Here is a 71,843-nt window from a genome sequence, read left to right on the forward strand (position 1 = left end):
ATTTCCGGGCATGCGTAGTGGACCCGGCCGGCACTGCTACGAGCCAGTGAGCAAGCGGTGGGTCGGGCAGCCCCATGACCCACTGCTCGCTCGCCACCTCGCTACGGGAGCAGCAGTGCTGGCTGGATGCATCCGGGCTGGCGCTGCTGCTCCTGCGGCAAGCCGGTGAGCCAGCGACGGCTCGTGGGGCTGCCCCGTCCGGACAGGGTGCCGGGTGGCGGGGGAGGGGCCGGGGAATGCCACCCCCCTCCCCTGGAACCCGGGGCGGAGAGCCCCCTTTGCCCCACCATTCCTACTCCACAGTTGGGGGCAGAAGTGCTTCTGAATACCAGTTTGTGGAAACTACAGGAAGGGTTCAAATCCTGCTTCTGTTTAGCCACTGGGAGAACAGGATGCTGGACTGGATAGACCCCGGCCTGATCCAGCAAGCTCTTCCTATGTTCTTATCTTCAAATCCTGAGCACACAGATGGAGCAGATTCCCCCACCCCGCCCCATTGTATGCATAGCTGTCAACTTTTCCCTTTCCTTGCGAGGAATCCTATTCGGAATAAGGGAATTTCCCTTTAAAAAGGGGAAAAGTTGACAGCTATGATTGTATGGAACACCCAAACCAAAGTGCTCAGATTGCAAGAAAGAAAGGATTTAAGGGACATTTTAGGAAGAACTTCTTGATAGCACAAGGTGTTTTACAAGGGGAAAGTGGCTGGATTTTCTACATTAGATGTTTGTAAGCAGAGGTTCGACGGCCACAGATCAGGAACGTTGTTGTAATGGATTTCTTGTCTTGCCAGGGGGCTGGATTAAATTATCTCTGAAGAACTTTCCAACTCTGGTTCTTCATTACTTGATATTCTGATGGGGGGGGGAGAGAAACCCAAAAAGTGCATTAGACGTGTTTGGGGAAGAGAAGGCGGGTGAGAAAGGGGCACAAATGTCTGTTTTCAGACAGCATCTTGAGGGTGAGAGCTTGTCCTGCATTGACAGCTCCTCGTAGGATGGCCGTGATTATTCACCGAGTTAAGTGCAGCTCTGGTGGCAGATCAGGGAGATCTTCCCGCCAGGATGCCCTGAGAAGGCTCCATCGACTGGAAAGAGTCGGCATCTGCGGCCCATTCACGTCTTGCTCTCCCTGCCGGGGCTGTCAGCCTGGTTGATCGTGTGAGAGCAGCAAAACTGACTCCCAGGGATAAACTAATGACCCATCAGGTGCCACGCTACTTACCCATTCCTGCTGTCAGGGACTCAGGTGGAAAGGCTGGCATGAAGCACCTGTGGCAGGTAGGCAGGCAGGTGGGTGGCAGACTGAAGGCCGATGGCTGTGGGAATGTTAAGGAATGTGGGATAATAATAATCATCATCATCATCATCATCATCATCATCTCATGGTTGGATAGTGTTCTCGAAGCTACCAACATGAGTCTGACCAAACTGCGGGAGGCAGTGGAAAACAGGAGTGCCTGGCATGCTCTGGTCCATGGGGTCACGAAGAGTCGGACATGACTGAACGACTGAACAACAACAACAACAATAACTGAAACCTTGCATGAGTTCCCCAGGGTTTGGTGACTCCTGGGGATAAGGCAATCTTGTGTTGCTTTTTTCTGGTTCTTCAGCTCAAATGAGCCTAATTGTGTTAGACATGGAGGTGGCTCCCCATTGGCTTGACACAACTTTCACTAAGTGACGAACGGGGGTGGAAATAGGTTAGCCAGATTCAGAAAGCCATCACAGCCAATTGAACAACATAATAAACAAACAGAGAAGCCCCAAAGATTTGAGTCAGGTACTCTCAACTCCCGATACGTCGACGCCACCAATTTCTTGCAGGCGCGGATGATTAATTCCAACGCGGCGGCAATTGTAGTTCAGTTAAATGATCCATGCAGTGTCGATCCATTGCCCCATGTCTGCTTCTCTGGAGCAGCAGAAAACAACCTTTCTCCCTCCTCTAGATGACATCCTTTGATATATTTGAACATGGCTATCATATCCCCCCTTAACCTTCTCTTCTCCAGGCTAAACATACCCAGCTCCCTAAGCCGTTCCTTATAAGGCATCGTTTCCAGGCCTTGGACCATTTTGGTTGCCCTCCTCTGGACACCTTCCAGCTTGTCAGTATCCTTTTTGAACTGTGGTGCCCAGAACTGGACACAGTATTCCAGGTGAGGTCTGACCAGAGCGGAATACAGTGGTACTATTACTTCCCTTGATCTAGATGCTATACTCCTATTGATGCAGCCCAGAATTGCATTGGCTTTTTTAGCTGCTGCATCACACTGTTGACTCATGTCAAGTTGATGGTCTACCAAGACTCCTAGATCCTTTTCACATGTACTGCTCTCAAGCCAGGTGTCACCCATCCTGTATTTGTGCCTTTCATGTTTTTTTGCCCAAGTGTAGTACTTTACATTTATCCCCGTTAAAATTCATCTTGTTTGCTTTGTCCCTTTACCTTTACCTATATATCAATCTAGTCCAGCATCCTGTTCTCACAGTGGCCAACCAGAATCCTGTAGGAAACCCACTAGCAGGATTCGAGCACAAGAGCTCTCTCCCCTCCTGTGAAGACTCACTGCATCATCGCTTGACAGATGGATGCCAATAACACCAGCTCCTTGCAATCCATAGAGCGGGTGATGAAAAAAACTTCACTTCCCCATTCCCATACTGTAGATATATAAAAGAAACATTCTTTTTAGTAGGATTCTTTCCAATTAATTTATTTTAATTTTTTTATCTGTGCATTTGAGCTTTCCAAAAAACAAAAAGAAAGTATAGATCAGAGGCAGCTGCAGGAGTTGGCATTCAAATGAGATTCAAATTGTGTAGGTGGCCTCTCTCTCTCTCGCTAAGCCAAAAAGAGAATCGATGCTTATCTGCATATCCAACATAGGACTGCTTTTAAAGAAAGTTTGGGCAGCTTCAGCTGGTCCAGAATGAAGCTACCAAGTTGCTTGCAGGGGCTCAGCAACCAGAGCTTATAATACCGATTCTGTACTAGAGGCACTGTGTGGTGGTGGTTGTTGTTGTTCAGTCATGTCCGCCTCTTCGTGACCCCATGGACCAGAGCATGCCAGACACGCCTATCCTTCACTGCCTCTCGTAGTTTGGCCAAACTCATGCTAGTTGCTTCGAGAACACTGTCCAACCATCTCATCCTCTGTCGTCCCCTTCTCCTTGCGCCCTCCATCTTTCCCAACATCAGGGTCTTTTCCAGGGAGTCTTCTCTTCTCATGAGTTGGCCAAAGTACTGGAGCCTCAGCTTCAGGATCTGTCCTTCCAGTGAGCACTCAGGGCTGATTTCTTTGAGAATGGATAGGTTTGATCTCCTTACAGTCCATGGGACTCTCAAAAGTCTCCTCCAGCACCATAATTCAAATTCTTCGGCGATCAGCCTTCTTTATGGTCCAGCTCTCACTTCCATACATTACTACTGGGAAAACCATAGCTTTAACTATACGGACCTTTGTCGGCAAGGTGATGTCTCTGCTTTTTAAGATGCTGTCTAGGTTTGTCATTGCTTTCCTCCCAAGAAGCAGGCGTCTTCTAATTTCTTGACTGCTGTCACCATCTGCAGTGATCATGGAACCCAAGAAAGTGAAATCTCCCATTGTGATTCTCCCAGTGCTTTGAGCAATTTTGGAACAGGTTATCTGAAGGACTGCTTGCACCCGGAAGAACCTGCCAGGGTCCAGATCAGCCCCAGAGGCCCTGGCCAGTTGCCCACCATTAAGGTTCCCCAGGTTTGGCAAGAGCTAAGTGCGGTTTTTGTGGTGGCCCCATCCTGCGTTGCAGGGGGTTGGACTTGATGACCCTCAGGATCCCTTCCAGCTCTACAGTTCTACGATTCTATGAATGGCCCTCCATGGGAAGTAAGCCCAGAGGTGTCGCAAGGCGGGTGTGGTGGGTGCGGTCCAGCCCGGGTGACACCTACGGGGGGGGGGTGAGGTAACAAAATGTTGCGTTGCACTCAACATCAGTGAGAGACACTGTGGCTTTGGCGCATGCAGGCTTCTCGCTTTGGTTCTGCAAAAAACAGCTCAAAAACTTTAAATTTCAATAAAGTCAAACCATTATTACAGGCAATTTTTTTTATTATTTTCAATTTCCATGTGTGACAAGAAATTTTCAGCCCCGGGTACCACCTGACCTTGCTACACCACTGAGTAAGCCTGGCTTTTAACTGATCCTAATTTCACACTTATAGTTTTTGTACAGATAAAACAGGATAATGCTTGTGACCAAAGGAGTCACCCCATCAACGCCTGCAGATAGTTTGCTGCATTTTGGCCAGAGCATTTTGAACCACTGCATAGCCATCAGTTTCTCCTTAAGAACATAAAAAGAGCATGCTGCAGGATCAGGCCACTGGCCTGTCTAGTCCAGCATCCTGTTCTCACAATGGTCAACTAGATGCTTGTGGGAAACCAGCAAGCAGGATTCTAGTACCAGAGACCACTCACCACCTGTGGCTTCCAGCAACTGGTTTTCAATAGCATTGCTGCCTCCAACTGCCATTGACAGCCCTCTAAAGGTAAAGGGACCCCTGACCATCAGGTCCAGTCATGTCCGACTCTGGGGTTGCAGCGCTCATCTCGCTCTATAGGCCGAGGGAGCCGGCGTTTGTCCGCAGAAAGCTGCTTCTGGGTCATGTGGCCAGCATGACAAAGCCGCTTCTGGCGAACCAGAGCAGCGCACAGAAATGCCATTTTACCTTCCCACTGGAGCGGTACCTATTTATCTATTTGCACTTTGACGTGCTTTTGAACTGCTAGGTGGCAGGAGCAGGGACCAAGCAACGGGAGCTCACCCCGAGGCAGGGATTCAAACCGCCGACCTTCTGATCAGCAAGCCCTAGACCCTGTGGTTTAACCCACAGCGCCACCTGGGTCCCCAAGATAGCACTCTACTCCTCCACAAATTTGTCTAATCCTCTTTAAATCCATCCAATTTGTTGGTCACCACTACTTCTTGCAGGAGCAAGTTCCATAGACTCACCTATGTTTCACCTATAGTTTCACCATGAAGGAGGACTTTCTTTTATCCATCCCGAATCTTCCAACGCTCAGTTTCGTACACTTTCCACCCCAAGAGAAGTTCTCTTAGTAACAAAATGCATGACATTAATTTTGATCCCTGCACTGCTATCTCTGCAGACTTGAGATGTGACAAGGAGAATCACTAGGATGTTCTGGTCCCCTAGAGAAAGGGGAGGGGAGGTTGGTTTGAGGACAGCATTGCTCAGTATGTCAAAGAGGGCAAAGGGTAATAAACTAGAAAACTCAAGAGGACAGCTCCTCGGCTGAATCACTGCAGAGTGGATAGATCGGGCCTGGAAATTAATTTAGTACTGGGGACATCCTAGCACTTTCCTGACCAAAGCTCTTTAGATGGAGAAGGAACATGGGGGAAAGAAGATTCAGCGGAGAAATGCCCCCCTTGCTACACCCCTGCTCATGAGTCCTTTTTCTTCTCCCAAAGACATCCCATAAGGCAGTGGAGGTTTTGGATCAGAGTTTTCCTTCACCTACATGGGCTACCTTCCCAGGTTAGGATGAGTTCCAACTGCCCTTCACTTCTCTATGCAGCACATTCAGAAACCACCAACTTGGCCCTTGGACCCGCAGCATTCGTAACCCGTGAAAGAATATTAACAACATTAACAAAATAGCAACCAAAACAATAAAACAAAAGAAGCCCTGTTGAATTTGGACACACACTCACCCTACCCTAGGACTCATAATCACAAACCCTCTCTTTAGTGATAGATCAGAACTAACGGGTATCAGGGGGAAACCCGAATTGCTGTTTACTCCAATTGAGCGCTAAAGAGCAGTTTTTCCTGGGGGAGAGTAGCAGGACAAGAGGAAGTGTGGTTGAGCCCTCAGTTGTATGTATTTTCAGATCATGACAAAGAAACAGAATGTCTTAGGTATGCATTCAGTTAGAACAGCGGGTGGCAAGAGTTCATTAAGATGTGAAAAGTGAAATCACTGCTCTTTTGTAAAAAAAAAATGGAGCAAAAGTATTGCCATCTTTACTAGGAGATGAGAAGACTGCAAGGATACACATCCCTATTTTTATTTTTATTTTAATAGAGATTTCGAAGAGATGTGGGGATTCTGTGTGTGACTAAATTTTGCAGAACAAAATCGAAAATTCTTTCTAGTAGCATCTAGGTGCTACTAGAAAGAATTTTCAATTTTGTTTTGACTATGGCAGACCAACACGGCTACCCACCTGTAACTAAATTTTGCAGAGACTAAAATGAAATATTTTAGTCTCTGCAAAATCAGACATTCTGACAGTCGAGAGCAGGGAAGCTGCAGTGTGGGGGGCTGTTCAAAGCACAGCCCCACAGCCCTTAGTTGTGTGGTGCCGTTCAGATGTCACACAAAATAGACAACTGAGAAACCGCAATCTAAGATTGCGCTCTCTGAGCTCTGCACAGCCTTGGGGAAATCTCATGGCTCTCAAAGTAGGGATGGGCAAATCTGAATTTTTTTTTTTTTGTTCTCTCAGTTTCTCATTTTTTCAGTCTTAAGCCCTCCATACTTCTGCATCAGATAGATAGATAGACAGATGATAGATACAGTAGATGATATAGATAGATAGATAGATAGATAGATAGATAGATAGATAGATGATAGATAGATAGATGATAGATAGATAGATAGATAGATAGATAGATAGATAGATAGATAGATACAGTAGATGATATACATAGACGATAGATAGATGATAGATAGATAGATAGATAGATAGATAGATAGATAGATAGATAGATGATAGATAGATGATAGATAGATGATGATAGATAGATAGATAGATAGATAGATAGATAGATAGATAGATAGAGATATAGATAGATATAGATGATATAGACAGACAGACAGACAGACAGACAGAGATAGATAGATAGATAGATAGATAGATAGATAGATAGATAGATAGATGATAGATACAGTAGATAATAGAGATAGATAGATAGATAGATAGATAGATAGATAGATAGATAGATGATATAGATATAGATAAATAATTTAAAAATCGCAACAACAATAATAATAGCACTAAGATGCCGATGAATTTCCACGTGGACTTCAGTATTATTTCTTTCCCCCAGGAGACATATTTCTGCAGACCAATTTATACTGCACTTTTATGTTGCTTTCATTAATGCATGCATTCCTCTGTATATTTTATCCTGCTGCATGCATTTTTTTTTTGTTCACATGACTTGGCTGGAGAACCACGTTGCAAAATTCGAAGGAGAGTGGACAGCTCTGTTTCGGTTCAAGTATTGTCTCGGGAAATTGTGAGTCAGGTAGAGTTGCCTTTAATTGATTGATTAATTAATTAATTTAATATATTGCCCTATATACCCAGAGGTCTCAGGGCGATTCACAGATGCAAACTGAACCCTATTCCACCACCCCCAACCCCAATCCCAGTTCAGCATAAGATATTCTGTTGGGAATCATAGAATCATAGAAGCTGGGCACTGGTCAGTTTCCTTATCTCCTACTGGGAGGGGGTGATGGAGATTTTGTGCTTTTACTCTACTGGACATCCAAGAAAAGGAGGGTGCCCTCAGCTTGGGTGTTGGAGAGGAAGGGGCGGCTTCTCTCGCTGGGTGCGAAAAGGTTAACTGCCAGATGAAGGAAGCAACATGTACCCACCTCCCCACCGAGGAGTCTTCATCCGTTATGAATGTGCCAATATCTTTTCCCGACAAGAGGGCTGTTAATTTTTCATTGAGGTCTGGGCCTCCCCTGCCCACGTCAGTTTAATCTTTTATGGCTTCCCTCACATGTGTGTGGGCATTAAGGCCAGCAGAGGGGAATAATGAATTGGTGCAGGTCAGATAATCCGTCAAAGTTAAGAAAAGAAAGAGAAAATGAACAGCCGGAGGGGGGCAGGGAGAAGGAAGAGGAGAAACAGATTCGGAAAATAAGTTTGAGTCCCACCGATAAAGGAAACCTGATGGTGTTTATTTCATGACACAAAAACTGAATTTTCGGAAACATCTGGACACAAAGGAGAGTCAAGACTTAGAATCATAGAATCATAGAATCCTAGAGTTGGAAGAGACCCCAAGGGCCATCCAGTCCAACCCCCTGCCAAGCAGGAAACACCATCAAAGCATTCCTGACAAATGGCTGTCAAGCCTCCGCTTAAAGACCTCCAAAGAAGGAGACTCCACCACACTCCTTGGCAGCAAATTCCACTGCCAAACAGCTGTTACTGTCAGGAAGTTCTTCCTAATGTTTAGGTGGAATCTTCTTTCCTGTAGTTTGAATCCATTGTCCCGTGTCCGCTTCTCTGGAGCAGCAGAAAACAACCTTTCTCCCTCCTCTAGAGAGGGAGCCAGTGTGGTGTAGTGGTTAAGAGCCAGTGTGGTGTAGTGGTTAAGAGCGGTAGACTCGTTACCTGGGGAACCGGGTTCGCGTCTCCACTCCTCCACATGCAGCTGCTGGGTGACCTTGGGCTAGTCACACTTCTCTGAAGTCTCTCAGCCCCACTCACCTCACAGAGTGTTTGTTGTGGGGGAGGAAGGGAAAGGAGAATGTTAGCCGCTTTGAGACTCCTTCGGGTAGTGAAAAGCGGGATATCAAATCCAAACTCTTCTTCTTCTTCTTCTTAGATGACATCCTTTGATATATTTGAACATGGCTATCATCTCACCCCTTAACCTTCTCTTCTCCAGGCTAAACATACCCAGCTCCCTAAGCCGTTCCTCATAAGGCATCATTTCCAGGCCTTGGACCATTTTGGTTGCCCTCCTCTGGACACGTTCCAGCTTGTCAGTGTCCTTCTTGAACTGTGGTGCCCAGAACTGGACACAGTATTCTAGGTGAGGTCTGACCAGAGTGGAATACAGTGGTACTATTACTTCCCTTGATCTAGATCAGTGTTTTTCAACCACTGTTCCGCGGCACACTAGTGTGCCGCGAGATGTTGCCTGGTGTGCCGTGGGAAATTACTTTATATATAGTCAATATAGGCACAGAGTTAATTTTTTTAACATTTTCTAATGGTGGTGTGCCTCGTGATTTTTTTCATGAAACAAGTGTGCCTTTGCCCAAAAAAGGTTGAAAAACACTGATCTAGATGCTATACTCCTATTGATGCAGCCCAGAATTGCATTGGACTTAGAATTGTAGAGTTGGAAGGGACCCTGAGAGTCATTTAGTCCAACCCACTGAATTGCAGATATGCCTACTCCCAATTGGGGGGCACTTGTGTGCCAACAAACACAGTTAACAAGTCTCTATTGCAGATATTAATATTGCACAGCATGAAGCAGCTGGATGTACAAAAACTGACTCTTTTAGGAATAAAACATTGTCCAGACCCATAAGCATTCTTCGAAGCTTCACTACCAGAACTTCTTCAAAACAGAAACAAAACAATCAAAGATATAACCAAATGATTCCACAAGACATTATGCCTGTCCATGACATAGGTTCATCTCCTGGGAAATAAAATAACTTATAATCAGAGCTGACAAACATAGCTCTATCACACACACAGGCTCCATTAGCTTACATTCCAGTTCAAGGCTGTGAGCGCCTCCTGTGAGAGATTCATGTTCACATCCTTCTCCAACGGAGCCTGGAAACAAATAAAACAGCCACCACTTGCAATGGAATTTGCAATGGAATACCTTCATCGCATGATCTAAAGTTAAAAATTCAGATTAAGAGCAGAGGACATCACAGCCGCCACCCCCTCTAAGATGGTGAATTTGCAATGGAATACCTTCATCGCATGATCTAAAGTTAAACACTCAGATTAAGAGCAGAGGACATCATAGTTCATTATAAACTAGTGGAAGCTCAGAGGGCTCTAAGTTTGCTGCCATGGAAAACTCCCAATGTTAGCATTCTTCAGTCCAGTGTCAATCAAACAATTATACTTAACAATCTCTAGGCCTCATCAGGAAGCAAGTGCCAAAAGGTGAAGCATAGCCCAGTTCCTCAGGAGCATATTTAGCGCCAAAGCTTTGCCCAAGAACATAAGGAGCAAGGCCCTGCCCCTGGTGCAAGGCAGTCTCATATCAACGAGCCAGAGAGCAATGTGGAGCTCGGGGAAGTCTAATGGAAGCACTGTGAGTACTGCCGCTGGATAAATTTGGATTGAAAAAGAAAGGGAGAATGTTTCTGGTGGTATGGAGGATTCAAAGGAGTGAGGAGCCCTTCTAAATCTGGCAGCAACTTTGGACCAGTTTGGGCAAGGGTTGAGGGGGCTCTGTACTCATAGAAACATAGAATTCTGGAGCTGGAAGGGATCAAAGGGTCATCTAGTCCAAGCCCCACCATGCAGGAATCACAGCTAAGGAATCCCTGGCAGAGGGCCACCCAACCACCGTTGAAATACCTCCAAGGAAGGAGAGCCTGCCACTTTCTGAGGTGATCCATTCCACTGTTACCACCAGAAAGTTTTTCTTAATATTTAGTCGGAATCTCCTTTGTAGTCATTTGAATCCATTGGTTTGGTTCCTGCCCCCCGGAGCAGCAGAAAACAAGCTTCCTCCATCTTCCACGTGACAGCCCTTAAGGTATTAGAAGATCGATCTCACCCACGCTGCTAGAAACATACCCAGCTCCTTCGACTGTTCCTCATCAGGCTTGGTTTCCAGACCCTTGATCGCCCTCCTCTACACACGTTCCAGCTCAGCGCTGGCAAAACCACAAAATGGCATTCCCATCTCCCCACCGGGGAAGAAGGGGTGAGTGAAGATCTCAATCAAGTGCAAAGGGGGTGGGTTAAATATCTACATCAGGATCATCTGCACCCATGGATACTGTTACCCAGACGGTCTCCAGGCGGACTCCAGAAGAGGGCAACCAAAATGGTCAAAGGCCTGGAAACGATGCCTTATGAGGAACGGCTTAGGGAGCTGGGTAGGTTTAGCCTGGAGAAGAGAAGGTTAAGGGGTGATATGATAGCCATATTCAAATATATCAAAGGATATCATATAGAGGAGGGTGAAAGGTTGTTTTCTGCTGCTCCAGAGAAGCGGACACGGGGCAATGGATTCAAACTACAAGAAAGAAGATTCCACCTAAACATTAGGAAGAACTTCCTGACAGTAAGAGCTGTTGGACAGTGGGATTTGCTGCCAAGGAGTGTGGTGGAGTCTCCTTCTTTGGAGGTCTTTAAGCGGAGGCTTGACAGCCATCTGTCAGGAATGCTTTGATGGTGTTTCCTGCTTGGCAGGGGGTTGGACTGGATGGCCCTTGTGGTCTCTTCCAACTCTATGATTCTATGATTCCTCAACTTGTCTCATGGGTGAGCTTGCCTTGTTCCAGTTTATCAATATCCTTCTTGAATTGTGGTGCCCAGACACAATACTCCAGACTCAATTTCCAACCCCTGACCGTTCCAAACTTCTGTGCTACCATTAATTTTATAAGTACTCCTTGATTCAGTAGGAAAAAAAATATTTATATCCTGCTTCCTTTCTTTTTGGCTAAGTCCTGTTTGTGGGATGTAAAATTTAGTGTTAGCTTTCTTCAAGTGTGGGTTGTTTGGGTGGGCTAAGAACTCTTTCTAATTGGTCTTGATTTGTTTACCGAGGAGGATGTAATTAAATGTGAATAGATGTGATTTCTTCTTCATAATGAATATTAACTAAGGATAAATGCGGCATCAATATTCATTGAGGGAAACAGAAAGCAGGGAACGATCCTGGAAGTTGCGTAAATTTAATTACTGAAGACTGGGAGGAAAATGAGAAAGGAACCTTTGTAGAGGTTCCCAGACACAAAAACTCACCCTGCACTAAGAAACCTGGGAACCACTTGGTGCACTGAACTTTTTGCTAGACACACACATGTCTCCCATTTTAAGTGGACACCTAAGTTTTGGTGTAAATGTCCCAAAGAAATTAGCAAAGGTAAGGAGAGGTGGTAGAAAAAGCAATGACAAACTTAGACAGCATCTTAAAAAGCAGAGACATCACCTTGCTGACAAAGGTCTGTATAGTTAAAGCTATGGTTTTCCCAGTAGTGATGTATGGAAGTGAGAGCTGGACCATAAAGAAGACTGGTCGCCAAAGAATTGATGCTTTTGAATTATGGTGCTGGAGGAGACTCTTGAGAGTCCCATGGACTGCAAGAAGATCAAACCTATCCATTCTTAAAGAAATCAGTCTTGAGTGCTCACTGGAAGGACAGATCCTGAAGTTGAGGCTCCAGTACTTTGGCCACCTCATGAGAAGAGAAGACTCCCTGGAAAAAACCCTGATGTTGGGAAAGATGGAGGTGTTAGAGGAAGGCTGGTCCCTCCGATGGAGGGCTGGGTGGAGCACAAGATATCCCCCACCAGAGGGACCAGCCTTCCTCTAACACCCTGATGTTGGGAAATATGGAGGACACAAGGAGAAGGGGATGAGAGAGGACGAGATGGTTGGACAGTGTTCTCGAAGCTACCAACATGAGTCTGAGCAAACTGCAGGAGGCAGTGGAAGACAGGAGTGCCTGGCGTGCTCTGGTCCATGGGGTAATGAAGAGTCGGACACGACTGAACGACTAAACAACAACAAAGGAGAGGTAAAGCTGGATCACACAAAGGGATGACTCCAGATTGCCACTATTTTGTGGGATGGAATCAAACACATACTGTCTATTTGGGAATATAGGGCTCTTTCTTGAGGGATGAGCGAATCTGGCAATGTCAGCGTCTAGCAGTTTTCCATTGTCCAAACCTTAAATTTAGTTCTCCACATTTCTACAACCGTTTGTGATTTATAGGTATTAGCTATCAATGAATCAATTCGATACACAGATTCTAGAAATGAATGGAACAAAGAGTTGGGGGTTCCTATATCACCTAGGCAGTGGGAAAGCGTTCTAGCTTCTGCAGCGAAGGCGTCAATGGATATTAAATTACCATATACAGCAGAAAATAATATTTAGAATTTACTGTAGTCTATATAGAAAAGGACTGTCTAAAAAGCACATTGTTGGAGATGTAATAAGGATAATGCTTCTTTGAAAGACACATTTTTACAATGTCCTTTACCTACTAAGTTTGGGGAGAAAGTGTTGGATTGTATAAACATGACTGTGCGGAAAAAGTTAAAATTTTCAGAGGAAAATATTATTTTGAGTTAGTTACCTAATACATGGAATTTGACAACTAGACAACGTGAATAGGTTTTCCATGCTCTTAAAGGTAAAGGTAAAGGAACCCCTGACCGTTAGGTCCAATCGCAGATGACTCTGGGGTTGCGGTGCTCATCTTGCTTTCAGGCCGAGGGAGCTGGCGTACAGCTTCCGGGTCATGTGGCCAGCATGAATAAGCCGCTTCTGGCGAACCAGAGCAGTGCACGGAAATGCCGTTTACCTTCCAGCCGGAGCAGTACCTATTTATCTACTTACACTTTGTGCTTTCGAACTGCTAGGTTGGCAGGAGCAGGGAGCGAGCAACAGGAGATCACCACGTTTTGGGGATTCGAACCGCCAACCTTCTGATCTGCAAGCCCAAGAGGTTCAGTGGTTTAGACCACTGTGCCACCTGTGTGTATATATACTAGACAAGCAAATATGGAATTTTATTGTTTGCAGATAGATAGATAGATAGATAGATAGATAGATAGATAGATAGATAGATATAGATATTTATTATTTCCTTTATTCCTTTATTTTTATATCAATTTTTATTTCCATTTTATTCTGTTCCAACACACACAAACCTGGGGACAGCGTTCCTCCTGGAGGAAAGTGAACAGTTGAAATTGTGTCTGGAATCCAGATTCTGTTGGTCACAAGTTAAGGAGGAGGGTGTTCTCCTCGGTGTGAGATTTCAGCATTGCACATAATAAACACAAAGCAAGTGAAGGAGACGCTAGGCGTCACTTTCATTCTTTTAATTTAACATTTTTTAAAGGGTTTTACTTCATTGTTAGGAGGACGTTACCCAGGCTCATTAGTGTTTTCAAGATGCAATGTTTTCCTCCCTGTTGACATGGATGGGGAAACGGAGTGGATTAATGATCACCCAAAGTGGGACAACACACATGGCTCTCCCCTTTGATCTCTGGCCTGAAGCTCCAAAATTGAGCAAGGGCTGGAAATATCTAATTGCTGTTTGTCTGAAGCTGTGAAAACTCCATGACACATCGATTTCTGTAGCAAATGCTAAATCCCGTAGGCCCCCCCCCCATTAAAATAATCACATGGTTTATCACATGGGTTACGGCACATTTCCCCTAAATTAATGTCGTACGTTCCTGGCTGCTGTTCTGAAAATGTTTGGAAAGGACTCATTAGATGAGTAGGGTAGGGGTTCACTTTACCAGTTTATTACTGGTACTAATTGGGCATAGGCTCTTAAGGGCACCACATAAGATCACAGAATAGTAGAGTTGGAAGGGATCCCAAGGGCCATCTATTCCAACCCCCTGCAATGCAGGAATCACAACTAAAGCATCCATGGCAGATGGCCACCCAATCTCTGCTTTGAAATCTCAATTAAGGAGAACCCACCACCTCCTGAGGGAGTCCGTTCCACCATTAAACAGCTCTTACCACCAGAAATCTTGTAAAGGACCTAGTAAAATGTGGGCTAGACAATGCTACCATTCAGTGGATTTGTAACTGGCTGACTGACCGAACCCAAAGGGTACTCATCAATGGCTCCTCTTCATCCTGGAGAGAAGTGACTAGTGGGGTGCTACAGGGTTCTGTCTTGGGCCCAGTCTTATTCAACATCTTCATCAATGACTTGGAAGATGGGCTTGAGGGTATCCTGATCAAGTTTGCAGATGACACCAAATTGGGAGGGGTGGCTAATACCCCAGAGGACAGGATCACACTTCAAATTGACCTTAACAGATTAGAGAACTGGGCCAAAGCAAACAAGATGAATTTTAACAGGGAGAAATGTAAAGTACTGCACTTGGGCAAAAAAGCCAATGCAATTCTGGGCTGCATCAATAGGAGTATAGCATCTAGATCAAGGGAAGTAATAGTACCACTGTATTCCGCTCTGGTCAGACCTCACCTGGAATACTGTGTCCAGTTCTGGGCACCACAGTTCAAGAAGGATACTGACAAGCTGGAAGGTGTCCAGAGGAGGGCAACCAAAATGGTCCAAGGCCTGGAAACGATGCATTATGAGGAACGGCTTAGGGAGCTGGGTATGTTTAGCCTGGAGAAGAGAAGGTTAAGGGGTGATGTGATAGCCATGTTCAAATATATCAAAGGATGTCATATAGAGGAGGGTGAAAGGTTGTTTTCTGCTGCTCCAGAGAAGCGGACACGGAGCAATGGATTCAAACTACAAGAAAGAAGATTCCACCTAAACCTTAGGAAGAACTTCCTGGCAGTAAGAGCTGTTGGACAGTGGAATTTGCTGCCAAGGAGTGTGGTGGAGTCTCCTTCTTTGGAGGTCTTTAAGCGGAGGCTTGACAGCCATCTGTCAGGAATGCTTTGATGGTGTTTCCTGCTTGGCAGGGGGTTGGACTGGATGGCCCTTGTGGTCTCTTCCAACTCTAGGATTCTATGATTCTATATCTCTAGGTTGTTCCGCCCATCACTTGTCTGCGCTTCGTATTCTATGAAGCGCAGACAAGTGATCCTTGTCCTGGCCAAATCACCTGGACCAACTTTGAGAGCAAAATAAAGGCCATTCCAAATCTGGGGTGCTTGGATGTCCTACTGAATATTCGGTGCAGTGCAGAAATATTAAGAACAGCTGAAGATTCTTTGAGCTAAGCAGCTCTTATCTGATGTTGGAGAAATCAGGTACTCGTCTGCCCCCCAGTGGTTGTCAGGCTCTATAGCAGGCATTCAACCTTTCTTTTTTATGTCCTATTTTTTTTTTTTTTTGAGTTGAATGTTAGAGTGTCTTTAACAGCCTGCTTATGGGACACGGGTGGCACTGTGGTTTAAACCACAGAACCTAGCGCTTGCGGATCAGAAGGTTGGCGGTTTGAATCCCCGCAACGGGGTGAGCTCCCGTTGCTCGGTCCCTGCTCCTGCCAACTTAGCAGTTCGAAAGCACATCAAAGTGCAAGTAGATAAATAGGTACTGCTCTGGCAGGAAGGTAAAGGGCGTTTCCGTGCGTTGCTCTGGTTTGCCAGAAGCGGCTTAGTCATGCTGGGAACATGACCCGGAAGCTGTACGCCGGCTCCCTCGGCCATTAACGCGAGATGAGAGCTGCAACCCCAGAGTCGGACACAACTGGACCTAATGGTCAGGGGTCCCTTTACCTTTAACTGCCTGCTTTGGCACCATAATTGTCCCCTATATGGATTTGGGTGCCACATAATACTTGCTCTGCAGTTGCGGGAATTCGATCTTTGCGACCTTTTCGGAATGTAATGTAAAAGCGCTGTCTGAAACACGTAAGATATTATTGGAATGGGAGACAAAGGATGAGCAAGTAAAATCCTCAATGATACACTGGGCAATAGATATCGGTCATAATATACAGGTGAAACTCGAAAAATTAGAATATCGTGGAAAAGTCCATTTATGTAAGCAATTGTTTTCATTAGCTACTGGAGTTTAATATATGAGATAGACTCATGACATGCAAAGCGAGATATGTCAAGCCTTTGTTTGTTATAATTGTAATGATTATGGCATGCAGCTGATGAAAACCCCAAAGTAGAAGTTGTTAATTTGGGGTTCTCATCAGCTGTACGGCATAATCATCACAATTATAACAAATAAAGGCTTGACATATCTCGCTTTGCATGTCACGAGTCTATCTCATATATTAGTTACACACACAACCTGATGATACAACCTTGATGGCAGAAAGTGAGGAGGAATTAAAGAACCTTTTGATGAGGGTGAAAGAGGAGAGCGCAAAATATGGCCTGAAGCTCAACATCAAAAAAACTAAGATCATGGCCACTGGTCCCATCACCTCCTGGCAAAGAGAAGGGGAAGAAATGGAGGCAGTGAGAGATTTCACTTTCTTGGGCTCCATGATCACTGCAGATGGTGACAGCAGTCACGAAATTAGAAGACGCCTGCTTCTTGGGAGAAAAGCAATGACAAACCTAGACAGCATCTTAAAAAGCAAAGACATCACCTTGCCGACAAAGGTCCGTATAGTTAAAGTGATGGTTTTCCAAGTAGTAATGTACGGAAGTGAGAGCTGGACCATCAAGAAGACTGATCGCCAAAGAATGGATGCTTTTGGATTCTGGTGCTGGAGGAGACTCTTGAGAGTCCCATGGACTGCAAGAAGATCAAACCTATCCATTCTCAAAGAAATCAGCCCTGAGTGCTCACTGGAAGGACAGATCCTGAAGTTGAGGCTCCAGTACTTTGGCCACCTCATGAGAAGAGAAGACTCCATAGAAAAGACCCTGATGCTGGGAAAGATGGAGGGCACAAGGAGAAGGGGACGACAGAGGATGAGATGGTTGGACAGTGTTCTCGAAGCGACTGCCATGAGTTTCGCCAAACTGCGGGAGGCAGTGGAGGATAGGGGTGCCTGGCGTGCTCTGGTCCATGGGGTCACGAAGAGTCGGATACGACTGAACGACTGAACAACAACAACTGAAAGAAATTAACCTTTCCACCATATTCTAATTTTTCGAGTTTCACCTGTAGACATGGAAGCATGGGAACGATTGTGGAGTATGGATATAAAATTTAAAGCATGTTACAGTCTAAGAGAAAATTATATGAAAGTGATATGTCGATGGTATCTAACACCGAGTAAATTGGTAAAAATGTATAAATCTAAATCAAATGTTGGAAATGTAAAGAGAAAAAGGTTCTTTATATCATATGTGGTGGTCTTGTAGTAAGGTGGGAAATGATATATAATGAATTGAAAATGATGGTTAAAATAAAGTTTTTTTTGGGGGGGGGGGGAACCAGCCAGAAGCTTTTCTTTTGGGAATTATAGGGACAGAACTACCCAAACTGCATAGAAACTTAAAAAAAATCCTTCCAGTAGCACCTTAGAGACCAACTAAGTTTGTTCTTGGTATGAGCTTTCGTGTGCATGCAAGTTTATTCATGTATGCCAACTACAGCAGCAAGAATGTTACTTGCCAAAAAAATGGAAAGAAGTCCCAGCAAAGGAAGGGTGGATACAGAAACTTATGGAATACGCAGAAATGGCAGACCTACACTTTGGAATTCCCTGCCTAATGAGAGCAGGCAGGTGTTTCCACTGTACACTTTTCAGTGCCTGCTAAAAGCATTTCTGTTTAGACAAGCCTGCCCAGATGTTTAGAAAGTCGATGCAAGTTATAATCAGGTTTTAGCTTATTATTTTAGGATTCCAAACACCTTAAATTACTGTTGCTGATTCTTCTTATTGATAATTTTATTGTTTTACCTTTTTTTGTAAACCACTTTGAGGTTCTTTTACAGCCAAGTGCTGTATGCATTTATTATATCGATGAAATAAATATATTTGCACCTACAATGTTTGCTTTGGGTAATGCAGAATGTAGGTCTTTCTGAGCTTTTGTGTGTGTTTGTGTGTCCTAGAACTGGATGAAAACTATCATTCTACCATGCAGAAGTGAACTTCATTTTGTGGGTGGGGAAGACGCGCTGCAACCACTATACCATACTGCCCAATTTGGCTTTTATTGACTCTGTAGTGTAGAGGTCACCAGCATGGTCCCTGCAAGTGCTATGGTACTCCCTGAGATCTTCCCATGGCACCCACAACGTCCCCCCACGGTGCTACCCCCTCGCACCAAATGATAAACAGGTATCGCCCCCTCCCCCAGGAACCATGGGTCGTACTCCACTAACTTTTACTCCGAGTAAAATGTCATGTTGTGCGGATGCCTGATGATCATCTTCCAAAGCAACTACTCTATTCCGAACTTAAAAATGGAAAGTGTAATGCTGGCAGTCAACAAAAGAGGTTTAAAGACTGTCTCAAGGCACATCTTTTATTTAAAAAATGTAGTATAAACACAAACAATTGGGAAACACTGGCCTGTGAGTGCTCCAGTTGGAGAACAGCCTTTTCCAAAGGTGTCATGGACTTTGAAGACACTCGAACTCAGGACGAAGGGGAGAAACTTGCCAAGAGGAAGGCATGCTTGGCAGATCCACACCGTGATCAACTCCCACCTGGAAACCAGTGTCCCCACTGTGGAAGGATGTGTGGATCCAGAATTGGCCTCCACAGTCACTTACGGACTCACTGTTAAGACCGTGTTCATGGAAGACCATCTTACTCAGCTACGAGGGATCGCCAAAGAAGAAAGAAGACGACTCCGAGTAGACTCATTGACGTGCATGGTAATGATCATTAATTTCAGTGGGTCTAGTTGGTTGACTGCATCCCCATGCAAGTCAAGTTATCCCCCAAAACATATTTACTGTTCATTGGATACTTAAATCTTGCCTCAATCTGCCACCTTGTGGTTGTAGTGGAAATTGTCGTTCTTGGGCCAGTGGCATTTGATTAAGGTAAAGGTATGGGACTCCTGAAGACGTGGGTGGCGCTGTGGGTTAAACCACTGAGCCTAGGGCTTGCTGATCAGAGGGTCGGAGGTTCAAATCCCCGCGATGGGGTGAGCTCCCGTTGCTCCTGCCCACCTAGCAGTTCGAAAAAACATCAAAGTGCAAGTAGATAAATAGGTACCACTCCGGCAGGAAGGTAAACGGCATTTCCATGCGCTGCTCTGGTTCGCCAGAAGCGGCTTAGTCATGCTGGCCACATGACCCGGAAGCTGTACGCCGGCTCCCTCGGCCAGTAAAGCGAGATGAGCGCCGTAACCCCAGAGTTGGACACATCTGGACCTAATGGTCAGGGGTCCCTTTACCTTTACGTAAACCCGGTTCACCAGATTACAAGTCCACCGCTCTTAACCACTACACAACACTGGCCGCCGCCTAAGCTAATTTTGCTGCAGGGAGAGCTCTCTGGAAAGTCTCGCTCACCAAAGCCGGGAGGAGCACGCACAGGCTCCAGAAGAAGAATTTGTATATGCGCACTCGCATGGGCCCTCCCAGCTCCTCTAAAGGTAAGGTTGCTCCCACAATGAAAGGCTGCCCAAGATGGCTCTCCCACGCAGATGCACGATGCCCGCCCATCTCATTTTACAGACACCTCCCTACGACCGTAAGTGCATGCGTGGAGCCTTTACACTGACTCCCAATGTGTTGTCTTCTTTAGAAAAGCTGGTTTTAAACACACACACACACACAAAATTCCTTTTGGAGCTGTGCAGGCGTGAGGGCTATTTATCAGATGATAATAATGACATAAGGCATAATAAAAGTTAATTTGGGGGCTGAACTAAATTTGGGGGCGCTGGGCGGATCTTTGCACCCGGCGGCGCATATGCTAAAGACTCACCCTGTTGGTGAGGCCACGCCTGTACTAACAGGAACTGATCGGGAAGAGCAAACTCTCCCTCGTGGACGGTGGATTTTTGGTTACAGGTGGGTAGCCGTGTTGGTCTGCCATAGTTGAAACAAAATAGAAAATTCTTTCCAGTAGCACCTTAGAGACCAACTGAGTTTGTTCTTGGTATGAGCTTTCGTGTGCATGCACACTTCTTCAGATACACTATCTTCTTCAGATACACTATCTGAAGAAGTGGGCATGCAGACGAAAGCTCATACCAAGAACAAACTCAGTTGGTCTCTAAGGTGCTACTGGTGGATTTTTGAGCAGACATTTGCAGAGATCTTTCCGGGGGGGGGGCAGAGCAGGTCCTGAAGGGCACCCCTGGGCTCCAAGCTGCTGCTATATAATCTCCGAGATGTGGGACGATGGGGGGGGGGCAACTGTTTTGCGTGCATCCGATTGACCACCGACACGCGGGTCCTTTTGGACCTGGAAGAGGGCAGAAAGGGAGTGTAACAGGTGCAAATGGAATGGAACGTAACAGGGGCAGGGTGGGGTGTAATGGGCTGGTGCCCCCGGAGGCCACGAATGGAACCCCCACTAATAATAATAATAATAATAATAATAATAATAATAATAATTCCCAGTAGTTTTCCCAGTAGTAATGTACGGAAGTGAGAGCTGGACCATAAAGAAGGCTGACTGCTGAAGAATGGATGCTTTTGAATTATGGTGCTGGAGGAGACTCTTGAGAGTCCCATGGACTGCAAGAAGATCAAACCTATCCATTCTCAAGGAAATCAGCTCTGTGTGCTCACTAGAAGGACAGATCCTGAAGTTGAGGCTCCAGTACTTTGGCCACCTCATGAGAAGAGAAGACTCCCTGGAAAAGACCCTGATGTTGGGAAAGACGGAGGGCACAAGGAGAAGGGGACGACAGAGAATGAGATGGTTGGACAGTGTTCTCAAAGCGACTAGCATGAGTTTGGCCAAACTGCGGGAGGCAGTGAAGGATAGGCGTGCCTGGCGTGCTCTGGTCCATGGGGTCACGAAGAGTTGGGCACGACTGAACGACTGAACAACAACAACAACAACAACTAATAATAATAATAATAATAATAATAATAATAATAATAATAATAATTTATACCCCGCCCATCTGGCTGGGTTTCCCCAGCCACTCTGGGCAGCTTCCAACAAAAGATTAAAACAAAATAAAAAATATGGAACTTGTAGGGGGGAGGGTGAAAAAGTTTAGGAACCGTTGGCTTAACCTATAATAAATTTGTTAGTCTTTCAGATGCCACATTCTTTGTTGTGTTTTTTCGTGAGATGAACAGAGCTCGAAGACCCTCTGGAAGTAGTTAACCTTCTGATGGTTACCAGGGGGTGAGAAGCTGCTTGTGAAGAGAGGATTTCACAAATTAATACACGTGGACTGGTTTTTATTTCTGCATGGCTCAGCTGACTATGCTTTGGTGTTCAGAGGGGAAGGGAAGCAGGGTCGCTCTGCCATCTTGAAGTTGCAGCTTTGGTCATCTGTAAAATAGCATTAGTAATGTACGGAAGTGAGAGCTGGACCATCAAGAAGGCTGATCGCCGAAAAATTGATGCTTTTGAATTATGGTGCTGGAGGAGACTCTTGAGAGTCCCATGGACTGCAAGAAGATCAAACCTATCCATTCTCAAGGAAATCGGCCCTGAGTGCTCACTAGAAGGACAGATCATGAAGTTGAGGCTCCAGTACTTTGGCCACCTCATGAGAAGAGAAGACTCCCTGGAAAAGACCCTGATGTTGGGAAAGATGGAGGGAACAAGGAGAAGGGGACGACAAAGGATGAGATGGTTGGACAGTATTCTCGAAGCTACTAACATGAGTTTGGCCAAACTGCGGGAGGCAGTGAATGATAGGCGTGCCTGGCGTGCTCTGGTCCATGGGGTCACGAAGAGTCGGACACGACTGAACGACTGAACAACAACAACAACAACAAAATAGCATTTGACTGATATGTGTGACCAGAACCCACTTGGTCAGGTTAGGACAGGGGTCAGCAAACTTTTTCAGCAGGGGGCCGGTCCACTGTCCCTCAGACCTTGTGCGGGGACAATGACTATATTTTGGAGGGGGGAAAGAATGAACGAATTCCTATGCCCCACAAATAACCCAGAGATACATTTAAAATAAAAGCACACTTTCTACTCATATAAAAACAACAGGCAGGCCCCACAAATAACCCAGAGATGCATTTTAAATAAAAGGACACATTCTACTCATGTGAACACACGGTGATTTACATGAGGGCAACCAAATGGTCCAAGACCTGGAAATGATGCCTTATGAGGAACGGCTTAGGGAGCTGGGTATGTTTAGCCTGGAGAAGAGAAGGTGAAGGGGTGATATGATAGCCATGTTCAAATATATCAAAGGATGTCATATAGAGGAGGGAGAAAGGTTGTTTTCTGCTGCTCCAGAGAAGCGGACACGGAGCAATGGATTCAAACTACAAGAAAGAAGACTCCACCTAAACATGAGGAAGAACTTCCTGACAGTGAGAGCTGTTTGACAGTGGAATTTGCTGCCAAGGAGTGTGGTGGAGTCTCCTTCTTTGGAGGTCTTTAAGCAGAGGCTTGACAGCCATCTGTCAGGAATGCTTGGATGGTGTTTCCTGCTTGGCAGGGAGTTGGACTGGATGGCCCTTGGGGTCTCTTCCAACTCTAGGATTCTAGGATTCCCGGATCATCCGTGGGCCGGATTTAGAAGGCGATTGGGCTGGATCCGGCCCCCAGGCGTTAGTTTGCCTACCCATGGGTTAGGAGGAATCCCTTCCAAGACTTGTTCCTGCATCCTCCACTTCCCATCAGCCCCAGGCAACATGAGAGGCCAAGGGAGAATGGTCTTGCTGGCTGGGGATGGGTGTGAGTTTGAATTCTGGGTGCTAGGAGGGCACCAGGTTGAGGAAGGCTGCCTCGGACCTTGAACTGGCACAAAGGGATTCCTTCCTTCTCTTTTTTATTTTATTTTTATTTTTTTAAATACTTTATTTTATTGTTCATCAATACAATTTACATGTTATAAACAAGACATACACAACATACAGACATTCTTTCTAGACATCATAAAAAAACAAACACTCCACCATACTCTTCCTTGCATCCTTGCATCTACTACCTTTTCCCACCACCTATCAACACCCCACCCTGTGCTTGACTTCCAATCAACTCAGCTGCAATTCCTTTCCATTTATCCTTTTTCTTTCTTTTAACACACTATTATTCCAATTTCTTATTTATTTACAATTCCCCTTTGTTGTCCAACTTGCTTAATAGCCAATAGTCATAACAGAACTTGTTTGTTATAATAGGAGATCTAACTTTTCAACAGAATAATAATAATAATAATAATAATAATAATAATAATAATAATAATAATAATAATAATAATTGTACCCCGCCCATCTGGCTGGATTTCCCTAGCCACTCTGGGCGGCTTCCAACGGAAATCAAATACAAAAATATCACACATTTAAAAACTTCCCTAAAAAGGGCTGCCTTCAGGTATTTTCTGAATGTCAGGTAGTTGTTTATTTCCTGTGATGGGAGGGTGTTCCACAGGGCGGGCGCCACTACCGAGAAGGCCCTCTGCCTGGTAATTTTGCAAATACCCTCTAAACGCTTTCCAGTCTTTGTCCGTCCTTTCTCTTGTGGTCCTTCCAATTTCTTCCATTGTTTTGGACATATTGTGATATTCTGGAAGTTTGGCAAGCCACTCTGTTTTTGTTGGAATTACCCCACTTTTCCAGTTTTTCACTATCAGTAACCTTGCGGCTACTGCTGCATGTAAATATAATGTTTTTTTTTCTTCCTTTAAGCTGCCCGGCACTATTCCCAATAGGAAACCTTCTGGTGTTTTTTTTCCTAAAAGAGTATCTAAACATTTTTTTCATCTCGTTGTATACAGTTTCCCAAAATCGGAACTATATTTGGGCAATTCCTTCCTTCTCAAGAAACAGCTGCTGGGGCAGGAAAAGAAACACACACCACAGCCTTGCTCATGGTTGCTTTCTGCCGTTTTATTTTTGAATTTGTACAGCTATATTTTACAGAACGCATTAATGCAGTTTGACACACCCCCAAACCCTGTCACCCGAGATTGACTGATTGTAACACAAGTGTATAAAATGAGACCAAATTATTATTATCTTTTTTAAAAAAACAAACGACACCTGACATTCTCCATCAAGAGTCTGCAACGACCCCCTTTATAGCGACACCGTACCTCAAAACAGGGCTCTGATTTAGTCGAAAAGAAAGGCACTGTGAGAAAACGCAAAAAAAGGGAGAGAAATAAAAAATAAAACCCCAAACGAACATTGTACATATATACAGACTGGGGGAAAGGAAAGAAAGAAAGAAAGAAAGAAAGAAAGAAAGAAGAAAAACAGAACACAAAATTACGTTTTTTAAATTATTTTAAATTCCTTCTGCAGCTTTGTTGGTTTAATACACACCTTTTTTTGTAAATTGTAAACCTTCACTTGCAAAAAAATACAAATACACACTCAATGCTCTTAGACAAAATATTTTCTCACTAATACAGATGCAATACTTTTTAAAATATCTTGTTAAGTGCTTTGTCACAATAAAGACTCCCAGGTCAGCCATCTGCCTGCAGAGGCGTAGCAGGAGACTTCAATGCATATATATATATATATATATATATATATATATATATATATATATATATGCATTTAATATCTCTTTTTTAAAGGTTTATATTTTATATATATTTTATATATATATATATATATATTCATATATTTACAACTCTGCCATAGATTCCATCACCTTTGGTTAAAAAGTTAAAGCCCTCCTCTCCATTCTGATAGCATATACAATCTCTCTCTCTCTCTCCCCCCCCCCCCCCACGCCGCCCCGCTCTTTCGTTAAAAAACGCACAATTTCATTTGCAAAAAGAAAAAAGAAACGCCATTTGTTCCCATGAAACGATCTACATTCCTCGTCTCCCGGCTGCGAAAGGGTCGCGCCTTTTGCCGCACAGACTTTTAAAAGACAGGGGGTTCCCCCCCCCTCCCCGCAAAACCCACACTCTCTCTTGCACGCAAACACACACACACACACAAAATGTCGACCTGACACTATATATATATATATATATATATATATATATATATATACACACATATATATACATACACACACACACACACACACACACATAGACACACTTTTTGAAAATTCACATAATTGGGAAGCAGGAAAGAACAAAAAGAAATGTAAAAACCCGTGTCATTATACTATTTTTCTCTCTTTCTCCTTTGCAACTGCACTCCGGGCTTCGAGAGGCACTCCATTGTGTGACAATAAAGAATAATAAAGTTTTTGCCCCCCCCATCCCACCCCTAAAGTGTTACAAGTTTCCTTTGGAGATTGCGCCTGCCCTGCTCATCGCCCTTCCTCCCCCCCCCCTAAGCCAGACCCCCTTTTTTTTGTCGAGAAACAGGTCCTTCTTTCAGCAAGCCTTCGGGAGCTCGGCGGCGCCTTCCACTGTCGAGACGCGGTACTGCACCTTGGTGTTGGTGATGGCGCCGTGCTTCTGGCGCAGGTGGAGGCGCAGCTGGCTTTTGTGGCGGAAGTGCAGGTTGCACTTTTCACACTGGAGGGAGGGGAGGAGGAAAAGCGAAAAGGCGTCAGACCAGGGATCTAATAATAATAATAATTTATTAAAACGGACTCAGACCGGCTCCAGCTTATGCAACAAATCACATAGCAAAACATAAGAAGGATACAAAGAGCATTACAGTGCAAGTAAAACAGCAAGGAGTACAACAAGGCTGTATATTGTCTCCCTGCTTATTTAACTTATATGCAGAATCCGGAATTAAGATTGCCGGGGGGAAAATCAGCAACCTCAAATATGCTGATGACACAACCTTGATGGCAGAAAGTGAGGAGGAATTAAAGAACCTTTTAATGAGGGTGAAAGAGGAGAGTGCAAAATATGGTCTGAAGCTCAACATCAAAAAAACTAAGATCATGGCCACTGGTTGCATCACCTCCTGGCAAAGAGAAGGGGAAGAAATGGAGGCAGTGAGAGATTTCACTTTCTTGGGCTCCATGATCAGTGCAGATGGTGACAGCAGTCACGAAATTAGAAGACGCCTGCTTCTTGGGAGGAAAGCAATGACAAACCTAGACAGCATCTTAAAAAGCAGAGACATCACCTTGCTGACAAAGGTCCGCATAGTTAAAGCTATGGTTTTCCCAGTAGTAATGTACGGAAGTGAGAGCTGGACCATAAAGAAGGCTGATCGCCGAAGAATTGATGCTTTTGAATTATGGTGCTGGAGGAGACTCTTGAGAGTCCCATGGACTGCAAGAAGATCAAACCTATCCATTCTCAAAGAAATCAGCCCTGAGTGCTCACTAGAAGGACAGATCCTGAAGTTGAGGCTCCAGTACTTTGGCCACCTCATGAGAAGAGAAGACTCCCTGGAAAAGACCCTGATGCTGGGAAAGATGGAGGGCACAAGGAGAAGGGGACGACAGAGGATGAGATGGTTGGACAGTGTTCTCGAAGCTACCAACATGAGTTTGGCCAAACTGCGAGAGGCAGTGAAGGATAGGCGTGCCTGGCGTGCTCTGGTCCATGGGGTGACTAAGCGGCAGACACGACTAAACGACTGAACAACAACAACAAAACAGCAATTAAGATTAAATGTTGGCATGCCCCCCCTGGTTGCCGTTAAAAGGGTCAGCTGTTAAGGAGCTCTTGTTTCCTACGTCTAAAGACTATTTGAAACGACATGAAAAGATTTGAAATTGAAATCAGTGGATATATAAGGCTACAGTAATGCCAGAAGTTAGATTAAGATAGGATATAAGAAGTAGTTAGAAATATGATATGTTTGTTTTTGTTAGGAGTAAGATTAAAGTTAAGTGATGATTACTGCTTATAAAGATTAAGATTTGATGAGAAAGAAGATTTTACAATGTTATAAAGTTGCTAAAGAAGATTAGAAATGAACGCAGAAGAGAGGATGTGAGGAGGTCCCCAAACAATGTTAAGAATAAGATAAGGATAGTTAAATAAGTGTTTCAAAGCCAAATCAAACTTTATTTGCGTAGCCGACTGGCCATTTAAATAAGTGTTTGTTTGTTAAGATTTTTGTATTTTTTTGTAGTGTTGTAGTTTTTTTGTTGTATTTTGTCATTTGTGTGTGTTTTATTGCTAAAATTTAATAAATTCCTTTTTTAAAAAAAGATTAAATGTTGGCATGCCCCCCTGGTTGCCGTTAAAAGGGTCAGCTGTTAAGAAGCTCTTGTTTCCTACGTCTAATGTCATATACAGTGGTGCCTCGCAAGACGAAATTAATTCGTTCTGCAAGTGCTGCCGTATAGCGAAAATTTCGTCTTGCGAAGCACCAACGGGGGAAGAGCAGTTTGACAATAAATAAATAAAAAATCGGCAATTTTTTCGTCTTGCGAGGCAAGCCCATTGACAAATTCGTCTTGCAAGACAGCCTTCCGCTAGCGAATGCCTTTCGTCTAGCGAGTTTTTCATCTAGCAAGGCATTCATCTAGCGGGGTACCACTGTACACGAAATTTAGCTGAATTGATCGTGATTTCGGGGTCCTTGTCATCTACCAAGGCTCTTAGACGTTGGGATTCAGGTTCGTTCTTGAACGTTTGTAGAACCGGTGTAATGAAGGTCAACCGTAAGTCCTCATAGAAACTACAGTGTCACAGCACATGTAGATTTGTTTCGACTTCCGGTGAGCCACATGGGAAGACTCGTGCCGCATGAGGTTTACCCTCATATCTGCCTTGTAACAGGGCAGAGGGTAGCACATTAAATCTGGCAAGGCTGAAGGAGTGTCTATACTTAGATGTCTGTAATTTTGACGGATAGTTTGCAGGAGAGAACCCTCTTCCATAATCTCTTACTGCTGCATGTCTGTTCATTTCACTCATGTGGCATTGTTACTCCACGTCTAATAACAATAGGAATAAATGTTAATGCATATCTTTTAAGCTTTGTGCATAGACTTTTACATCAGTGTTAACTTTTAAAAAAATCACTTGAAATAAGATGAAGAAGGTTTAGAGTTGGAATATTAAGAGCATAAGGTTTTAAGGGTGTTTGCGGACAAGTATTGAACAACGGAACCAAAGGCTCCGAAAACAACAACGCGAGCATCTACCCAGCAACCGTCAAAAGCCCTCTCCTCCTCCACGAATTTGTCCAGTTCTCTTTGTCTCTCTTTTTGCCCCGGCAACAATGAAAATCCAGGCAAGAGTCGTTAATGAGCTTTCCGATTTTGGCTGCTTTGGGGATGTTCTTTTCTATATACTTCTAAGTAGCAATGTGATTTTCTACAGTATTTTATATTGTGGCTTTCTGTGCTGTACTTCTTCATCTTATACGTGAATGGCCTGTGGCCTGAGAATTAATAAAACCATGGACTTTTAAAGCCACCCAGGTTTTTGGCCTCTGCTGTGGTGGCGCTGTGGGTTAAACCACAGAGCCTAGGGCTTGCCGATCAGAAGGTTGGCGGTTTGAATCCCCGTGACGGGGTGAGCTCCCATTGCTCGGTCCCTGCTCCTGCCAAACCAGCAGTTCGAAAGCACGTCAAGTGCAAGTAGATAAATAGGTACCACTCCAGTGGGAGGGTAAACGGCGTTTCCGTGCGCTGCTCTGGTTCGCCAGAAGTGGCTTAGTCATGCTGGCCACATGACCCGGAAGCTGTACGCCGGCTCCCTTAGCCACTAAAGCGAGATGAGCGCCGCAACCCCAGAGTCGGACAAGACTGGACCTCATGGTCAGGGGTCCCTTTACCTTTACCTAGCTGCTGGGGGAGAGCACCGGTTTGGCGAAGCCTGGCATGCAAGATCCTAGAATCATAGAGTTGGAAGGGACCCCGTGGGTCATCCAGTCCAACCCCCTGCAATGCAGGAATCTCCAGCCGTGGGGAATTCAGACGCCACAACTTACATGGTAGGGCTTTTCCCCAGTGTGGATTCGCAGGTGACTCTTGAGCGTCTGCAGATGCCGGAAGCGGGTCCCACAGATTTCGCACGGGTAGGGCTTCTCGCCGGTGTGTATCAGCACATGAGCTCTCAGGTGTGCTACCTGGTGAAAGGAATACAGGTGTCAAGGTGGGCGGTTCCCATGAGTTCATTTGGGGGCGTCAAAAGAAAAATGTTTTAAAAAGAAACCACTCAGGCGACAAGGTGAAAAAAGAATGGGATTGCTTTAAAAATTACCTGACAAAATATGGTTCCAATAGCAATACTTGGTTGTGTGCCTAGATTCACAGGAATAAGGGAATATTCTTTTTATAACTGATTACTTAAATGTAAGGGACGCTGGTGGCGCTGTGGGTTAAACCACTGAGCCTAGGGCTTGCCGATCAGAACGTCGGTGGTTCGAATCCCTGAGACGGGGTGAGCTCCTGTTGCTCGGTCCCTGCTCCTGCCAACTTAGCAGTTCGAAAGCACGTCAAAGTGCAAGTAGAAAAATAGGTACCGCTCCGGAGGGAAGATAAACGGCGTTTCCATGCACTGCTCTGGTTCGCCAGAAGCGGCTTAGTCATGCTGGTCACATGACCCGGAAGTTGTATGTCATCTACCTCGGCCAGTAAAGTGAGATGAGCGCCGCAACCCCAGAGTCGGACACGACTGGACCTAACGGTCAGGGGTCCCTTTACCTTTACTTAAATGTTGAAGCCGAAAGAGGTAAAGGGAAGTCAATAAACATATAAGGGACTCAAACCAGTTTAGGAGAACAGAAAGAATGTGACAGTAAGGTGGGGGGGCAGTAAAGAAGAAACATGAAAGTAACTTCTTTCTAGGACTTTTGTGTATAGAATATTTAAATTATGGTTTGTACTCCTTAAATAATTTTGTGTATTGGACAAATATCTTTTTCTTTTTCTCATTTTCTTTTATGTGTTTTCTTTTCTTTTTAGTATACGCAGGTGTAAGGATGAATTCATTCTCCTTTTTTTGTAAATGCAATAAAGATTATATTACAATTTTTTTTAAAAAAAAAACGAAATGAAAAACACAGAAGAAACAACAACCCCTCTGGTGCTTGCGGAGGGGTTCCAGAATGGCCAAATTCTCAAAAGAAAAAAGAAAAAGAAAAAAAAACCCAGAAGTCCGAAGATCCGTCTCCCATCTACCAACTACCTACCTGGACAAACCTCGCCCCACAGGTCTCGCACTTGTAGGGCTTCTCTCCCGAGTGGATTCGCGTGTGGGTCTTCAGGTTGGCCGGCCGGTTGAACTGGGCCCCGCAGATGCTGCAGCGATACGGCTTCTCGCCTGTCTCGACAAACAGAACGGAGCCTGTTTAGTGTCGCGGTATGAAGCAAAAGGAAGGAAGAAAAAAGAGAGAGAGAAGGTCCTTCTATGAAAGTGTGCGTGTGGCCCGCCTAGAAGGGAGGGCGCTCCTTTGGATAAGGAATGGGGCCTGGGCGATTAGGGTGCCCCCTCGCCTTCAAAACTCTCAGCGCCAAGGCCCACAATGGATAGGAGCGCCACGGGAAGTCGCCTTATACCAAGCCACAACATTGGTCCCTGCAGCTCAGTATTGCCAACACGGGCTGGCAGCAATGGTAGGTCTCACCTAACCTAGCCCTGCCTGGAGATGCCATGGGGGGTTTAACCTGGGACATAATAATAATAATAATAATAATAATAATAATAATAATAATAATAATAATAATAATAAATTATTTATACCCTGCCCATCTGGCTGGGTTTCCCCAGCCACTCTGGGCGGCTCCCAACAGAATATTAAAAGCACAATAAAACATCAAAGATTTAAAAATTTCCTTGTACAGGGCTGCCTTCAGATGTCTCCTAAAAGTCAGATAGCTGTTTATTTCCTTGACATCTGATGGGAGGGCGTCACCACCGAGAAGGCCCTCTGCCTGGTTTCCTGTAACACAGTGAGGGAACCACCAGAAGGAGCTGGACCTCAGTGTCCGGGCTGAACGATGGGGGGTGGAGATGCTCCTTCAGAGTATACTGGACACTCTGTCACTGAGGCACAGCCCCTACCCAATACTCTTGTTCACTCTTTGCACCAAACACATGCACAAGCTGCCTCTACACAAGGGTTTGTGTGTATGCTTGTGAACTGGTAACAGCTCAACCATTAGGAGTGTTCAGACATCACATTCAGATGTGTTCAGTTGTGGTGGTGGTGGGGCCCTCTGGTCATGCAAGTCGACCCCAACGCCTGAAGGCATAAATGTGCAGTCTGTTTACACAAAAAGTTGAGCTGCAAACTCATGCATTTACTCACATGCAATGTTCAACAAGTGCACACAACCGTCGAGCGATGCCAATCGGCATGTGTGCACTTCCCCACAAACACCTGGGCATGTGCAGAGACGACATGTACCTGCACCCAGCGCAACCAAACCTACAGCGTACCCAGATACTTAGACTGCGTACACTTTTCTCCACGTTACATGTGAGTAACTCAACAAGGATACAGCTCAGCTCTCTGCGCGCCCAGATTGCATATTCGTTAAAATGTTACATGTGAGCACCCCTCGTGATTTCCCCAGAACCAGATAAGGGCTTGCCCCCATTTTACAGATGGGGAACGGAGGTTTCAAGTGCCCTAGTCAAGGCCAGCCAGAGAGTGCGTGGCCAAGGCGAGGTCATTTGAGCTGCTGACTCCCTGGCTCAAAGCTCGCTCTCTTAACTCGATGATACTGCCTGTCCCAGATCCTTCCGCCGCCACAGATCACAAAGTGCTTTACAAACAGAAACAGCTTTGTCCCTTGAGAAAGGGCACCTCAACGCTGTGCAAGGACACAAATCCCCACCGTCCTCAGACAATGGCCAGGGAAGGTGGGAACTGTTGCTTGCCATTAATCTGGAGGTTCCCTTTCCTGCACCAGTTCTCCCTGAAGGTTTTTGGGGGTACAGTTTCATTTCAGCCAGACATACGGGGAAAGATGGACAGTGGAACGGTGGACTCTTGCTCCTTGGTGGACTCTTGCTCCTTGGAGGTGTTTTAGCAGAAGTTGGGTGGCCATCTGCCAGGGATGCTTTAGCTGAGATTCCTGGGTTGGACTAGATGGCCCTTGGGGACCCATTCTATGATTCACTGGAGGTTTTCAAACAGAGCTTGGGTGGGAAACTGTGGGGGGGGGGTGCTTTAGCTGTGATTCCTGCGTTGCAGGGGATCCCTTCCAGCTCTACGATTCCGTGATCCTACGACCTCGGAAGGTGGTGGGCTCTCCTTCGCCGGAGACTTTTAAACAGAGTTCAGAGGGCCGCCTGTCCGGGATCCCTGCTCTGCAGGGGGTCAGACTAGATGACCGCTTGGGGTCCCTTCCAACCCGGCAATCCTGGGGTTCCATGGCCCCAAGCCCTCGGCCTGACCGTCCACCATCCCGACAGACCTTGCCCCTGCCCCTGCGGCGGCCCGGAAGCGCCCCCATCGAGAGGGCCGTACCTGTGTGCACAGTTTTATGACTGGCAAGGTTCCCTTTGTAGCGGAAGGAGGCCTGGCAACGGTCGCACTTGTAGGGCTTGTCGCTGTGCATTTGGAGGGAGTGTCTCTTCAGCGACGCCTCTTCCGAAAAGCGGCAGTGGCACTCGTTGCAGAAAAAGGTTCCGTTCTCTGTCGGGGGACCGAAGGAGGAAGAGGCGGCCGGGAGTCAGAGGAAGCTAAGCGCAAGAGCTAAGAGCACACACACACACACACACATGGGGGGGGGGCCCTAGCTTGTGCCGATATTGCCGCTTGGGGAGGGGTGAGACCCTCAATCCCCCCCACCTTGGTGGAAATCCTTGTCCGCCAGAGGCAACATGGCCTAATGCTTGGTGCCGGACTTGGGTTTGAATCCCTCGCTGGGTTTGACTTTGGGGGCCGGTCACTGCCTTCTCTGAGCCTAGCCTACCTCGCAGGGTTGTGGCTGTGGGGGTTTAAAGGGGGGAGACGGGAGCCACGCGCTCCACCTCGAGCTCCCCAGAGGAGGAAAAGGTGGGGTACAGATGCATTAGGTAAGATAAAGAGCTGCTGCTTGCCCTAGGGCAGAGGCAAAATAGCAGAGTGGGGTAAATGCCAGGAGACCCTGCCGTTAATATAAAGACCCATTGGCACTGATACCAGAGCTGATCTGGCTCAGCTGGTGGGGGGTGGGGGGAAGGGGCGCCGTGCAAAACTCCAGGCGTGCGGGAGGAGCAGAGGACCTCAGTGCTACACTCCAGCTGGGTGACGCACAATGTTGGATGGGTGGCTTGACACACACACACAGAAATCCAGGCCTTATCTACGAAAGACACATCTGGCCTCAGCAAAAGAGGTTTGTACAGCACTATGTGATCCGAAAGGATGTGAAACGGCCCTCCCCACAAATAGAGATTCTGAACCAGACGTTGCTGGAGCTAGAGAGATACATTTTGGGTTGGTTTTGTTTCTTAAACCAAATCTGAAAATTTTCAATCCGACCTGGGAGAATTTCAGAGCCTCGGATCGCTTTGGCTTTAGGTTTTTGGAACCTGAATTCGGGACGTTCTGAATTTCCGAATTCCGGCATGCAATATTTGGATTGCGAGGATGGCACTCTGAAAGGGATGTGCGGGACAGGGATGATCTGATTCCGGAAACAAACCATTTGACTCTGGTTTGGTTTTTTAAGAGAGCTTTTCAAACGAACCAACCAACCCTTTGAATTGAGTAAGCCACCCAATCGTTATCTGAACGGATTTCGTTGGCAGAAGAGGGATTTCCTGCTTGCTCCATGTTGTGGAGGAAAGAGATTGGCTTCTGGGTGCCTATATAGCCTATATATTGTGCGCCCGCAGAGTGAGCAAGCAGGGAAAAACTGAGAGCATGCAGGGAACATAGGGAATATGATTTATGGCAAATCGGACCATAAAACATCGCCCACAATGCTCTCCAGGGTTTCAGGCAGAGGGGAATCCCAGCCCTCCCTGGCAATGCCAACCTGGGATTGAAACCATTGGGGCCTTCTGCGAGCCAAGCAGGTGTCCCGGCGCCGAGCTACGGAACTCCATTGCCGAAATAACCATGGAACGGATTGGCTGGGCTTACCACAGCTGGAGTCGGAGTATTCCGATTGCGTCTCTCCCATCTCTTCTCCGAAGTGTGAGCCGGGGGTATGAAGGCACATCTCAGAATGCTGGGGGGATTGCGAACCGCAGGAGCTGCACTTGGAAGAATGCAGGTACAAAGGCGACTGGTCCTCGCTGCCCCGAGGAGACCCATCCAGAGACCTAGGCAGAGCGAGTAGAGGGAAGGAGTGTAAGCAACGTAGACGGAATCACAGAATTGTAGAGTTGGGAGCGGGGCCCCGAGGGTCATCCGGTCCAACCCGCGGCAGTGCAAGGAATCCCAGCTAAAAACCCCTTTGGCAGACGGCCACCCAACCCGTTTCACGGCAACCCCCGTCTCGTCATCTCTCCTCCTTCTCTCATGACACCAGAACTCGTGGACGTCCAAAGTGTTGGAAGATTCAGAGCAAATAAAAGAAAGCCCTTCTCCACGCAGCGCAGAGTTAAACTGCGGTACTCACTGCCACAGGAGGCAGTGACGGCCACCAAGCCAGGCAGCTTTAAAAGAGGACTGGGCAAATTCATGGAGTAGGGGGACTATCAATGGCTTCTAGCCACCATGACCATGCCCTGCCCCACACAGTTGGAGGCAGCAGTGTTTCTGGAAGCGGAAGGAGGGGAGAGGGCTCTCTCGCACTCGGGTCCTGCCAGCAGGCTTTCGACAGGCATCTGGTCGGCCCCTGTGAGAACAGGATGCTGAGCCGGATCGGCCACTGGCCTTATCCAACAGGCTCTTCTGATGTTCTTATTTTGGGGGGGTAAAGGGGGCCACATTAGGAAAAGGCAGGCATTGTCTCTCATCCCTCTTTGCTCTGCCCGAAGCCAAGGGCTTCAGTGATGGATGGGGGGGTGGAGAAAGAAAATGGAAATTCTCCACCTCTCTGCCACCCTCGGCTGGCCTTTGGTGAGCTCGAAAGGAGCCCCAACAAACCGGGAGCTTTTACCTGTTGACGATGTTGTTCAGCCTGCTGGCCTGAGGGATTGTCGAGTCCTCTCCGTTGACGCTCATCTTGGTGGGGGACTGAACATCCAGGCTCTCCAGCTCCATCGACTGCTGGCAGGTCAGGGAGGGGGCATAGGCGCGGGGGGAGAGGGTCCCCGCCTCGCCCTGCTCAGGCCCGTCCGGCTTGGCACTCTGGTTGAGCGAGTTGAGAACGATGAACTTGTACTTCTTCCAGTTGCAAGCCTTGGGGTCGGTGGGGCTTTTGGCCGACGGCGGCCCGCCAGGACTCTGCCCGATGCAGGCGTTCTTGCTGCTGCTGGACTCGGTGGGCGAGTTGGGCTGGCAGTCTGACTTCTGCGGGCTCTGGGGGCTGACCAGGACCTTGCGGTTCATGGGGGCGTTGCTTGCCTCGAAGCGCTGGCTGATGTCGTCTTCGGAGGGGGACCTCTCCTCCTCCTTCCCTGCCTTGTCGCAGGGGAAGTAGGCGGTGTTGCGGGATACCAACGGGGCGGCGGGCTTGGGGGCAGGGGGGCCGCTGTAGTGCAAATCACTTTTGACCTCTTCGGCAGCAGCTTTCTTCGGGGAGTACATGGCAGCTTGGCACATGCCGGGAGACACCTCGGCGACGCTCCGGGCGTAATCTGCGGCGCCCGCCCGGGATGCGCCGCACGGCAGCGCCCGCTCCCTCGGGAAAGGGTTGGCCCTGGGAATGTCCGGCAGGGGCATCCTTGCTTCCCGCAGCTCATCGTCTGAGAAGAGGTACCCGCCGACGGGCATGGGGCTGTATCCAGTGTAGGAGATGGGGGAGCCCGAAAGGCCGCTGTACAAGCCGGGGACAAAGGCTCTTCCGTCACAGATGGACCCGTTCCGGAGAGGCAGCCCGTTTTCAGAGACTTCCCTGCTGCTCCTGTATGCCATCATATCCGGGTGGCTGGCCAGGCGACCGCCCAGAAAGTCTTCCCGCTGAGTCTTCACGGCAGACATCATCTCTGTGTCACTGGACGTGGCGGGGAGGGAGAGAAAGAGAGAGGGAAATGTTTGGAATAATTTATAGGTCATGGTCACAACATGCACAATTCTTTCTTCCTACATAAGAACACACGGAGAAGAAATGCCCTGGTGCATCTTTATCAGCAAAACCAGACACTGTCCTCTGTCCCAGCTGTAACCAAGCATGTCTCTCCTATATCTACAGCCACACCAGGCACTGTGACTCTCCGACAGTTTCATAGAATTGTAGAGTTGGGAAGGGACCCCAAGGATCATCTCGTTCAACCCCTTGCAAGGCAGGAATATTCAGCTGTCCCATATGAGGATCGAACCTGCAACCTTGGCATTAGCACCCTGCTCTAACCAACTATCCATGCGCTAGTTTGACTTCACCCCCGAAGGCACACTCTTCTTCCACTGTCTCCAGAGACAGATGGATGCCTACCAACCAACATAAGAGTGTAAGAAGAAGAAGAAGAGTTTGGATTTAATATCCCGCTTTATCACTACCCGAAGGAGTCTCAAAGCGGCTCACATTTTCCTTTCCCTTCCTCCCTGTGAGGTGAGTGGGGCTGAGAGACTTCAGAGAAGTGTGACTAGCCCAAGGTCACCCAGCAGCTGCATGTGGAGGAGTGGAGACACGAACCCGGTTCCCCAGATTATGAGTCTACCGCTCCTGTAAGATGAGCCTTCTGGATCAGGCCAATGGGGGGCTCATCTAGTCCAGCTTCCTGTTCTCACGGTGGCCAACCAGATGACCCCAAAGAGAAACCCATGAGCAGGATCCGAGCACAACAACAGCACTCTCCCCTCCTGTGGTTTCCAGCAACTGGGATTCAGAAGCATCGCTGCCTCTAACCAAGGAGGCACAGGATAGCCATCCTGGCTAGTAGCCATTGACAGACCTCCCTTCCTCCAGGAATTTGTCTCATCCTCTTTTACATCCATCTAGATCAATGGCCACCGCTGCCTCAGGTAGGAGCAAGTACCATAGACAGAGAAAAGAAGAACTTTCGTTCTTCCAACATTCAACTTCCTTGGGTGGCAACGATTTCTAGTTCCAGTATACAGGTAGGTAGCCATGTTGGTCTGCCATGGTCAAAACAAAATTAAAAATTAAAAATTTAATTATTATTTTTTTAAAATCTGAGTAATACCCCTCCCCACTCTCTCACTATACAGGTGAAACTCGAAAAATCAGAATATCATGGAAAAGTCCATTTATGTAAGCAATTGTTTTCATTAGCTACTGGAGTTTAATATATGAGATAGACTCGTGACATGCAAAGCGAGATATGTCAAGCCTTTGCTTGTTATAATTGTGATGATTATGGCGCACAGCTGATGAAAACCCCAAAGCTGAGATTGTGAATTTGGGGTTCTCATCAGCTGTACGCCAAAATCATCACAATTATAACAAATAAAGGCTTGACATCTCTCGCTTTGCACGTCATGAGTCTATCCCATATATTACTTTCACCTTTTAAGTTGAATTACTGAAAGAAATGAACCTTTCCACCATATTCTAATTTTTCGAGTTTCACCTGTATATAAGGGTCTGGTGACTTCTGTTTCAGTGCATCTGAAGAAGTGTGCATGCACACGAAAGCTCATACCAAGAACAAACTTAGTTGGTCTCTAGGTGCTACTGTAAGGAATTTTTTTATTTTATTTTTTTTGTTTTCACGATTTCTAGCGATTCCTACTTTGGGGCGAAATCAGGGCTGGTGGTGGTAGAGCTAACACAGCAGACCCCTAACAGTGAGGACTGGTCAGGTTCTGCTGGACCTAGCAGTGTTGGGCGGCCGGGGGCAAGGACGACCCCCAGGCATAATGCAGGAATGAATCCAGCCCATCTCTCCCATCAGCGTCCAGCGTGCAGCTCTAGGGAGTTCCGACAGCCCTTCCCGACGATTTATAATGACTCATGTCTTGGACAAAACAAAATAAAAAATTCTTTCCAGTAGCACCTTAGTTAGAGACCAACTAAGTTTGTTCTTGGTATGAGCTTTCGTGTGCATGCACACTTCTTCAGATACCATGTCTTGGAGACACTGAGCACATACTCAAAGTTCAGCAGAGATAAAACACAGACGGACTAAGGCTGAGGTTGTGTGCACTAAAAACTACTTTATTAAGCGTAAGGCAGAACAAAGGAAAACATGTCTCCTCTCGCTGAGAGAGGTCCGAAGAAGGAAAGTGACCAATGGAAACAGAATACAGTAAACATCCGCTCCCGTGATTCCAACCATCTTTTCTGGAATGCATAACACAGACATGTGGTCTGCACAGTGAGAGGAATAGAAACCCAACGAGCAGTAGAAGGAGCTACCCTAAGAGCACGCAACGTTCCTGAAAAATGCATAACCATGGACTGACTGACCTCACTGAGGTTAACCCGGGCCAACTCACCTGGTGTTGACCAGCCTCCGGCAGGTATCTACCACGTGTTCCATCTGCAGGTAGAGAGCAGTGGTCATGACAGCCATGATGTTGCTCTCCCGCAGGTTGAGGCGGGAGGTGTACATGAACTCAAGGAGGATGCCGAACCCTTCGGGGTTGATCTCTGGGTCCAAGTTGATGACGTTCAAATTGCACTTCAGCTGATCGGTGAAAATGCTGTAGAAAAGGCCACTGGGAGGAAGAGAAGAAGAAGAAGAAACCAAGGGGATGAGTGTTTATTTATTCATTGTACAGCCCACCTTCCTTCCAAGGAGCCCAGTGTTCATGGCTCTTACTCAGAAGAATTGCCACCTCTGACACTGGAGGTAGAGCACGGCCAAGAAGCCATCGATAGCCCTCTGCTCCATCAATTAGTCTCAAGCCATCCCAGTTGGTGGCCATCCCTGCCTCCTGTGGCAGCGAGTTCCACAGTTAACTATGCTCCGTGTGAAGAAGGGACTTCCTTTTATCGGCCCTGAATCTCCCAGCACTCAGCTTCGGGGGATGTTCGCGAGTTCTGGGGTCTTGCATCTCACCTGCAGGCCATCAGGACTGTTTTGTGGGCTCGGAACTGTTCCCGGTTGACGATGATCACCACGTCCGTCAGGATATCCCTGCTCCTGAGGCGGTTGAGATTGAGGAGGACGTCGCTCGCGTGTCGGGTGAACTGGATGCAACTGTCTGCGGGTGAAGCCATCTTGGGTCTGTCCTGTCGACGCGCAGAAGAAGGGAGCAAAGGCGGAAATTATTAGGAGCATTGCAAAGAGGTCCTGGCTGCAGGTGGTCCTGGGTGGAGATCAATGGGGTCAGGAGGGCTCTTTATTTCAGCAGGGTGTGCTCACCTGTAGAGCACACACCTGAGGCTCTAGGCAAGACTTCCTCAACCTGGGGCCCTCGAGAAGCTTCGGACTGCAACTCCAATCAGCCCCATACACCCCAAACACAGGGTTAGGCCTGTTTGACTCCCACCTCAAAGCTGTTGTGAAGGAGTGGCAGCCCACAGAGAAACAGAGAAATATTACTAGCCGTGCATCTTAAAGAAGAGCCTCCATAACCAGAGGCAGTGTACCCTCTGACTAACATAGATTGCAAGTGAACAGCGTGGAACTGCAACCCACTTCCATGCCCTGTTTGTAAGCTCCCAAAGGCAACTGGAAAGTGAAGATTTAGCTGGTCGGGACTGGCCTGATCTAGAAAAGGCCACCCCAAACTGGAAAGATGCTACGCCAGGCTAGCAGGTACTGGGAGCTGAACGTTTTCACTGGTGAAAATTCCTTAGAGTGGGTTTTTTTTCTGCCTAAGAAGGATCGTCAGCTTATTTCATCTGTCCCAGAAATTTCTTTGAAGGCTCATTTTGAATTTTAGGGCTGGATGGCTGAATCATAGAATCCTAGAATCACAGAGTTGGAAGAGACCCCAAGGGCCATCCAGTCCAACCCCCTGCCAAGCAGGAAACACCATCAAAGCATTCCTGACAGATGGCTGTCAAGCCTCCGCTTAAAGACCTCCAAAGAAGGAGACTCCACCACACTCCTTGGCAGCAAATTCCACTGCTGGCGATTGTCCCCGTTGCCTTTTAATTGCACTTTGAAACCATCTTTTAAAAATATTTCAAAGTGTATCATGCCGGGCCTTACTTGCCGTTTCTGGTTTTGACTCCGTGAAAGCTGCTGTGAGGCCCCAAGGGGGTCACAAACATGGCCAGGAAATTTAAGGAAAGCCAAAACGCCCAGAAGGAGAGGAGCAGGTGGAAGGAAGCCTTCGACACCCGACTGCGGAAGGGCACCCTCCACCAAACCCACCCACTTGGTCCCCATCAGCAAGGGAGCGAAGATGCCACTTGTGTTTTTATTTCCTTAAATATTCCATTCGATACACTTGAAGGAATGAGGCATGCAATTAACGGGGCCGTACCTCCTGCTTCAATTCACAGTCGAAGGGTTTCTTTCAGACCTGCACAGACAAAACACAAAAACACAAAGATCATTGTAAGTATATATATATATATATATAAGCAGAGCCTGCATGATTGAGCCAGCAACCCATCTAGTCCAGCATCTAGGCCAGCCACATGCCCCAATGGGAAAGCCACCATTAATTCATATAATTATCATTCATTGTGCTTATATTCCGCCTTTCTCCTAAGCTGGGATTCAAGGCGGCTCCTGGCATTTAAAAACAGCATTATAAAATGCAAAGTAATGAATGCAAGCTGGTGGAAAACAATAATTAAAATACACCAGGACACACTCGAGAACCAGCAATTAAAACTACAGTTTGCCCCGACAGCAGGCCAGCGGTCGGCAATGTCTGCACCTTAGTCTCCAAAGGCCTTTCTGACACCAGAAGGATAACAAAGAGGGAGCCAGGCTGACCTCTTTTGGGAGTGAATTCGTAGAATCATATGAGTTGGAGGGACCCCAAGGAATCCCCGTTCCTTGTAATCATAGAGTTGGAAGGGACCCAAAGCACAGCCAATGCCACAATATGGGAGCAGCCACAGAAAAGGCTCTGCCTAGGTCACCACCAGGTGTGCTTCAGAGGTTGATGAGACCGAGGGAACTCAGCGAGACCGAGAGAAGATGCTCACCCATCTGGGCAGGTTCATAACGGGGGATGTGATCTTTCAGGTAGCTTGGACACTTTGAATTGTGCCCAGAAACAGATCAGTAGTGAGTGAAGTCGTTTTAACAAGGGAGTGACAAGCTCCCTTTGTCTGGCAACATTCAGCAGTCTGGAAGCGCGGCATCAACAACAACAACAACAACTATATGCTGCCCAACTGACTGGGTTGCCCCCAGCCACTCTGGGTGGCTCCTAACAAAATATTTGAAACAAAACAAAACTACAGTGCTAGCCAGGTATTAACATGACGGGGACACAAGTGGTCAATCCTTTTTGTATATATAGTACAATGTGAAAGTTACAACTCCATTGAAGAGGTTCGGTGCACAACCCGTAGTTCTCTTTCACCTATTCCGCCCCAAAGGTCTTACAAAAGCTCTTGGACCACAGAATCAGGGTGGGGTTTGTCAGAGCAGCAACAAAACCCAACATACGCTTCGCCAAAACTCCCTCCGACGACCGTTTCCAAAACATCACAAGCCACACAACAAATGTGTGGTTTGTTTGTTTGTTTGTTTGAAAGTTAATAGAGGTGTTGTGCTCTTACACAAAAAGCAAAGCAGAATCTCGTGGCACCACAAATTTATCATGGCATAAAGCTCCCTTGGACTCGAGCCTATGTCGCCGGATACTCGGTGCGAAATCTTAGGTGGGACAGGTATCTAAAAGAGGAATATCGAAAGGTGGGAGTTGAATGGCAATGGAATGCAAATATTACAGTTGGTGAAGATTACAGTTTAAATATAGTTTCACTGCAACAGATGCAGTTTGCACCTTGAGAGCTTCTCCCGATTTCAGGTGGGACAGAGAGATGGAGCCGAGTGCAAACCATATATTGATGACACTTCACTCCAGATCTCATGATGACAACTCCCAGATGTCAGACAGCAAAGGGGACAAAATGTGGGACCCTGTGAGAAACCATAGGACAATTCCTGTGGTGCCAACAATAGCTTCCCACCAGGAGTCATCTTCAAATATCTCAAGGGCTGTCAAATGGGAAACGGAGCCAGACTGTTTTCTGCAGACTCCTTTGGAAGGTGGTGGTCTCTCCTTCCTTGGAGACTGTTAAGCAGAGGTTGGATGGCCATCTGTCATGTAAATTGCATCCAGTTGAGATTCCTGCATTGCAGGGGGTTGGACTAGATGACCCTTGGGGGCCCCTACAATTCTCTGATCCGCAGGGATGGGAATGGAGGTGGAACCAAAAGCATCCCATACATTATTATTATTTTTTAATTGCCGCAGTTCTTTCTTTTAAATCTAGCTCGGGAGACGGATCCCCTGCCTTCCCAGCATTGCATTTTGAAATCTCAATAAAAACTGCACTGTAAAAAAAAAAAAATCTCTGTTATGTGGCTCTTGTGATCTGGCCCATAAAAACACTCCCACGCCCACAAAGGAAAAACAGTGTGGGGCGTGTGGCGCTGAATTGCCAGCGTAAAAATGCGGCATCTAATTGCCAGCGTGAAAAAATGTGTGCCATTACGATTCCATTCCGGAGACATGAAAGGGAGAGCAGCCCCTCCACAATGCCGCCTGGAATCTTGCATAATTGCTGCTTCAGATTTTGAAGGCTCAGGGGGGATCCTCTCTTGACACAGCTTGTCTCAAGCCATCAAGCTTGAAGAGGGAGTGTCAGGGGTGGGATGCGGCTGTGGCGGTTGTGATGACACAAGACTCAGGGAGCCACCTGCAGCTAGAACAGGTTTGCCAGCGCCTAACCTCTGGGCTCAGAGATCTGCGCTGGCTGCTCATTAGCTACCAGAACAAATTCAAGGTGTTACTCTGGGTACACAAAGCCATTAACAACTTGGGAGCAGTTTACCTGTGAGATTGCTTCATCCCAGATGTGCCCACTTGATCTCTTCAATCAGTAGAACGGGCACCCCAGGTGCCAAATCACATCTGTTCTGCACGTGTAAGCACTCAATGTTTGAGTGTGACAGTGCCTCTACTTTGGAACTCCCTGCCTATTGATATCAGTGTATTCTTTTCAGAACCTATTGAAAAAATTCATGTTTAGGCAAACTTATCCTTCTTTGGAGGTCTTTAAGCAGAGGCTTAACAGCCATCTGTCAGGAATGCTTTGATGGTGTTTCCTGCTTGGCAGGGGGTTGGACTGGATGGCCCTTGGGGTCTCTTCCAACTCTAGGATTCTATGACTCTATGATTTTATGATTCTATGAGTGAGGAGGAATTAAAGAACCTTTTAATGAGGGTGAAAGAGGAGAGCGCAAAATATGGTCTGAAGCTCAACATCAAAAAAACTAAGATCATGGCCACTGGTCCCATCACCTCCTGGCAAATAGAAGGGGAAGAAATGGAGGCAGTGAGAGATTTCACTTTCTTGGGTTCCATGATCACTGCAGATGGTGACAGCAGTCACGAAATTAGAAGACGCCTGCTTCTTGGAAGGAAAGCAATGACAAACCTAGACAGGATCTTAAAAATCAGAGACATCACCTTGCTGACAAAGGTCCGTATAGTTAAAGCTATGGTTTTCCCAGTAGTGATGTGTGGAAGTGAGAGCTGGACCATAAAGAAGACTGATCGCTGAAGAATGGATGTTTTTGAATTATGGTGCTGGAGGAGACTCTTGAGAGTCCCATGGACTGCAAGAAGATCAAACTTATCCATTCTTAAGGAAATCAGCCCTGAGTGCTCACTGGAAGGACAGATCCTGAAGCTGAGGCTCCAGTACAGAAGACTCCCTGGAAAAGACCCTGATGTTGGGAAAGATGGAGGGCACAAGGAGAAGGGGACGACAGAGGATGAGATGGTTGGACAGTGTTCTTGAAGCGACTAGCATGAGTTTGGCCAAACTGCGGGAGGCAGTGGAGGATAGGGGTGCCTGGCATGCTCTGGTCCATGGGGTCACGAAGAGTCGGACACGACTGAATGACTGAACAACAATCCTGATGCTTAGAAACTTGATGTGAGTTTTAACCTGTTTCAGTATTTTAACTTTTTGTATGTTTTCGAGGCACAATGGTAAGTTTTCCTTGATTTTCCCGTTTTATCATTTCGTAAACTGCTCTGAGGATTTTTTTTAAAAACAACCCACCAAGCATTGCATAAATTCCATGAAATAAATAATTGGACAGAAACGAAAGCAAGAGGGCCCATTGCTCTGCCTCCAGATTCCTGCGCTCAAGCGGGAAAACTTTTGATTTTTTTTTAATCAATGTTTTTATTGGGATTTTTAAAAACAAGTAACAAGTCTAGTATATAGCGAAAACATCAATCAAGTTGCAAAAAGATTTGCCACATTTGCAAACAAGTATTGCATAGGAGCTGCTAAGTTATTTTGGACGCGGTTTGTGGAAGACCGCACAATAAAATCTTGCTGGGGGCCTTCAAAGTTTAGCAACTCCTGCAAAGTCGGCAGATGTGATCTCGTGCATTATGAACGGTACCCCACGCACATGCAAACACCCTTTCCAAACTCCCCATTTCTCCTTCAGTTTCTAAAGGGAACCAACCACCCCCCTTTCCTGCTCATAGCCTACTCCTGCTTTGCTAAAATGTGCAAAACGTTGCTCCAGTCGCCCATCGATATGCCTTCACCACCACCTGTTTGTGGACAACCCAGAGGCGTCTTTGATTTTTTTTTATCTTTGGACCAGAGTTTCCACTTTTAATAGTTGGGTTGCTTTACCGAGATTGTTTTATAGTGCGTTTTAATTACAGTGATATAATGTTTGTGTAATTGATGGCTACACTTTGTAAACCACTCAGAAGCCTATTTGGGCATGAAACGATATTGGAAGCCGCCCAGAGTGGCTGGGGAGACCCAGCCAGATGGGCGGGCTACAAATAAATTATTATTATTATTATTATTATTATTATTATTATTATTATTATTATCTGGTTGGCAGCTGCGGGACAAGAAGATACTGGCCTCAATAAACCTTCTGTTCAGATTTGCAGATCTTTCGCCTTTCCCCCCTTGCTGAAATCAGCTGCACCAAAGGCTGGGGCAGGTCACAACCTCCCAATTATATACCCATTCGGATGTTTGTCAGAGCTTCTCGTTGAAAGCCATCAAGGGAAGCTGTGATCCGCTAGTTAGGGATTGCAACTATATTTTTCTATTTTCGACCAGCCTGTTTGACTATACCAAAAGGAAGAAGAGAAGGCATGTTGACCATTAACTCTCCATACCAGATCTCACTTTCAGATGCGGAGAGAGAGCTTTCCGTGCATCTCCATTCTCCTGCCATTCTCCACTTTAAATCAAAAGCCGCTACGCTAAAATTAATCGCCATCGCACTTGCCCTGGTCAGAAAGTTTCACACTAAAACTGTAGTTACAGGGAGGTAGCCGTGTTGGTCTGCCATAGTCAAAACAAAATAAAAAAATAAAAATAAAAATCCTTCCACTAGCACCTTAGAGACCTACTAAGACAAACTTAGTTGGTCTCTAAGGTGCTACTGGAAGGATTTTTTTTATTTTTTATTTTTTACAGTGGTACCTCAAATTACGAATTTAATCCGTTCCAAATGCACATTCATAGGTTGAAAAATCTGTAAGTCGAAAAAAGCGATTTCCCCATAGGAATGCATTGGAAACGAAAAATTCGGGAAAATTTGTAAGTTGAGTAAACCGCATCTAAAATTCGTAAGTCGAGTAAACCCCATCTAAAACCGCCAACGGATGTCCTACGGATGTCGAAAAATTCGTAGGCATGCGGGAACTTTTTTCATTCATAAGTTGAAAAATTTGTATGTCAAGTAATTCATAAGTCGAGGTTGCACTGTATTTTGTTTTGACTAAAATTGTAACCACCTTTCTCTCCACAAGAGGGCAGCCTTGCATGAGAAATACACCCAAGTCCCATCTTGCAGTTGCTTTTAATGAAGGAATTTAGATCGCAAGCCAGCCTTGCAATCATTTACCAGCTACCCACCTATTCAGCTGGCGCAACAGAATGGGCTACACACAGAATGGAAAGCTACCGGAGTCTCATCCATTCGCCTGCCTTCCTGCTCCACACAATGTCCCGGCCTTCCCTAAGCTGCAAATCCTTACACCAACAGAAGCTGGCCCAGTTAAAAAATAAGACATCAAGATCTCCCAATGCTTCGGGGACAGAGGATTAAAAAAACAAACGCTCAGGCAATTTCTCACCATGCACAAGAGAAATCAAGACCCCTAGAGGGACATCGTAGGGCTGTGTCCACAATTTAAGAAGGATGTAGACGAGCTGGAAGGTGTGCAGAGGAGGGCGACCAAGATGATCAAGGGTCTGGAAACCAAGCCTGATGAGGAACGGTTGAGGGAGCTGGGGGTGGGAGGAGAAAAGACAGCCCCCTTCAAATATCCGAAGGGCCGCCGAATGGAAGATAGAGCAGGACCCAAACCAATGCATTCAAGTTACAAGTCAGGAGATTCCAACTCAACACTGGGAAGAGCTTTCTGAGACATTGGAACGGAATTCCTCAGAAGGTTGTGGGCTCTCCTTCCTTGGAGGTTTCAAAGCAGAGGTTGGATGGCCATCCGTCATGGATTCTCTGGCTGTGGTTCCTGCATCGCAGGGGGGTCAGACTAGATGACCCCAGGGGATCCCTTCCAACTCTGCCTTTAGACAGCATCTGGAATGCAATTCCAAACACCCTTCATTGTTCCGCTTTTTGAAGGCAGCATCGCAACTGCTGCGTTTGGGTTCTTTTTCATAGAGCCATAAGAATTGGAAAGGGACCCAAAAGGGTCATCGGGTTCAAGGCGGAAAATGGAATTTTAAACCGCATTTCGTACTGTTTTATTTCAGATGCAAGGCACGCCACTTGCCAAAAAAAAGGTGATTATTATTTTTAAAGTATATTTCTCATGCTTCGGCACCGCCACCGCTTGGAAGCTTTTAATACGATGTTTTTGGATTGTGTTAATTGTTTTGATGGATTTGCTTTGCCTCTATGCTGCTCGGCTTGACATTACAGTGACTGCAATGTGTTGTTGTTCCTTAATGCTACTGCGATTCCTCTGAGCTCCCTTTTTTGCTCAACATTTGTTGCTGGGAAAGCGAAATGCAAATGTCAAAGCAAATCCGAAGGGACCCTGGTATCCCTCGGAAGGAACCCAGCCACAGTTTTGAGGCTCCACCCCACGCCCAGAAGCAGATCTGCAATTGCAAACAAGGACAACTTCTAGGCCCTCTGTACAACATGGCCATAGGAGTAGCAGCTGCTCTCCTGGCTCGGCTCTCGGCTCGCCCAAGGCGATGCTGGAATGCTAAAGCTTCGGCAAGCGCAGGAAGATAGGAAACTGCTTTAGACAGTTCTGTGTCCAGTTCTGGGCACCACAGTTCAAGAAGGATACGGACAAGCTGGAACGTGTCCAGAGGAGGGCAACCAAAATGGTCCAAGGCCTGGAAACAATGCCTTATGAGGAACGGCTTAGGGAGCTGGGTATGTTTAGCCTGGAGAAGAGAAGCTTAAGGGGTGATAGGATAGCCATGTTCAAATATATAAAAGGAGGGAGAAAGGTTGTTTTCTGCAGCTCCAGAGAAGCGGACACAGAGCAATAGATTCAAACTACAAGAAAGAAGATTCCACCTAAACATTAGGAAGAACTTCCTGACAGTGAGAGCTGTTCGGCAGTGGAATTTGCCGCCAAGGAGTGTGGTGGAGTCTCCTCCTTTGGAGGTCTTTAAGCGGAGGCTTGACAGCCATCTGTCAGGAATGCTTTGATGGTGTTTCCTGCTTGGCAGGGGGTTGGACTGGATGGCCCTTGTGCATTCTTCCAACTCTAGGATTCTAGGATTCTATGACAGAGTCATAGTGCTGGTTTGGCTAGCTCAGTATTTCCCACACTGACTGGCAGCAGCTTCTCTCCAGGGTTTCAAGGCAGATATCCTAGGTACTGAAGGAAACCTTCTGCCTGCATCCCTGATGCTCTGTCACTGAGCTATGGCTGCCCCAACGTTGGAAACTATATAAGCTAGGTGCCAAATGGCACTCGAATCTAGGTTGCGGTTGCCAACACAGAATGTCAGTTTGCCCGGGGGTTGGACTAAATGACCCTTGGGACCCCTTCCACGATTCTTCGATCTCAACTATATGGCTTGCTCTTACAATTTGCTTGTCCCGTTATGCAAGAAGAAGAAACACGCACAGTGGAAACAGAAACGGTATGAACTACAGAGTAAGGCAGAGGTTTTTAAACCTGGTGCCCAGAAATCTCCACGCGGTTGCAAATTGGACGCGCACCGGCAGCAAAACGCGCCTAGCGCCTGGCTAATTTTGAACACTGCCACTGTTCCTGGTGTCCATGCACTCTATGCAAGGCAACCCCAAACTGGAGTTCTGCAGCAAGCAGATTGATGCAAAAAGAGTTCTCGGAAGAAGAGGGGGAATTTGGAAGTCCCTGATCCTCGCCACAGCTTTTCTCGCAATGAGCAAAGATGCTCGCTGGGTTTCCCCCCCCCTCCTGGTGGAGGGACTTGAGAGGCCTTCCTCCTCTCGCTTCCCAAGTCAGCCGTCCCTGTCTGCTGTCTAAGACAAACGACTTGAGATTAGACAGCAGCAGCGGGAGGGAAATGGAGGTGGGGGCGACGAGAACCACCGCTCTGAGCATCGAAACCCCTTAGTCAGTGCAGATCAAAGAGACTTTGATTCTGCCAGCTTCCTCTCTCCCTCCCCTCCTGTATCGTGTGCCTAAGAGGTTACCACACTGAGCATTTTGTTCCTGCACGATCCAGTTTCCTGCCAGAGCAGACACAAATGCTTCTAGGAAACAGAATGGCAGAGAAAGGGGGCAGGTTTGTTAGCCTGCAACCAGGAAAACAAGAAGCCAGACACACACACACGGGCGGTCTCCACTTAGAATTGCTGAAAGGAGAAGACTAGGGAGGTGGGAAGCCCTTTTTTGCGATGACTCAGGTGAGGAGGCCTGCAACGTTGTACGATGTCCTCCTTCCTCCACTCTTCAAAGGGTTAGGGACATGAGGAGAGGCTGCTGGATTAGGCCAGGGGCCCCGTCTCATCTACCATCTTGTTCTCGCAGTAGCCAGCCAGATGCCTGTAGGGAAACCCGCAAACAGGATTCGAACACAACACCCCTCTTGTGGCTTCCCAGCAGCTGGCGTTCGGAATCATTTGCTGCCTCCAACTATGGAGGGCATAGCATTGCCACTGTGGCTAGTAGCCACCCTCCAGTCCTCTTTTAAAGCCACCGCCGCCTCTTGTGGGAGGGAGTTCCATAGGTTAACTATGTGCTTCACGAATAAGTCATCTCATCCAACCATCCAGGATCTACCAACATTCAGCTTCATTAGACGTCTACAAGTTTAAGAGTTAGTGTTAAAAGGGCACCGTCTCTGGTGGGAACCACTGCCTCCTGTGGCAGTGAGTTCCACAGTTCAACTCTGCACTGGGTGAAGAAGGACCTTTGTTCTAAAAAACATCCCAACCCTGCTCAGCGGTGGGGCACGTTTTGCTAAATCCATGCTCTGCTTTTCAACTCAGCAGACCCACAAACCAGCTGACCACGAACACAAACATTAATAGTACAGCCAATTGCAAATCCACGCTGGCCATGCAAAACCGTTATGAGAAGGTTGCATGCAAGAGGATCCTGGGCTGAATTTCCAGCATTGTCAGTTAAAGCGACCTGAGCCCAGGAACATAGGAACCCCCTGGCCCATTGAGCTCAGTATTGTCGGCCCTGACTTGCAGTGGCTCTCCGTGGTTTCAGGTGTTGAATTTTCCCAGACCTACCCGGAGATGCTGAGTATTTGAATCTGGGACATTCTGTTTGCAAAGTACATGCTCTGATACTGAGCTATGGTGCTTCTTCGCGCAAAGGCGCAGGCGAAATAAGGTATATTTCAATCTAGCAGTAGATCTCCCTGCAAGGATTTCTGACTCAGGCCCATTCTCGTGTGCCAAGGTGCTCACCCCGACATGCCCAGCCTTCAGGACTTGCCAAAACTCCCCTCTTTCTTCCTGCTCAGGGCACCCCATGTCTCCCTGACTCACACACGGACACACTCTCTTCTCGTTTGAGTTCTTGCTGCTTTTTCAAAGGCCAATTCCGGTATGCAAGAACATTAGTCTCCCCCTATACACACACAGTGGGTGGCGCTGTGGTCTAAACCACTGAGCCTAGGGCTTGCCGATCAGAAGGTCGGCGGTTCGAATCCCCGCAATGACGGGGTGAGCTCCCGTCGCTCGGTCCCTGCTCCTGCCCACCAAGCAGTTCGAAAGCACGCCAAAAGTGCAAGTAGATAAATAGGTACCGCTCTGGCAGGAAGGTAAACGGCGTTTCCGTGCGCTGCTCTGGTTCGCCAGAAGCGGCTTAGTCATGCTGGCCACATGACCCGGAAGCTGTATGCCGGCTCCCTCGGCCAGTAACACGAGATGAGCGCCACAACCCCAGAGTCGGACATGACTGGACCTAATGGTCAGGGGTCCCTTTAGCTTTATACACACACATATAAAAGATCTGATAACAGGTCTGGAAACCAAGCCTTATGAAGAACGGTTGAGGGAGCTGAGTAGGTTTATCCTGGAGAAGGAAGAGGGAACATGAGTGCCATCCTCAAATATCTGAAGCGCTGTCACATGAAAGATGGAACAAGCTTGTTTTCCGCTGCGTAGGACCCAAACCAGTGGATTCCAATGACAAGAAATGAGATTACACAGCTAAAGTTCAGGGAGAAATTTCTGTTGGTAACAACTGTTGGATTCCGTGATTTCACAAACGCCCTCCTCCTCTGCCAGTTCCAAAGTGTCGTGGAGGAGCCGCAGGGATCGGATTATCAGCCAGGCATGGAAGCTCAAACCCAAATGTTCTGAGACAAACAGGATCAGCTACGGATCTGGGTTCAAATCCAGGCTCGCTTACGCAGGGTGCCAGCTGGTCCTGGGGAAAGTATGATCAATACATCGCAGCTGCCAGCTGCAGAAGGGAAACCTCAGCAGAGATGCAGCAAAAGAGGATGGACTAAGGGTTACAGTCCATGGGGATTTCCTTACAGATCAGGCAGGCTACTTAATTATAGGAAAAGCTAAATTTTATTCTACAATCAATAAACACTGGGCGGCAGGGATCTGGGGGGAGGCTAAGAGGCAAGAGGGCACTAGATGTGTAAATGACTACCAAACCATCTTCAGAAGCAGCCCCAAGTATAACATGTTGCCATAATCTAACCTGGAGGTTACAGGAGCGTGGGCAACAGAAGTTCGGCAATCGTCGCCTAAAGGGTGCCACATTCCCCATCCCTGGGCTCAACAAAGGCTTGGATCCAGACTTAGTCATGCTTAGAGGAGACCCAATGAAACTGATTAGATTTGCCCTCAATTACAGTGGATCTGCTAATTGGACCGCCTCTCAGGGTATGCCCCGCGGAAGACCTTAAGGTCCACAAATAACAACACTCTGAAGGTCGCGAGCCGCAAGGCGGTTAGATTGGTCTCAACTAGGGCCAGGGCCTTTTCAGTACTGGCCCCGACTTGGTGGAAAGCTCTGTCACAAGAGACAAGGACCCTGCAGGATTTGACATCTTTCCGCAGGGCCTGAAAGACGGAGCTGTTCCGCCTGGCCTTTGGGTTGGACTCAGTCTGACCCTTATGTTTCCCTCCCCTTTTGGTTTTGATTTATTGGCTACTACTAAAATGAGGCTGCATTTTAAATTGTATTTTTAACCCATATTTTAACCTGTATTTTAATTAACTGTTTTTTCTTTCTTTTATGTTATATTTGTAATTTTATTGGTGTTAGCCTCCCTGAGCCCGGTTCTGGCCGGGGAGGGCGGGGTATAAATAAAATTATTATTATTATTATTATTATTATTATTATTATTATTATTATTATTAACAAATTTACTAAGGTCTGGAAGTCAACTACAGATGTCTTCAGAAGGGGAGTATTTCTTAATGCATCTGGTTCATTTGGGACACTTGATTTACAGGTGCATACCAGACCCTCCTGATATTTCACCAGTCCCTCCCCCAGAAAGGGAAAATGGTATTAGCATCGCCGCCGAGAATATTTTAATGGGGTTGGGACCTTGGACCCACATTGGGGCTATCACACAAAGTTATAAAGACCCCTGAGCAAATCAGAAATTTTGGAAATTGTCTGTCTTAAATTTTCACTGTTGTTAATTTTGCACTGCGGTCGTTTTATTGCTTTGTCTTTTAACAAAAACCGCTTTGGGGTTTTCTTTCCAATCGAGCGGTGTATAAATTTACTGAAATGGGTAAATAAAATCAACCTTTGCTTTGCGTGGCTAAGTTCCGTGAGAATCGTTTGATGAATGAATCAAGAGCACAGAAAATAAATCATTAACCATAACATCCAAGAGGTTTCAATAATAATAATAATAATAATAATAATAATAATAATAATAATAATAAATATTTATATGCCGACAATGAGTAAGAGAACAGATTGGACGTGGTGGAGGGGGATTTGCAAACAGAGAGTTTTTATATAACCTGCCACTGGGAGAGTGAGAGCAAGAGTAAAAACAGGACTCCGTGGCTGTAACCACTTCCCCAAAGCCATCTCTTTCTTCACCCCCCCCCCACCCGTTCCCTTGCCTCCCCAGTAACCACAAGTGATACTGACCCAAAAAACAAAGTGAAAGTTCGTGGGAGACGAAGGAGGAAGAGTAAACAAGCTTCTCGCACGCGGACCACTGTGCAAATAATACCAGTGTTGCATTTCGCTCCGACAAGCTCAGGCGTTGCTAATGGGATTTCTTCCAGTGCAGAGCTAGCCTTTGCCAAGCCGGTGCCCTCCAGATGTTTCAAGATAAAACACCTGGAGCATGCTGGCTTGGCCAAGGGCGACGCAGAGCCAACCTTGATGGGCCCAGTTCTGAACTGGCTCGGTACTTACGAGTACGTATTTGGAGGGAGGCGGAAACCATTGTTCAATTTTCCAAGGGTTCCTCTGCACACAGAGACTTCAGTGCAACATGAGCAACACAAAAACCATTAATCCAGCCTATCAGGCACACAGAAAGTCCATTTATTTCAATGGGAGAGTTAAGCACACGTTCACCGAGACTGAAATGGGCTTTTGCATGGCTGAACTCCTAGCATCAGTTTATTTTCAGATTGATTGGTATTTTGGGGGGGGGGGGTTTGTTTTTTTTTTAAAGTCAACTCTGATGTGCCCTGCTGGCTTTCCAGTTACCAGCATCTAATCTCCAAATTCAAGTTTCAAAACGGGCCGCCACCAATTAACACCCCCCACTTACCTCTTCACACCTTTGCAGAACTCAAAAAGTTTTCTTGAAATTAAGCTACAGCTGTTGGCATCCTTTAGTTTGGGAAGCTGAAACCTGAGGCTCCATCCACTGGGTTGCGCAAGCCCCACCGAAATGAGAAAGTTGTGCAATGCAACCCAGTGGGCGTTTACACATATAGGGAGATTTACTCCAGCAAGGAGTTCTCTTGCTGCTGCCCCCAAATCATTTGGCTTCTGGCATCACAGAATTGTCAAAATGAATCGCCCTCCAAGGTAATCTAGTCCACCGCCACGCGGTGCAAGATTCCCCGCAAAAAATCATCCCTGACAGGTGGCCATCCAAACTCTGCTTAAAAACCTACAATGAAGGAGAATCCACCAGGTATCTTTCCCATGGACTGCAAGAAGATCAAACCTATCCATCCTTAAAGAAATCAGCCCTGAGTGCTCACTGGAAGGACAGATCCTGAAGTTGAGGCTCCAAGACTTTGGCCACCTCATGAGAAGAGAAGACTCCCTGGAAAAGACCCTGATGTTGGGAAAGATGGAGGGCACAAGGAGAAGGGGACGACAGAGGATGAGATGGTTGGACAGTGTTCTTGAAGCTACTAACATGAGTCTGACCAAACTGCGGGAGGCAGTGGAAGACAGGAGTGCCTGTCATGCTCTGGTCCATGGGGTCACGAAGAGTCGGACACGACTAAACAACTAAACAACACATCTTTCCACTCTCAGACAGCTCATACTCTCAAAAGTTCTTCCTGAATCTCACTTTCTTGCAATCTGAATTCACTGGTATGAGCCCTACCCTCGGAGCACAAGAAGACAGTTCCTTTGCCGACCTTGCGCCCTCCATAGATTGGACTACAACTCCCATCAACCTCCCCCAGGAGCTGGGGCTGATGGGAGTTGTTGTCCAGTACCTGGAAGGCACCAGGTGGGCGACGCCTAGGTTAAAGGGCCATGCTTTGAGCCAGGAACCGCTGCAAATAAAGCTGCCATTGGCACCAGGATGATGAAGGCCAATTTTAACCAAACCAGGTGATCTTTGCACAGGCAAGTGGCATCAGAAAACCCAACGCTCAGGCGATAAAGATGTATTTCCTTTTACAGGTCGTCTGACAAACTTCCCTGAGATGGTAACCTCCGATTTGGAACCAAATCCTGAGAGTTAATGGACCCTTTCCCTGGTGAAGTTCTGCACCCCCCCCATATGAGAAGACCTTCTACTTGAGAGTAGTTACGCATCCATGCAGCTGGATAAATGTCAGTTATTGGTCCAGTTTCTCTCTCTTTTCAAATAGATTGCCTCAATTTACTCTGAAGCAAGCTTGGACATCACCCCCCCCCCCACACATACACACTCCAAGGGTTGAAGGCAGCCTGTAGTTTTGTATCCCTCCTTTAAAATTCCCCCTGCGGCGTCGTGAACAATAATTAAAACATTTTTTATATAAAAAAACCAACAACAACAAACCTCCGATCAAGCCTCTCTTTGTATTTTGATTTGATGGAAGTGGAAAAACACAAGCCTTGTACTAGATGATGGTAAGGAGGTTTCTCCTACTGCCAAACTCTAGTGTGTCAAACCCTGGAGCTTCCTGGTTTGATTGTAAGACCCAGGAGTGAGGAACCTGCAGTTTTATCAGATGGTGCTGGACTCGAACTCCTGCCCGTCAGTCAGCCTGAGGATGAGGGATGAGGAGAGGCCAGCGACCATCTAGACGACCATCGTTTCCCCATTCCTACTTTAGATTCTGCAAAAACTCCTTTCTATTGCTCATATACACAGTTTAAATGTGGGGCAGAGTCTGGATCAGACCTACGACTCATCGAATCCAGCATTCTGTTCTCACGGTGGCCAACCAGATGCCTTTCTGGGGAAACCCACAAGCAAGATCTGAGCACAAGAGCAACACTCTCCGCTTCTGTATCTCCATATAGACAACCTCATTCAAACTCCCTGGTCTGCCCGTGATTCTGAAGCCTCACTTTACCCATCTACAAAATGGGCCTGGGGGTTATTTTAAACTCACGTTTTAATTTATTAAATTCCGATACGTCCCTTTCATCTGAGGGTCACAGGGCGGGTATGCTGGTGGGCAGAGACGATTCAAAGCCGAAACAAATCTCCAGAAACAAACTCTAGGACTTTTGCAAAGGGTTTGGAAGTTGGGGGCAAAAGCTGTTTTTTTTATGTAAGAGTCTGCGGCACCTCACCCACAGCACAAGGGCAGTTCTCAACGGTGCTCTGCACATTTCACAGCACCCAAAACAGAGGCTATTTTGCAATACAGGACGCACACCCCACAGATTTGGCAAACAGGGGGCCGGTTGGAGGGGGGGAGGGGAGAGCAATCCTGCTCCGCTATTCCACATTTAACCACCAGAGGTCAATCTTGCCCCACACACAAACATACCGATTTAAATTAAGTCGTCCGGTCCCGTCCCCCCCCCCCTCCAACTCACAACAAAGTTTTCCCACCCACTCCGGAGGAGAAGACACATCTAAACACACTCTGTCATGTGAAGGACGGGGGGGGGGAGGAAGGGATCCTCGATTTGATTTTTTTTTTTTAAATAAAGAGGTTGGATTTCTAATAACTTTCCCTTACACCTGGATAACTTTGTCCCCAAGAGAACATGATTCCCCGCCCTCTCTCTCTCCCCCCATACTTCAGCTTCCCCCACCCGTAAATATAGATCCCTTTATTCTAAGGAAGCGCTTTAAGAAATTTACAAAAATTGCAGGGGGGGGGGAGAGCGAGGATTGAACTCTTGGAGTTGGCTGCGCTCGATTTCCTTTCGCCTTGGCCGTTCCTTAAGCAAACAAACAAGACTTCGCCGCCTTCTCCACGGCCCCGCTCTCGCCCTCCAAAGCATTTTAATTTGGGGAGGGGGAACCAAAACAAACAGGCACCCCTGACTCGTGGGTCTTTGGCTCAGCAGAGGGGGCTCTTGCCCTGGTCTTTAGGGCCCCCACCCCCACCTTGTCCAAACCCAGATCCTAAATTTTGCCCCTCTCTCTGCAGGGATTAAGTAGATCAGTTTACAGACGGGTAAGTGTTAATAAATGCGTCTCCTTCCCCGCTATTAATTCCTCTGTTCCCTTCCAGGAACGCTTCTTCAAGTCTCTGGGTTTGTTTGTTTTTTTTAAAAGGGGCCGTCTGGGCCATTCTGGAGACAGAGGGGAAGCCTGGAGCAACCAGCGAGGCTTAACTGCGCGGTAACTGCCCCACTTCCATAGTCAGGGGGTAGAGAAAGCTGGGGGTCTCCCATCTCCCCCACACCTATTTCAAGGCTTAATGTCTAGGGGAGCGGAGTGGCAACATTTGGCTAGCATGGAATTGGGGAAGGGGTCTGCTATTCCGGGGTAGGTGACTCCAGAATAAGGGAGCAAAAAGACCCCCCCCAAAAAAAAAAAAAATTAAAACCGCACTCCGGGATTCCCTGCCTCTTGGCTGATCTTCCCATCACCAATCCTAAAGTCCAGCAATAACATCTATATATTAAATTCTAGTTCCCCATATCTATTACAGTATTATTACATGTATATTTCAAATGCACTGGGTTTTTTTTTCCCTCCCAAAAATTGGGCTTGTGTTTCGGAAACCAGACTTCCCTACATCCTTCAGAGAGGCTCATTTTTTAATTGTTTCTTGAAAATAAAGTCGCCACATTTGCTATCCGGCGGGGGGCGGGGGGCGAGAGAAGAAGAGAAAACAGGGATTAATATTAATCCAACAGCCACCTCCACCAGGCAGACTCTGTTTTCATGGCACAGCTTCTGTTCCCAGGCTCAGCTGGCTGCTTTTCTCTCCCCCCCCCCGCCCCTCCGCCACCGTCCCCACGCACACACACGCCGGGGAGCCTGGAAACATTCGCGCGCCAGCAGGACCCGAAGCGCGCCAGCCGATCTCGAACGCAGATGGAAGCTCCTCGGGGCCGGGACCTGCCTATTTTTCGCTCAGGAAAAACACAACAAGCCGGCGCCCGCGGAGGCAGGGACGCGGATATAAATAAACAAGAGGGTCTGTCCCCTAACTTTTTCCTCTTCACCCCGCCCTACCCAAATATAACCCACCCTAGAGAATTATACTGCATGATAAAGTTCCCTGGCATCGCCAAAGATGAAGGATTTCGCCTTTACTAATCTTTTTCAAAGACACGAGTCCCCCATATATTCATCGCTCCCCATATTTTTAAAGAGAGAAACAAAACGCATCGTGGCAAATATTTTTTTCTGCAGCTCCATTTAAAAATATATATTAAAAATATATACACGTGCACGTGTGAAATTGCGATGCGGGGTTGGGAACTGCCTGCTTCCCTGGGTTTGCGGCAGAGGCTGCCGGCGGAACCAGGCAGCCCCCCCCCCTTTCTTGGGGCTGTTATGGAAGGGATGCACCGTCCTACGTTGGGCTCGTGCGCGCATCTTGCGCGCCGGGCCAGGGACCTCCGCCTCCCGCGCTCCTCCGCGCGCGCACCCGCCCGCCTATGGAAGAGCCCCGGCGCTCTCCGGCTTCGCGGGCCGCGCCGGATGACAGCCGGCCGCGGAGGAGGAGAGAGGAGAGAAGAGGCCGGCCCGGCCATTGGGAGGCGAGTGGCAGGCACGCAGCCCCGACCGCCGCAGAAATACACACAGATGCGCCCCCTCCCTCTCCCCTTCTCCGGCCCCGATCCCGGGAGACGCGTCGCGGCAGGTGCCCAACGCGCCGGGACCCGGCCGATCTCTTTGGGGGGCGAGTTGCCCGGACCTAAGTCAGTCGTAAACTGGCTTTCTGTCTGCCCCCGAGGAAAGACAAAAAGGGAATTTTGGGGGTGCGTGTTTTCTATCCTCTGCATGTTTCCTCGGGAGTAAGACCCATTGGGGAAACCCCTTCACCCCGGCGCGCAATCCTATAATATGCACGCTTTGGTGGGCTTCGGAGTGCCAACCGGTTGCATGTTTACTTGTGCTTGTTTATTTATATTTGGGTCGCCCGGTGGAACAAACAAACAACCGTCCCCTCCTCCTCCTCCTCCGCTTCTTTCCCTTCCCCGGCTGCCCTTGTGCGTTTCGCCCGCGCGCACGCGAGGCCCTGGTCGGTGGAGCGGCGCCAGGCGAGCGAGGCGAGCTGGCGTTATCGAGCGCCCGAAAGGAAAGAGAATAGAGGGGGGAGAAGGAAAAAAACAAAACACGTTTCGGGGGACCCAGTTTCGCAAAGTGATTAAAAAAGAGAGGGGGGTGATTTGAAAAATGCCTCCATGGCCAAAAAATATTAAGACCCGGTCACGATGGGACAAACACGAGCAAAGGCAGCCGCCGGCTCTATGCGTGGAGAGGACCCGCGGAAAAGAGGTGCCCTGCTCGGCTCGCCCGATCAACACAACCACCAGCTTCCCCCAGAGCTCTCTCGCGCTCTCCCTCCCTCCCCGCCAGCTTCCTTCCACGGGCAGCCCTTCCAAAAAAACAGCCCAGGAAACACGCGATCCCAACACAACAGCCACAATCCTCGGCAAAACGCCCCGCGCCCCCTCGCCTTCCAAAATGAACATGACAAGCGTCAAAACGGCCACCCTCTCTGCTCCCTGCAAGCAGAAATTGACCAGCTCAGGAGAGCCAGGCAGGCAGGCAAGCAGCAAACCCCGCCGGGGAGATTGACAAGGTTTAAGAGCCAGCATGGCTTCCTCCCCCCCCCCTTCCTGGTGGCTCTGGGCGACTGGAGAGCAGGGGGAGCCCTGCGCGCTCGCCCGCCCGCCTGCCTTCCACCTGCCGCGCCAGTGAGAAGGAAAGAGAGGGGGACACACACATACAGCACGAGAAACAAACCCCCCTTTGCAAAAGCACCGGCGCCAAACGGGACCAGAGCCTTCTCCCCCCCCTTCAGCCACCTCCCCCTCCTTGCTCAAGAAAGCCCCCGATTTCCAGGCAACAAAAAGGTGGCAATGGGATGAATGGAAATGAAAGAGGCGCAGCGCGCAACGGAGCCCTGGCACCGCCGCCGTCGCCGCCAGCATCTTGGCTGCGTTGCTATTGTTATTGCTCTAAATATTATTATGGTTATCATTATGGTTATTATTAATCATCCTCATCCATAGAGGCACGGCGCAGGCAGCAGCAGCAGCAGCCCGGACAGCGGCAGCAATGCAAAGCAGCGAGCGAGAGCGAATCACCTGGTCTCCGCGCTTTCCTAGAAACTCCTTGCATCACCACTTCTAAGAACCCCAGTTCTAAGAATCAACACAGCTCAATTCTCGGAATTTGAGCGGCAGGCGCTACCATCGCAGGCAGCCCGGGGAGGATCCCGGGGAAGGGCTTTCTCCCAGGAGGGACCAAAGGGGGCCCGGAACCCACTCAGAGACGCCCCCGAGCTTCTAGAGAGACTTATGAAAAGGGTCCCCAAGGAGACCCCCGGGAGAAAACTTGCGGGAAAGGGCCAGGAGGGAAGTGCGGGCCCCGGACCCCCCCGTCGACAGTGGTAGGCTCCTCTCTGGCAGTCACGTGGGGACCTTGCCTACCGTGACGTCAGGGATCGGCCTCAATACAATGTTGCAGAGTTCTATTCGCTTTTCTCCCCCCCCCCTCCTCCTCCCGCCCTCCTCCCCCCGCTGGAATTCTGAGAACTAATTTGCTTGGCGGTGACATAAGAGAAATCCGGGGATCCGGGGCGAATTCCATTTCGCAGCTTCGGTTCCCACACAACCTCTCCCCCCCCCCAGCACCTCTTTAAGGAAAAAAAAAAACCTTAAACACCCCCCCCCCCCGGCCGTTCCAAAGGCTTTTGCATTTGCTTTTCAGGTCCTAAGCAGAGAGTGGGAGAGAGAGAGACCCAAAACATGGTGATAATAATAACAATACGCAGCTTTTGATGAGGGGGGGGGTTGCTTTGACTTTTTGCTTTTTCTCTCCCCCCTCCCCCCCATCGCCGCCAGCAATATTCTGTAGGAAAAGGGAGAAAAAGAAGCGAGAACAGGAGGAGGGCAAAGAGAATTCTTCGTTGCGCCGCAGGCGCTGGTGGGGGTGAAGAATTGGAGTAAGGTTCGTATTTTAAAAAAACAAAAAACTGAAAAAGGAAGAAGTGTGGGGGGGGGGGGAGAGCCAGACCTGCAGTTTTTCGAGCTGAGAGCGAGGAAGAAGGAGGAAGAGAAGAAGCCCGTTCAGAAATAAGACACTTTTGTTTTGTTTGGTTTTTTCTTCTTTGCTTTACTGGGGGAATTTGTGTGTCTGTGCAAATACCTTGTCTTGTTTTTTTGTTTTTTTTAATTTATCGACAGTGCGTTTGTGGAACGTTCCTTTCAAGAGAGATCTGGGACTTGCTTTTTGCTTTTTTGGAAAACATCTCCTCTGGGCTCTTCTTGTGACTTCAGAGAAGGGGGAGGATTCGCTGCTGGAGAAACAAGGTCATGGTTTGTTTGTGGATTCCTGTTTTTGTTTTTCCGTTCTAGATACTTTTTTTCCCTAGAAGTTTTTTTCCCCCCAGTTTCGTGGGGTTCCCCCTCCGCCTCAAAGTGGCTCTTCTATAAATCGAGGACTCTTGATCAAACTCAATTTGCTGAGAGGACTGTCTCTCTGCTGTCTTTCTGAAGGATTCTGACGTGGTGGTTCGGTTCTGGGACGCTTCGCCGTTTCCCCTTTTCCCCTGTCCTTGCAAAATAAAAAGCAGATTGTGGGCCTTCGGGGGGCTTCCCAAATGGGCCAGCTCCTTTCCTCTGTTGCAGAGGGAAAGGCAAGAGGGAGAAGCCCGCTTTGCTTATCGCAGAACCGCAGGCGGGCCTTGCAGCACCCACGCCTGGGTTGCAGCTGTGGGGTGGGCAGCTGGGTGACGGGGTGGAGGGGGGGGCCGCGGATCCAGACCCCCGTGTGCCCTGCAGGCTGGGACATAGCACACCTCTCTGGCTTTGAAGGGGAGTTATGTTTGTTGGGGGGGGGGATGTTCCACCTGGAGCAAATGTAAAATGAAACTAGGGTTTGGGAATCCCTGGCTGTCAAAACAGTTTTCTGCCCCAAAAGCTTGTCCTTGATTAGATATGAGAGCAGTTTAATGCGGATCGTTCTGCGTGCTCCAGAGTCTCTCTGCAAAGCCTTTTTTTAAAGTTGTAAATTGGATATTATTGCTAGGATTTTTTTGGGGGGGGGGTTATTTGTTCTCTTTGTGGCGTTTCAGAACTGCCTCTGTGTTTGTGCGAAAAGGCCTCCCTTCTTTTTAGCTGTTGAAGGAGACTTTAGACCTAGAAACGTGTGTGGCCTGTTGGGTTGCATGAAGCTAAATAGATTGTAAATATATATGTATCTCTGCATGGCCTGGGAGGGGGCATGGAGGGGGGGGGAGACCGGTTGCCAAAACTATGAGGCTCAAAGGTGTTGCTGTTCTTGTTTTGGAACTTGCGAAGTTGCAGACAGATGTCTTTCCGACTCTCACTGTATCTGGGCCTAGTCAGCATGCCGTCCTATCAAGCTGAGTTCTCAATTATTTGTTTATTTAATGATAATAAACGTCTAATTGTTATGAGACTGTGGGAGGATCTATAAATAGCTCAGTGACTCCTCTTTCTCTCTTTAACCCCCCCCCCTTTGACAGAAGGGGGAGGGGAAGAGAACCGAGGAAGCTCGATAAACTATGAATGGGAATCTGTTTACAACAATCTCTCCCAAGTTTGAATCACGGCACAGTCACACTGGCTAATGAAATTCCTCAGGGAAACTGATTAAATGACATGCAAATTGTTGGAAACACTCAGCTGTAACTTCAGTGTGTGTGTGTGTTTAATTCTCAGTATAAATATTGCACAGATCCTCTCAGTCCTTTGAGAAAGGAAGAAAAACACATGATTTGGGGGTTATGCACCTTCCAACGATTGACGTCTTGCAGAGAATCCAGACTTTGAATGCAGTTTAAGGGAAAAAAATTGCAATTCAGGAACATGGATTTATCTCATTTTGTAGATTGCAGAGCAAAGGGCACAATGCTTTTGGTGGATGTCTGCAAATAGAGCCATAAATCAGAGGGACAATTTGTCCTTGCATTTGTTTGCTTGTGTGCAGATAGATAACTATATTTACAAGACATTATTTTCCTGAAAATAAAAAAATCTATATTTTCCTGAAATTTAAATCTCTCGCCTTTGAGGCAGTAAATGGGCTGTTTGAATGCTTTGACATTGACCACCTTATTGCTTTAGCACAATCGCAGTTTGAAGGGGGTAGACAAAATTCCTATTGTGTTTCCTCAGAGTATGAAAACTCCTTTCAAATTCATTATTGCAAACCATGCTCCCACCCACTAGTTGACAGGATGTTAGCCAATACAGAGCCAATATATATATATAAATGCATATGTGTGTTGTAAATAATGGACCATACTGGCTGAAATTATTTACTTGGATCCATGCCTGCAGCCCCAAGTAAAATGGACCTCATTTGCGCTCCTCCCTGTGTGCCATCGCCTGCCCGCAGCCTAATATTTCCTTCCTATAGGCTGACTTTAAGTGGAGAAGAAATGTATTATTCTTCAAACACCTAAAGGCAGCCCTGTTTAGGGAAGTTTTTAATTTGTGACTCTGTATTGTATTTTGATATTTGTTGGAGGCCGCCCAGAGTGGCTGGGGAGACCCGGCCAGATGGGCGGGGTATAAATAATAAATTATTATTATTATTATTATTATTCAAAGCCATTCCCCTTCAGAGGTCAGAGGGTAGTGTTCCTTAAAGGAGCCAGAGGGGGCACTGCAGAGCAGGAGGAAGAAGCCATGAACCGCCCTAGCAAATTCTCAGCTGGGTTTCAAGGGCTATTCTCAAGGGACCAGCTTCATCCCCCCCCCCTCCGCCCCCAGCCCATCAACCCTGCAAAGCGATCGTCTTTTAGCAAGTGCACACAAACACACACATTGCACCTGCTTCCATGTTTTTTAAAACCTCGGTAGAGAGGCCCCGAGAAAAGGATCTGGTTAGGAAGCAGCTGTTTGTTTATTTGCAATAGCCCCTGTGTGCAGAAAAAAGAAAAGAATGGGGAGGAATTCATGATTTTGCCATCACATTCTTTGAAGTCCCATTGTTTGCAAATATCCCTGCAAGTTGTCATCTCCGTAAATATCTGTCAGGGATGCTTTAGCTGAGATTCCTGCATTGCAAGGGGCTGGACTAGATGACTCTTGGGGTCCCTTCCAACTCTACGGTTCTAAGATTCTAAGTATCTGGGAGGGCCCCCATCTCTGTTACACCCCGTCCCCCACTTTGAAAGTGGAACCTGCCGTTTTTTTAATACGGGAATCACGAGACTGGATGCCCTCACACAGTTGACAGCGAGGAGGAATCGAGAGCCCTGGAAAGGCACAATATACCGGTAAATGCATAGCAAAGTGTGTATGGAGTAAAAAGGTATAGACAGGAGCCTTGATCAATAGGTGGCTATGGAATTCGACCACCCACCATGCATACTGGAGATGAGGGAGAAATTCAGTTCGGTTTTGCACTTAAAGGCAAACCGACCTAATTTGCACTTTCTGAAACTGTAAGCAAACCGAAAAGTGGAAGTATCCTTCGAAATTTGCACTTTTCTGAATTTTGCAAGGCAAGTTCTACAGCCGAGTAATGTGTACGGAAATGCATATCCTGGAGCAAAGTATGCATTAAATGCATACATTACTGGGGTTTTTTCTTTTTTTCTTAAAGAAATCATAGCAATCTTTTCAATAGTAACAAAAAGAGGAAAAATCGTGGACAACTCTGGCACAATGCAATGGAGCAGAATTACATACAATATTAAGTCTACTATACACCTGAAAACCCAAACTAAGTCACTAATATTTTCAAATAAAACTGCCATGAAGATGACTGAATCACTGGAGGCTCTCTAAACTCACCTCCACCATTAATAAACTTTAAGAAGAGATATTATTGTTTATCAAACAAGCTGAGTTCAGTCTCCCCTTGAATTACTCAGCAGTGGTGAGATGTTTCAAGAGATGTTTATGTGTTTCGAGATAGCTGTGCCTCATGCATCGTTATAACACATCTCTGTTACATTATATTGTAAATTGCCCTGTGATCTTCAGATGAAGGGCGGTATAGAAAGTTAATTAATTAAATAATTTTGGCATTTGCCCTTTAGATTTCCAGTCCTTATCTCAACAGAAGCTAACAGCAGAACTGCCCAAATCTTATGTGATGCTGCAGGATGTATAGGAGAGAAATGTTTTTGCAAAAAAAAAAAAAAGGTTTATTAGGTAGACCTGCATGCAAAATTGTGTATATTAGGAGATATTTGCAGTAGTGATTAATTTTTAGGAAAACTTTGAAAAGTGTGTGTGTGTGTGTGTGTGTGTGTGTGTGTGTATATATATATATATATATATATATATATATATATATATATATATATAAACTGATATGGAAACGTGAACTGAATTTAACATTGGAAAAAATGAGAAACTGACCGTTTTGCCCACCCTGAAATATATAAGATCCCTTATATTTTTAAATCTTGGTTCTGTCTCCAGCTGGTTCATCTATATATTTTCATCCAGCTCTCGCTGTGGATCCTACCCTCTCCCATCAATTTTGCTTCATGCAGCTGAAGAGGGAGTTTGGCTTTCACCCCAGGACCCTGCCGGATAAGTCACTAATTTTCCCATAGAAGTGAATGGAGGGGCTTTTGTTTCATCTGAGAGCAATCATGAGAAAATGGGGTGGAGGACATCCACTGTGGCCACAGGGGATGGGTTGGCCCTGCGTGCAGGGAAAAAGCCACAACAACAACAACAACAACAACAACAACAACAACAACAACAAGTGGGCATCTGCTTTGCATTTGGGGCGGAGCTGCTATTTCTGATCGGATGGAAATTAAAACGGGCATATTTGAGCATTGGCTCCCCAGCCAAATGGCTCATTCCTGCCTGCCCACTCCCTGGCCTCGAATTCGGAGAAGTTAGCCTGCTGTTTCCCTTCCTGGAAAAGCTCTGTGCAGGGATGGCATGCGGCACAAAGCATTTTAGCCATTTAATTGTCGGGCTCTTAAGCGACCGTTCGATTAGAAGTCAGGTTAAAATGCACGTTGCAGAACCCCAGTTAAGCACCCTCGAAATAACCCTCCTTCCCAAAGCTTTACTGATCCAGCAAATGACTTCAGCGCAGGAGCATTTGATGATGCAGTTGAGACGCGAGCATGTTTACTTGGAAGTAAATCCCAATGATTTCAGTGTGCCTCGGAGGAGCTTAGCTGGAGTGCTGCTTCTCGGAGCAGATTTACACTCAAATTCATCCCTTTAAATAAGCTGACATCCTGTCACTAAACTTGTTTTTTTCGATTGGAGGAATTAAGCATACAGTATGTCCTCCGAAGGTTAGTGCCCAAATCACCAAAAAAGGCACAGCTATTTTGTAACGATGGCCTGTCATGGGATCTTTTTCTAAGGGGACTGAGGCACAGGTTATGAAATCCACATTTTAAAGTAACAATTGATTCTGATGGAACAATTCTGTTACACTTTTGCAACAGTTATTCTGGGTGAATAACTGATGCAGTCCATTTTTGCATGCCACGATGCCCCCCAAAAACAGAGAGCAGGGACATTGGAGGGGCAAACGAGAAATCATGCAACTGTCTAGAACTTAAAAGGAGTGTTTGCAAATCTCCAAACTTCAATCAAGTCCCAAACTGGAATCTCCGGCATTAGAAATCTGAATGTGAAGCTTTTCAAAATTTGAAACCCTAGCCTTGTGGGTGTCTTGCTGATTGTACCGGCAGGCATGAGATGTGAAATCCCGTATGCTGTCAGCTGTCAAGTGCTAAATGTTGGGCCATACCCTCCTAACAAATACCATTGCTTGTCAGCTATCAAATAGTGCCGACTGGCAGCCATCAAAAGGCTTGAAATCAAATAGCCACGAGGCCGGTTTCATTGCAAGTTAAGAAATATTTGGTGAATATTGTTTGGCAAATATTTGAGCATTCAGGGAAGGGTTAGCAGCAGTTTTGTTCGGGCTGCAGTTTTGGAAGCAGCAAGCTCATTTTGGCTCTACGGCCATCCCAAACCCGGCGAAGGCTGTTCAGTGTTCTCACAGTCGGACCTAACCAAGAGGAACTGGCCTTAGATAGGGTGATCTCCGAGACCCTGAAAGGAAACTGCCGAATTTATCTTACTGGCCCTTAACCACATGGTTTAAGGGCAGGATGCTAAAATACAATAACATGCAGTTCTCGGAAGCAGAACGAGTCCAGTTCCAAAAGAAAGCGAAGCCATTCCAAATGGAGCAGGACAGTTCACGGGAAATTAAACCGGTTGCATGTTTGTGCCGACTGCCGTCCTGTCCTTGGTTGTGACGGTTGCGCACCTTTCCCTCTCCGTGGTGGAAGCCTGACGGCAAGGCCCACGGGGTAACAAGACGGCAGTCACTACATGCAATCAACTCTGTCTGTGGCAGGACATAATGGAACTTGTAATATGTTCCGTCGTCTTCTCCTTCTCCTTCCTATTTTCAAAATTAACCTCCACCTACGTTCCTCACTCTCTCTCTCTCCCCCCCCCCATGAAAACAAGAGAAGAATGCGCATTTTAATAACCCAATTACATCTTCAATTGCAACAATTTTAGGGAAGAGAAGCATTAACCCATTCAGGGAACACAGGCTCATAAACCAGCTTGATAAGTTGCCCTTTAGCACATCTTCGCTGTGGTTTATAGACCCTCAAAGTGATTTATGTGATGCACAGCGGGAGAGCAGATTTTTATCTCTTCCAGCCCACAAAAAAATATTTATGGGAAATAATCTCTGGAATTTTAATCCATACATTTTTTTAAAAAAATTAAAAACTTAGATTTATATCCCACGTTTAAAACCCAAGGCAATGTACAAGGGGTTCCCCAGAAAGTCTCCCACCTGGACCATGGCAAGAAGGCATGTTTAGCATCTGCAATGGGGTAGCCTCGGGGGTCCTCGGATCATGTATTATTATTATTATTATTATTATTATTATTATTATTATTATTATTATTATTATACTGGTACCATTTTTTTCTAGAAGAAAAGCACTGGTGATTATGACCCAAAGATATATAATAAGGAATGTGAAACCGACAGTTATTCCTGACTGATTAACCCAGATTAAGAACAGAGTGGGCATACTCCATGCATATTATCTGGTGGATATAAAACCCATCTGCCTTTGTCCTTGCACTGGTGAATATTACGGGCTACATTTTAATTGTTGTTTTTTAATTGAACGTTTCCTTTCTTTTTCTTCTCACGAGCCCATAAAATGCAAACAAGGGCACCCACCTCTGTTATCCCCCTTCATCCCTCGAGGTGTCAAAACAACACAGCTTTTGCACTGCCAGCTTTGTACTACCTATCTCTTGAGCATCCTAGCCAAAATTAGGAAGCACTTCAGCCTTATCTTGCAATCGGTCTAGCCTGCTTCTTCATCTTCTTTTTAAAAAGTTTGGGGCTGGGTGGCGGCTTTCTGTACCGGTACAACCCCTGTGCTATTTCCAGGTCTGACATATAATTCTCTCCTGCTACCACCTTTCTTATTTGTTTGTTCCCGAGCGTCGGTATAATTCACAGCAGACTGTGCGAGGTGTCCCAAGATCTTATCTCCCTGATGTTCAGCTTTTAACAGCCTGCTTGCTTGCTTAATGTACATAAACATCACATGGTCATATGATTTTTTTTTTAATATTATGTTTTTCTGGTTTTATAGCATCGGCAGTGCATGTAACCAAGCTGCTAAGGTTTGCTTTTCTGCTCCTCGCCTGGACTACAGATGCACTTAAATAATTAGCTGAGAGCAAGCTTCCCAATTGATCTCCAAAACAGCATACTGGTCTATAATACCAGTGACGGCAGAATTGTTTAGAGTTGGGTAATGCACTAAAGCTGAACTTTTGCAAAAGCATCATAATGTGTTCCTTCTTCTGATGCCGTCCAAACTTTTCCAGGCCTGTGCCCTCTTGTCCCCATAAACTCATCTCCAGTGCCCCTTAAACCAACGCTATAAAAGGCAAAATTCCTTCCAGTAGCACCTTAGAGGCCAACTAAGTTTGTTCTTGGTACGAGCTTCCGTGTGCATGCACACTTCTTCAGATAAAAGGCATTATTCAGAATAGCAGTTTGCAGAACTTGCTAAGCAATGCCGTTCAAAAACAGTAACAATTAATTGCGCGGTTATCCAAAATCCAATTAAAACTAATTTGTTTAATTAAACAGAATTGATGATCCAACTTTTCTGATAGTCAGAAAAGGACCCCCCTTGCCTCTTAACATCACCTAGATAACACACACACACACCCCCGCGGATGTTACCACCCAGTTTGGGAACCAGTGTTATAGATAATTTAAACAAGTGGGCTGGCTGATTTAGATACATCCATCATTGCTTAACCCGGTGCTGAGTGTCTAAAGCTGGGATGGAGAAGATATGTACCCCTTCAGAGCTTCTTGGACTCCAACTGCCATTGTCCTTGTCCTCTGGCCATGCTGGCTGAGGCTGAGATGGGAGTTGGAGTCTAGCAACACCCAGAGGGACACAAATGTTCCCCACTCCGGATCCTATAGCCCAGGGGTCCCCAAACTAAGGCCCGGGGGCCGGATGCGGCCCAATCACCTTCCAAATCCGGCCCGCAGATGGTCCGGGAATCAGCGTGTTTTTACATGAGTAGAATGTGTCCTTTTATTTAAAATGCATCTCTGGCTTATTTGTGGGGCCTGCCTGGTGTTTTTACATGAGTAGAATGTGTGCTTTCATTTAAAATGGATCTCTGGGTTATTTGTGGGGCATAGGAATTCGTTCATTTTTTTTCCTTCAAAATATAGTCCGCCCCCCCACAAGGTCTGAGGGACAGTGGACCGGCCCCCTACTGAAAAAAGTTTGCTGACCCCTGCTGTAGCCCTTGGGCAGGAGACAGACCTTAGGGTCACTGAAGAGGACAGCCTGGGTGCTGAATTTAGGGCTTAATACATGTAGAAGTTTGCATCTCCAAACATAACCTCCTCCCTTCCTATGAGCAGACCCAGGGCCGGATTGAGGTTTGATGAGGCCCTCGGCTCCTGAAGGTAATGGGGCCCTTTATATGTCCAGCTGTCCTTTGTCAACAACAAATTGTCACTGTTTTTTGTGTTGAATATATGCTATATGGTAATTTATGGACCTAATAGGTATCTCAAGCCATTTGTACATGTTGCCATGCAACCTGTCCATGCAGAATGTAGGCACCCTATATATAGAAAGGAGCAAAGCAGTGATATTTGAGGGAGCAGGCTACTAGACAGGGCCCATGACTTACATCATAGGAGCCTACACAACACAAAACACTGTTGCTGTATGTAGGATTTATTTTATTCGTTTTTTATCTTATATTTTGGAAATGTACATCCAGGGGTTTTTTCCCCTGTAATTTTTTTTGGGGGGGCCCCAAGAGAGGGGGGCCCTAAGCTATAGCTTGTTCAGCTTATACGTAGATCCGGCACTGAACAGACCCCATCGTTTTCTTCCCCTAAAAACATGCATGTGTCACAAACCGTTTTTCTGTAATGAGAGGCGTGGTTTGAGCATTCCTGGAAGTTAGGCTTTTTAGACCTGAAAACCCTTCTCTACCTCAGAGGTGTGGAAGCTAATTGTGGCTGCTTCGTGGCGACAATCCCTTGAAAGCTATTGTTTATTAGGCGCGACGGCTTTTTTTATTTTTTATTTATTTTAAAAGGATTTGCATTTTCAGTGTCAGTATACCTCCGAAAGCCAAACGCTCGAGTGCAAATACTGGGGAGGGGGCATGCTGGTGGGCTCCACACCCTGCTGGAGGGGAATCTGCTTGGGCAGAAGATGCTGGATTAGGTGGGCAAATGGCCTGATCCGGTATGACCCTTTGGTTATTCCTATGAAGGAAAGGCAGAGTCCTCTCCATCTCTCCAACTGAAATTTGGTAATGGTCAAGCCTGGGTGAAGTTCCAAGTGGAGTATTACGATCCGGGAGGATGTAGGCATCTGCATATAAATAAATTGCTGCTATTAGAGGCCAGCCATTCGTCCTGAATGCTCTGTGCTTTAAGTGCGCCAGATTTTCCCCTCTGTGCTCTGATTTAAGAAAATGTGGGGGGGGAGATACTATCCGGGTATAACACGAGCCCAGATTTTGAACATTATTTTAGAGTTAAAAAAAATAGTCTTATGTTTAGGGAAGTTTTTAATCTGTGATATTTTAATGTATTTTTAATATTTGTTGGAAGCCGCCCAGAGTGGCTGGGTGGGGGGACCCGGCCAGATGGGCGGGGTACAAAGAATAAAATAATTATTATTATACATGGAAAAATACGGTATATTGCCAGGGTGAATATTTCATCACCGCCTCATTCCCCCCCCCCTTTCATTTCCCCCCTCTCTGGTTGTTTTGCCAAATGTAGGAATACATTGAAGCTTAACCATTTGGACTTCTGGTATTCAAAGGTTTGGCAAATTGCCCTTCTGGAAAAGATCTCTCAGGAACTGAAAGTATCTAAAGAACTTGAATGGCCAATGTTTCCTACCCGCCTCGTTCCCCCCCCCCCAAAATGCATGGCATGATTTTATTCCATATACAAATATTGAGGCACGCAGCGGTACTACCAGCAATTGCAAAGGTCTGGCTCATTTAAGACGAGAACTTTTATTCTCAATAATGATGGGACTCACGTCGGTGGAGAATGCTTTAATTTTATAAAATCTTTATTATTTGCGAAGGGAATCTTTGCATGAGTTAATATATTATTATTTCTTCGGAGCATCTTTGTACCTTTGTGCCCTTTCAGGCCTTGACACTTTGGGGTTTAACTGTCTGATTCTCTGCTTTTCTTCCTCTTTTTTTGTTATGTTTGCCCTTTGTTCATAAATCAATATAAGAAAATTAATCCGGAATATTAAAGTGGAAAATGCAGCATTTAGATATTATAACAGAAATGTGCTGGAAATAGCAAAATACCATGGTTATTTTTCCAGAGCTCGATGAATAAACATGAGATATATTGACAAAACTAGATCTTCTCTTGTCTTCTTTCTCTGAGTTAAATTATTTCTGCTAAGTTTTGACATTTGCATGATGTGCCACACTTTGACAGATGGAGATGTAATGCAACCCCGATTCTTTGCAACGATTATCTCGGTCGCTGCCTGAATCTTGGGAAATCAGTAAAGGAGTATTCAGCAATCATTTGTACTCTGCCTAATAAATCTAAATAACCCAGCCAGT

At 46.6% G+C, this 71,843-nt stretch overlaps 1 protein-coding gene across 6 annotated transcripts; it reads right to left on the reverse strand.

Annotated features, from left to right (window-relative positions):
- Positions 1 to 25,816: 25,816 nt before the first annotated feature.
- Positions 25,817 to 59,901, reverse strand: BCL6 (BCL6 transcription repressor). 6 transcript variants are annotated; one of them, XM_033150916.1, is made up of 10 exons: positions 59,799 to 59,901; positions 40,728 to 40,766; positions 39,350 to 39,522; positions 38,784 to 39,005; positions 35,383 to 36,378; positions 34,419 to 34,600; positions 32,814 to 32,981; positions 30,528 to 30,658; positions 29,325 to 29,462; positions 25,817 to 25,984 (listed from the first exon to the last, which is right to left on the reverse strand). In XM_033150916.1, exons 3-10 carry the CDS (start codon positions 39,508 to 39,510, stop codon positions 25,841 to 25,843), a joined length of 2,142 nt encoding a protein of 713 aa, XP_033006807.1. In that variant the 5' UTR covers positions 39,511 to 39,522; positions 40,728 to 40,766; positions 59,799 to 59,901; the 3' UTR covers positions 25,817 to 25,840. The 6 variants fall into 6 exon arrangements, with proteins under 6 accessions (XP_033006807.1, XP_033006804.1, XP_033006805.1 ...); XM_033150913.1 differs by having other exon boundaries at positions 30,528 to 30,682; XM_033150914.1 differs by lacking the exon at positions 59,799 to 59,901 and adding an exon at positions 43,267 to 43,408 and having other exon boundaries at positions 30,528 to 30,682.
- Between the last annotated feature and the right edge of the window lie 11,942 nt (positions 59,902 to 71,843).

The sequence above is a fragment of the Lacerta agilis genome, chromosome 5 (genome assembly GCF_009819535.1).
Source record: "Lacerta agilis isolate rLacAgi1 chromosome 5, rLacAgi1.pri, whole genome shotgun sequence".
In the NCBI taxonomy this organism is placed as follows: domain Eukaryota; kingdom Metazoa; phylum Chordata; class Lepidosauria; order Squamata; family Lacertidae; genus Lacerta; species Lacerta agilis.

Excerpts from the sequence above, each read along its gene's own strand:
- BCL6 (XM_033150913.1), bottom strand. The coding sequence starts at position 39,510 with ATGGCTTCACCCGCAGACAGTTGCATCCAGTTCACCCGACACGCGAGC. Across the intron at positions 36,379-38,783 it reads CGGAGGCTGGTCAACACCAG|TGACACAGAGATGATGTCTG; the intron begins GTGAGTTGGCCC and ends CGCCACGTCCAG. Across the intron at positions 34,601-35,382 it reads CTGAACAACATCGTCAACAG|GTCTCTGGATGGGTCTCCTC; the intron begins GTAAAAGCTCCC and ends CGCTCTGCCTAG.